The sequence below is a fragment of the Clytia hemisphaerica genome, unplaced genomic scaffold (genome assembly GCF_902728285.1).
Source record: "Clytia hemisphaerica strain Z4C2 unplaced genomic scaffold, Clytia hemisphaerica genome assembly, whole genome shotgun sequence".
Taxonomy (NCBI): domain Eukaryota; kingdom Metazoa; phylum Cnidaria; class Hydrozoa; order Leptothecata; family Clytiidae; genus Clytia; species Clytia hemisphaerica.
In genome coordinates, this window is record NW_027103852.1 from 1739972 (window position 1) to 1810750 (window position 70779).

Sequence of the window (70779 nt, forward strand, 5' to 3'; positions counted from 1 at the left end):
TCAAGTTAATTCATTATCTTTCAAAAAAAGGTGTTTATACACCGCTTCATTAAAAACGTCTTCCCTACTTTACCACAAATTGTAAAATTTTTATTTATACCCTGTCTCAATGCAATGCATTTGGTTGGTTTAATCGGAGAACGTTTTTTTTTAAGAAAGAAAAAAAGGTTATGTTTTGATGTGATTTGATTGTTGAGGTTAAAATATATACGCGCATACTTTACATTGATTTTCCAGGAATACAAAAGAAGGAATTAAAATATGTGATTACTAAAACCTGTAAATGCATAATTAGAATAATTAACATAATATATGCATGGATCGTGCATCGCGCATCGTGAATCGTTGGAGAAGCTGAAGAATTTGATGAATGAATATAAAGCGCTTTATATTCTATTTACACTCTATGTTGTTACAATGGTGGTCAAACAGTATAGACCTAACTCTTCATCACAAAAATTAAGCCAAAGTCCCGCAAAGGTGGGACAAAAATCAGTTTTTTGAAGTTTACAAAAAAACGTCACATAGAAGATCTTTCAAATTCAGTATGTGAATAGAGCAGTAAAAAATGCACTTTCTTCTATTTTTTCTTTTTTTGCAAAAGTTCCAGAAATGAAAATAAAGGAATAATAATAATTGAATAATATCCACTGATGATCCACCACACTATGTAAAGCTAGAATATTTGGCATATTCTTCGCTTGAGAAGATGATAGACAGATTAAAGTTTTTCAGTCGCGCGGGAGCTCGCTGGCGTTCTGCAAGCGTTCTCGGTTCAATCCTTGGACTGTGTTAAAAATGGTAGACTCAGCTGTGACAGATCATTTCGATGGAAGTTGTCGGAATGTTTACAAGACTCTTGACAGAAAATCCTTTGTTTTATTGTCAATGATAACAGTGCCGTTATTAATTTTGTTAGATCTGACATATTGATGTTTGTAAGTGCACTTTATAGTTTTGATTCCCATCAAAGAATTATTTTCTGGTTTTCATATTTTTAGAATGCTTTTTTAGAGCTTTAGAGCTAGCCAAGCTGTCAAGGAAGAGCGAGGTGGATGCGTTTAAACCTAGAGCAATTATATCGGGCGTTAGAATGGTGGTGCTCCTTTCGTCTTGAAAAGCTTTGACTTACGCCAATATCTTACTTTATATTTGCTCCTTACGCCAATACGCCAAAAGTAATTACTGCCTCACGCCGAATATATTCGGCGTACTGTGCACTAATTCCAGGCTGGTCGATTGCCCCAAGATGTGAAACCTGCATTAAGATATGACCCGTTTGCCCCAAGATGTGACCCCAAAAAGCTGCCCCAAGATGTGACCCCACTTGCCCCAAGATATGACCCCAGAAAAAATCACTGGGAAATTATAGGTTTTGGTAAGTGTACTGGTTGAGTTGATGGTTCTGGTGAATATACTGGTGGATTTGATGGTTTTGGTGAATCTGCTGGTGGATTTGATGGTTTTGGTGAATCTGCTGGTGGATTTGATGGTTGTGGTAAATCTGCTGGTGGATTTGATAGTTTTGGTAAATCTGCTGGTGGATTTAGGACCACTCACGGTACATTAAATCACTCAGCAGATTCACCAGAATCATCAACTCCACCAGCAGATTTACCAATAATTACCTCTATTATTCTGAACACTTTGCTTGTGTTTAAAACGTTAACAATTTTGTATAAAACAATATGTTTTGTATAAGAAGCAATTAATGTTTTGGTTCAATTGGTTCAGTGTATCAAATCTCTCAGTTTAGTTGACACTTTGGTAGTATCTTCACTGCATCACAGCGAAAGGTTTTTTTTATTTTAGTTTGTATCTTTGAAAGACCCCATCAGATTTAGGCAGGGCTGTCGGATTTAGGACCACTCACAGTACTTTTAATATACTTTATTTATTTCTATTTTAGAGTCAGGGAAAATTAATATAATACATAATACATAACAAATATATACAACATATGACATTATTCTTGGCGATGAAGATAAAACACCATTATTTTTGTTCTGGCTGGGATGAAATGAAGTGATAAGGCATCAACACTACCTTTGTAGCAAGTCATAATTCTTGGTTTGTATCTCTACTTGGTACACAAACCATATAAGACTAAGCCACACCTCACTTGTGTTACCTGTTTCAGCTTTCACTAAGTCATTGGTGAACCACCAGACAAAACATATTGTCTGGTCTGTATGTAATACATAAAATCCTTGAATTGCTCAGAAACACAAGTTTGCGGTAAGTTGAAAACCCTTCTTCAGGGTTCAGACAGACCCTGGAAAACCTGGAAAACCTGGAAATATGATAAATTTTCAGAAAAATCAGGGAAACTCAGGGAAACCCAGGGAAAATAAATTTTTTTTACCAGACTGCTCAGGGAAACTCAGGGAATTTTATTTTTTGAAGAATGAATGGAAAAAACAGATTTAAAAGTTTTTTTAGTTTTAAAGTGTTTATTCATATGCAGTATTTGTAGCTTTAATTTTTACCTTAGGTTTACCATTTGATTTGTGTGCCTTTTGTTCAAAGATACATCTCTTTTGACTCTGCTTAGTTTTTATGGTTTGCTTGATACTCAGGGAAAAAATAGGGAAAAATAGCTAAAATGAGGAATTTCTCAGGGAAAAAACCTTTGAAAATTGATTAAAATTCAGGGAAACTCAGGGAATTTTGTTTTCGAAGGTCTGTCTGAACCCTGTTCTTTAACGATAATATATTAAATTCATACTCATTCAGCTTTCACAGGTGAACTACCAGATCTACCCATCTGGTCTGAATAATATAAGCATAATAACTCACAGCTTTCACAAATTAGTGAACTACCAGGTTTCTAATCTGGTCTGGTATGAGTTCCACCAGTGCATCACCACAATTATTCTTTGACCCTGACTGCCATCCAGATGATACACTGAAGTCATTTGTGGAATTCAGTCAAGACCATGAGCTAAAATCAGCTATGTACCCGGACCCGCCCAAAGTGTTGTTGGATTCTGCCATTCAAAGATGGAAGTTTGGAAACAACAACAGAAATCCAACAATGACAGAATACAACAAAATCATCAACCAATAGAAATCAAAGGATATGGTTGCTAAATTTCTGGGTATATACTCATCACGAAGACTTGTCAGTGATTGGACAATGGCATCACCCACTGACAAAGCCAGAAAAAAAGTCATATGGCAACAATTCAAAGAGGCAATGCAATTGTACTACAAACCAACTGAAAATCTGACTTTGAAGTACGTTCAATTCTGGTCTCTATGCCAGGAAAAGAAGGAAACGTTCATAGCCTTCTGCAACCGAGTCAAGAAAGAAGCAAAACACTGCTAATTCACATGTGATAGTCAAAATTGTACAGCTCTGACAATCGCAGTCCGAGACCAAACAATTATTGGAACATCAAGCAAAGAGATCAGGGAAGAAGCATTGAAAAACTCGTGGGACCTTGCCACACTGAGAACAGAGGGCATGTTACTAGAAAACGCTGCCAAAAGCGCCTTAGAGATCAGTGGTGAAGGCAAGGTCAACAAAGTATATGGGAAATATTCCAGAAAGAATCCTAACACTAATAGACGGCCTCCAGCTCCACCATCAAATAAAAACAAGAAAACAACATGTTTCTTTTGTGAGATAGTTGGAAAAAAACAAGATACACGCCAAGGAATGTCCATCTAAAAAATCTGTTTGCAGCAAATGTGACAGAACCGGCCATTACGCTAAAGTATGCAGGAGTTCAACCAAATACAAACCAGTGAACAAACTAACTGAAGAATCAACACTAGAAGAAGAGGATCAGTTTTCTCTGCATGATGTAGAGCAATTCTGATTTCATTCAAGGATTCTCCCAGAAAGCCTCAACCCTCAGGGAACTTACGAAGAAAGGTAAACGATTGGGAAATGGGAAAAGAGGCACAACGACGCTTTTTATTCCTTGATAGAAGCATTTCAGGAGGATATTTTACTACGTTATTTCAACCCAGTCGCAACTACCTTCATCATTGTTGATGGCTACAAAACAGGCCTCAGAGCAATATTCGCACAGGGACTAAGCCAGTAGCGTTGGCCTCAAGAACGACAAATACCTCATAAAGTAACTGCCCTCAGCTAGAGTTAGAAGCTGCTAGTCTTGATTTTGGCTTGCGAAGATTCCGTGAATATGTTGTAGGATCACCTACTCTTATCAAGGTGATCACAGATCAAAAGCCCTTGGTTCACATATTCAACGGTCGTCGCAATGGCTCAATCAAGACGAATAGAATTAAATCACCAAGGCATTCCCTTCATAGCTGAATTCCAAAAAGGCTCGCTAAATAAAGTAGACTACGTGAGCAGACATGCTAGGAACATCTCCAGTCTACCAATGGAACAAAGAAAAGAATGCAATGAAATTAACAAGCTACTCTATACGCTCCACACAACACAAATAATTGATCACATCACCCTTGCTAACATAGACACACCAAACAGGATAAAACCCTAAGTAAAATACAAGACTACTTGAAGAAAGGCTACTCAAAGATTCCGCAAAGCGCCTCAAATGAGGTCAAGAAATTTGGTCCGATTCTTCCAGAACTAACTATTGTTGCCAACGGCATTATATTTAAGGACAATAGAGTCGTCTTGCCTGAGGCTCTACAGCAATTAGCAATTGAACTAGCACACAGAGGCTCACATCCAGGGCAGAGTGGCATCAAGAGAAGACTAAGATTCCATTTCTTTTTTCATTGTATGTTTGAAAAAGTGAAAAACTTTGTGACACGATGCAAAGAGTGTGCAATCTTTGTGGACAAAAAGACAACGGTTTCTGGTGATTCTGCTGGTGGATTTGAAAGTTCTGGTAAATCAGCTGGTGAAATTTCTATAATTCAAACCTCGTGTATTCAAAACTTTCTATAATTAAATTCAAACAATTTTGTTTCGTCTTTTCAGCAATCTTCTCTTCCTAATTCGATTTTCTGTGGACTGTCAGGCATTTTTGCAGCTTTTATAGGTTAACAATCACAAATTTTGAATCCAAAGATGCAAAGAATTTTCAAAGAATTATGTAAAAGGAAATGTGAAAATTTACTTATGGACAAACTACTACACTATTTTTCTCACTTTGTTATGAATAGCCCCCAAAATCTTTCCTGGAAAGTAGAATACTTTAAGTGTACATACTTTCGAGTTAAAAATGATAATTTTTCTTTAAAGTCTGTCCAGATATAATTGGCAGTGGAAACAAGAATGCCTGTAACTTTTGATAGTCAAATATAATTATGCAATTTTTTTTTGCTTGTTTTAGAGAATCAAAAGCGCTATATTTGAATGAATTTTTGGTTGAAAAATTCGCGATTTTTAGCGGTTAAATTTGCGATTGCAAAAATTGAGCTTATTTTCTACTTATGCTATAACGTTCATTTTTACACCAGTGGTAGTTCAACCTTAGGTTAAGAGGTTTGACAAATTTCAAGGCAAACAGAAAAGTCATTCGGAAGATATGGGACCCGAAATACCCCTTGGTAGCACTTTTCTGTGAAATATCAAATCTCCAACTTATTACTAAAAACGGGGGTAGTGATATGATTGATAAAACAGTTTTTCGATCATAACACATTTCACGATCTCTTTAATGACCTCATAGCCAAACTGTGTTTAGTTTTTTGGGAATTAGCAAAGTTCTTTAATGACTTAAAAATAACAAAGGCAATTGAAGTTCATGCTTATTTTTCAATAAAAACAATTATACTGTGATTTCACTTCGTTTCGAAATAATCAATGATACCAATAATACCAATGCAACAACACTTAACCTTTTCCAACTTTTAATTGCACCTTTCAAAAATGATAACCCCCGTTTTTAGTAATAAGTTGGAGATTTGATATTTCACAGAAAAGTGCTACCAAGGGGTATTTCGGGTCTCATATCTTCCGAATGACTTTTCTGTTCGCCTTGAAATTTGTCAAACTTCTTAACCTAAGGTTAAACTACCACTGGTGTAAAAATGAACGTTATAGCATAAGTAGAAAAAAAGCTCAATTTTTGCAATCGCAAATTTAACCGCTAGAAATCGCGAATTTTTCAACCAAAAATACATTCAAATATAGCGCTTTTGATTCTCTAAAACAAGCAACAAAAAAATTCCATAATTATATTTGACTATCAAAAGTTACAGGCATTCTTGTTTCCACTGCCAATTATATCTGGACAGACTTTAATTCGATTATTCATGTCAAAAAGCTTTAAAATTCGAATTATCGTGATTTTCTATCGTTTGAACTCTCTGTAATTATATCAAAATTTTTTCCCCTTTGAGGATTTGAATTAACGAGAGTCTACTGTATTTGAAATTTTGAGGAAAATGCTTCTAAATATATGTATCACAAGTTATGGCAGTTTGTCTGAGAAATTCCGATGAGAAAATTGACAAAAACTTTTGACGAGTTGAAGTTTTTTTGGGCAAGAATAAAAAATTATTTTTTGCACCGCAAATGACAGGTAATTTTCATTTGAAAGAGCAAGCACTCAGCAGATTGAACAAGAAACATCAAATCCACCGGCAGATTCACCAAAACCATCAACCCCACCAGCAGATTCACCAGAACCATCAACTCCACCAGCAGAATCACCAAAACCATCAACTCCATCAGCAGAATCACCAGAACCATGAAATCCATCAGCAGATTCACTAAAACCATCAAATCCACCAGTATATTCACCAGACCCATCAACTCCACCAGTACATTTACCAAAACCTATAATTTCCCAGTGATTTTTTCTGGGGTCACATCTTGGGGCAAGTGGGTCATATCTTAGGGCAGCTTTTTGGGGTCACATCTTAGGGCAGGGGTCACATCTTGGGGCTGTACAGGGTTAAACAACGTGCAGCAGCTAGCCAAACATATAACCAAAATTTGTAATTTTTTGTTGAGAGAATGATCGATTTGATAAGGATTACGCTTAATAATAAAGCCAAAATAGCTGTGCTCAAAAGAAATTGGTCAATGTGTAATTGGAAAGTTTCTTAGAAATAGTCTTCTCCCCCTTAGGTCTTTCTTTTTCTGCTATCTTATTTGAATCAGTTCGCAAAGTTGGCATTGATCAAATTTTTTTAATGTTCCAGGTAATTTAAAAACAAGTGCTCAAGTTTAGGTTGAAATTCTGAGAAAACTAGAAATTTTATCAATCCATTTTTATTTATTTTTTGGTATTGGAAAGTGAAAGACATTAAATTCGGTTCAGTCGTTCAAAAGTTATGAAGCAAATACGAAAAAAGTTTTGTTCGAAAAAAAACATTAAACCTAATTTTATGCTGGTTTAATGTTTGATACAATAAATTCCTTAACAAAAGCTTACTTTTCGATATTCTTTTCAGGGCTTCCACTACAGGCAGTTTAACTTAGCACTTTCATGTAGTTGATTATAAAACCTTCTTAGTTGTCTCTGGGCTATCCTGGGTCCATCTAATGACACGAGAAGTGTACACGATGGGGAAAAATTGAAGCAAATTTTCATGTAAGTTCTTTGAAATGTTTGCTTCATAATTATATTACATTCTTACAACTAGTAGAATAGACAAAAAAATGTCATCGGATGATGATGAAAAAGATCCCTTGATTGCTGGCTCAGAGGGAATCAATTATGACAGCACAATAAGGTTTGTCAATGTAATTTTTCTATTTAATTTCCAATATATTCAAATTCAATAACTTTATAGGTTAGCACCAAACCATAAAAATCGGAATATTTTCTTTATAGTAAATACACCAGAACACCATCAGTAGAGTCCTATATTCTAACGGATAAGGAACGTAAAAGATCAATAAGAGTGATATACGCGAATGCATTCATTGGAAGTATCAGTAAGGTTCATTTAGTGTTCGTCCAGATCTAGTCTTTGTTGACTCTAACAAGTAGTAAATATGGGTTTTTATTTTATTTTCTCATTTTATGGCCCTTTGAGCTTCAAAGCCTGTTTTGCCAAGCTGACAAAGCTTGGAAGAATCTTTAGGGTATCAAATAGTTTTTTAATTAATCATTTTGGCTAAGAGAGCTTACAAAGTCAATTTTACTGTTTCTTATTTGTGAAAGCTGATTGTGCAGTCTGATAGTGCTTAAAGAAGAGTAGAAAATGGGATGATTTGATAATTTAGTTTGACTTTTAGTCCCCTAAAAATGCCTGATATGTCTTCAGAAATGCATTATTTTAAGCTAAAATTTAAATAAAAAGTTTTTGGCTGTTTTCTATTGTAGATCTTTCCCAGCTTGGCAAAAACTGCTTTTGAAATCCCATATAAACTATATAACCAGATATTACTACCTAAATATACTACTTGGAAAGGTGGAAGAAAAAAGCAATTTTGCTGCTTTTCACTGCTGAGAAATTGATTCTTTGTTTCATAGCTCATTCTATAATGTAATCCCTTTGTAAACAGCTTGAAAAGCTATCTTCCTGCATCCAATATTTTCTCCAGAGACCTGGTAACACTATTTCTTCTGTTCTTAGGCTTTTCTATTGTAATGGCATCATTGTGGCCCTTTTTACAAAAAGTAAGAAAGTACTAGATTTTATTCTAATTATCATTTCACTGAACTTTATTCCAAACCAATTTATGCTGCCTTAAAAAGTGAAAGAAAAAAAGGTTTAATAAAATCCTAAAAGATTTTGAGATAAAGAGGTCCCCAAAAAAACCTTTTCTCAATAAAAATGGCTAGAATTTCTTATGGTTTTGACTAACTGATGTAATGGTGATCGCTCACTTTTTGCAAACTACCTCTTGAGCCCTTGCCGAGTCCAGCTATATTGTAGGCTGTCTAAAACAAAAGCCTTCGTCTACTTAAGTGCAAATTTATAAGGAAAACGTTTTGTAAAAAGAATTATCTTCCCATTACAAAAGGTCTTTTTAATTTTTACTCTAGCACTTGGGTCACACAAAACCTCCAAGCCATGATTTAATTATAGCCAAAATTTGTTCGGGAAATGGGTGTTACCATATGAGAAGAGGTACATCACCTATAAATCTTTCTCTTTATAATATTTTTAAGCTTGACCACGAAGTGTCCGAATCATTTCTTGGTTGGGTCAATGCTGGATACAGTTTTGCGCAAATGGTGTCCGGCATTTTCATGGGCTATTGGTGCGAGAAAAGGAATGCAAAAGAGCCAATCTTTGTGTCCATCATTTTGCTTGCTGCAGGCAGTCTACTTTATTCTTATGCTGAGACGTTCGGTAAGAAGGGAATTTGGGTGGTCCTTGGAGGTAGAGTGTTGCTTGGTACCAGTGCAGGTAAATTTAAACCTCTTTTCCTTGCTTTATATTTTCTACTTCAAATGACATTCGAATCATACTGCTTTTGACAAGTTTTTTTCAAATGATCACTAACGACTATCCAAGGTTTTGGATCGTCACCCTTGACCATTGTTTTATTACATTTTCAGGTGTTGTAGCAGTTTCCAGAGCTGTTGGAGCACAACTGTCAACGTTAGAAGAACGTTCAGGAGTTATGGCACAATTAGCTTTATGGCAAGCTATCGGTTTCTCAATAGGTCCAGGTATAGCTACTCAGAGTTAAGCTCTGTTGAAAGATTTTAATGTACTGTATTATAATTTATCCAATATTCATTCTTGAATGAGTTAAATATTTCTACTGTTTTACCGGATTGTGATGGACATAGAACATTTGCTGATGAAAGCCTATTAAAATTATAGTGGATGGACTATACAGCCATGTGAATCCAGATTGGAATATGAGGAAACTGAAAAATAAGACACCAGTACCTGGCGATTCAGTGCAAAAATACTTAATGTACTTGCACCACTTCCTTCCTTTTACCTTTCTGCTGTTCTTTCTTTCAGCTTTTCAAGCTATGGCCAAACCAATAGGATCAAACGAATATGAGATCAAAGCCATCAAGATGTACATCAACGTTTTCACGTTACCTGGTTTCTTCATGATAATTCTCAGCATCATCAACTTTGTACTTGTTGCTCTTTACTTTAAAGAAAATGTCCATGCTAAAGAGAAAATGAAAAAAGAAAGTCGCCGCTTAAGAAGACGTAAGCATGATTTTTGATCAGGGCTTCCAACCCTCTTTGACCATCTGATGTGAGAGCTTTTAAGCCTAAGGAAAGTTTTCTTCTTTTGAATTTGGTATATTGTTTCCTATTTTTAAGAACAGTTAATAGTATAAAGTAATAATGCCATGGCAGCTTGTTTTATGAGCTGAAAAAACTTGTGTGAAAGCACGCACTTATTGACGCTATTATCACGGTCTATATCCCTTGTCATTTAGAATCGACTTCATTTGAGCCGCTTGACACAACGATTGTCTTTACTTGTCTTTTGCTCTGGTTCATCGCTCTCTCCATATTCGCTCTCAATGAAACGTAAGTCAAACTTATTGGTGGAGTCACAGCAAATTTAAATGACTGCCTTCTACAGATATCATGTTCGCTTTATTCTTTTGTTTATATTCCCGTTGCATCAAATTAAGTAATGCTTTGTAGAGTTTAAACTCTCAACTGATGTTCATTTATATCTTTCTTCAGGATTTTATCACCAGTTGTGATGAACGAGTATGCATGGACACGCAAACAGACAGTCTTCAACACATCCATACTTCTTTCTGTGGCTGGTGTCATTGCTATCATCTGTTTCCTCGCCATCGCACCTCTCGAGAAAAAGTAAATACGATGAACATTATTCGCTTGGTTTTATTGTGTGTGAGAGCCGGAGTTAAATAGCAATGATTTTATGTCAATCAGCTTTCTCTTTCATAGGAAATGTTTCAATTTATTTCTTTTCAGGTTTGGCGGGAAGAATGTTTTGGCTTTTGGGTATTTCTTAATGTTGGTTGGTTTTGTTATCTATTTGCCCTGGGGCCCAGGTTACCCAAAACTCACTCATGAAGGTAAAACTGTTAATTATTATTATCTCTAACTATAGTCATCTCCATCATAACTTCTTAACACCATTTTGTGTATTGATTCGTGATACATTGACATAAAATTCTGTTTGTTAGTAATAAACTACCAATCTTATTACTATTGGACAGTGTTGAATTTCCAAAATGGTACCCAAGTAGTGAACGAAGTGGTTGAAGGAGACGGAGGTTGCCCATATCACTACGACTGGTGTAGAAATACTCCCAAATTACATTTTGCACAGTTCCTCACTGCTGCTACACTCGTCGGGATTGGATACCCAATAGCTGCAGTTTTGCTAAGTACACTTTACTCCAAAGTGATTGGCCCATTCCCACAGGTATGCAGAATAGACTTTTAAACTTTTATCAAAATTCTCAATTTCAAGCTCCTAGCCTTTGCTCCTGCTTTTGTTTGTATACAATCTCTGAAATATATCCTATTTCTCTTTCAGGGTAAATATATGGGATGGTTGACAGGGACAGGTAGTTTAGCCCGTGTAGTTGGTCCTATCTACGTGACAGCTGTCTATCAGAAGGGTGGTATTCGTTGGACGTCTGTCAGTATTTGCTTGCTCCTGACCATCACCATGTGTATTTTTGCATTCTTTTGGAAGAGACTTGTTCCTTATAATGAAAGGTTCAGAACTAAATCACGTCTGTCAAGCGTTACTGCTTAAACCTGAAGAATTTATTTGCTGTTTGGTAGCCTGGAAGGAATGAAATCTTCTATTTATTCATTGGTAAACTAATTGGTGCACGTTTTATGTGCAGGCTATTTGGTTTGACTTGAAATCAAAAACCTAAATTTGACCCGAACCATGTTTAAATGAAGGGATGTGTTCCAAACAAAAGTCAGCAGCGAATGTTTCATTCTAAACAACACGAGACACTCGATATAAGGTGCAAATCAGTTGGTTGACTCTTCCCCTGGTTTGAGTTCTAGTAAAATAAATCATGTCAGATGGTAGCTGACATGGACACCATTTGACCAATGTGTCAAGTAAACAATAAATAGATAATTTTATAAAAAATGATGTCTGTAAATTTTATATTATAAGAAATTTGAATTTAAACTCCTTATTCACGATGATGTTGAGGTCAGAAAATTATTTTGATAAAATTTTATTTAAATTAATAATATGATTTTATACATGTTAAACATGTTAACATTTACCTTTTCATAATAGCTAGTATACTTTTTCAACGTTTATTCGTTTATATCCATATGGCCTATCAATATTTTTTAATGAATTTTAATTTATTTTACTTTTTGATATGTTTGAATACACCTTTATAACAATTACTTTTGATTTTGTAACATCAGTGAGCTGAAATGAACAACCATGGTTGTGCTCTACCGGGGGAGGAGGTTTACTCAGGCAACTTTTTAAGCTGTGAAAATATCTGACAGGGGCACAAGTTCTGACAGGGTCCGGATTTCTTTTAAAAAAGATTGAATTGCATCTGACAAGGTCCAAATTACGTGATCCTAATTTTGTTCGTTAGAGTCCATATTTCGTCGAACCTTTGTTTGGCAGGGTCTAACTTTTGGTTAAATATTTTGCGAAATCCAGCGGCCCGTTCCCGTCGGACGTCAAGGTCAGTAACTCCTTTGGTACCTTTCTAGACCCTTTGTCCTTGGTTGCCGATTTTTCAGTAAAATTACAAGAGCAGAAGATGATAGGAAAATAAACAAAACAGTTTTCTTAGTTTTATCTTGGATCACGATGATGTGGTATTATTCGAGTTTATCGATTTTTTCAGACCTAACTGAATGCTTGATTTGGGCCTCTCCACTCTGGGTATATTTGAATTTCCCCATTTATATTTTCTGGTAACTCGATGAATGACTTATACTTTAGGCGTATAAACTTTCGCGAGCAGAAACTTTTGCGATTTTCGCGAATTTAAGCACTTTTCGTGAAAGTACTTTGAAGATTCTTGAAAGGGCAATTCGCGAAAGTTTATACTCGCGAAAGTTTGTACGCCTAAAGTATTACATATCTTTAAAATTTTACCTTGCACTTCAATCTTTTTTGGATTAAATTAAATAATTTTTTTTTTCAGGGAGAAAATTAGAAAATTAGAAACATAAAAATAAAACAAATCGATCAGATCAGCAGAGTGCAACAAGGGAGAGTTTGAAAACACAGAGGAAGGTCATCGCCTTGTGTAAGTTTCACTTATTTTCATTTGACCCTAATTTTTATTTCGAATCTCCTCCTTGCTTTACATTTACTTCCTTACAATGGAGAAATCAATTAATTAATTGATAAGAATAGGTTCTCACGAGTACCTCCGAGAGGTTGTTTACAAAACATGCGCAGGGTGAATGTGATAACTTGCGTTCGGTGAGAAAAGTCACCCCTGGACCACTCAGTTGGACTGTGTGCTCTTCCTTCTTTCAATTCATTCACTGAAAATCTTCTCTTCGAAAAGGGAAGGTTATTCTTTTCCTTTCACCCTGATGAAACCGATAGGGGAGAAGCTAGGTTAACCCCACCTTCAAAAAAAGAGATTCAGGGAATAAGAATTCTAGATGTCGCCAGAGAGTTTAATGACACGCAGACGTGAACGAGTCTCGAGGAATCCGTTCAAAAGAAACCGCTCTTATCATTCATCACTCATTCGCTAAGACTATTATTTCGTCCAACATTTCTGTCTTTCATTTACAGCGCATTTTTATATAAAGCACATATTAATCTGCCAGTCTTCAGTCCGATATACGGATTGTTCCCCCTCGCCCTCTTTGTATCTTTAGCTTTCAATTAATTGACCGAAAGAGATTTTGTTTATTGATAAATCAACAGGCTTAATTACCCTTCTCTTATCATAGTCAGTGGCTTTGCACAGGAGCCCTCATCGTTTGTGTCATCATTCTTTTGATCTGCTTGTCTTCGCTTTTATCTCCACTTTCTTGAAGTTGCTATGACGACCGATCGATGCTTTATCCTTTCTGTCGGTACTTTATCTGAACATAGACCCACATCTTTGATAAACCATTGATAAGTACGGATATCTATTTCGCGAATATTTTCAGACTAAATACGGAATTTAGTTTTCTTGTGCATACTCTTGACCTCTAGTAAGAATAAAATTTGAACTGCCTTATCTTGAAATAATTTTCTGTCCCAAGATCAATCATCAAGTTTAGGCGGTGGGGATATCTTTTTCAAGAGTTTTCGTCAGGTAGACAACGGGCTTCTGATTTACGATTTGTTAGTAATTTTGGTTCTCGTAAGAAATGTACAGGGGAAGATTTATACATATAGGACGGGAAAATAGATGAATTGAATCATTATGAATCGAAAGAAATTGGAAATTTCCCTGAATTTCATATCATCATGTCTATAATGGAAATTCTTGTGTATTGTTTAATCTTAAGACGTTGTCAGATAATCAGTTTTGATTTGCTCACTCACTCAATCACGAATGATCATCCAACTTCCCTCTCCCTACCTTTGACATCCATCAGGTAATTCTGGTGGAAATTAAACATTATAAGATTATTGGATTGGATCTAATATAAAGTTCTGTTAAACACAAGTATCAGCATCTTTGCTTCATCGCCAATAATTCATATAGCATGAGTGACACAGCATTGAAATAAAACTTTTTACATTTCTAACTCTCTTTACTACACTATATCCACACAGGGTTTTAACATTGGATGAATCAGCGACAAAACCTTATTTTAGATTGATGATCTGAGGCTAAATGTTACATTGTTAGATCAGTCTAAAGATACCAGCTTTTCAACCTTAGATGATAATCTTGGAAAATCTTGGAACAATGAAAAATGACTCAATCAATCAATAAGCATGAAAATAGAAAGTATTGATGGAAAGACAATGGGAAATTAGATTATCTTTAATTCGCGTTCATTGGAGGTGAGGAAGTGGAAATCCGAAAGCAATCACCTTTTCAAATATCCTTTCAATTCAAAATTCCTCCTATCTCTCCTATCTTGTTAAGGTTTCAACTGTTTCGACAAAATTCTTAAGGTCATTCTCGTATCCACGGTTGAAAAAATACATGGATATCTATTAGTTCTTTTTGGGTTCTGTGTCATTTGCACGAAAAAATATCAATTTAAAAACTTGCGGCTGTTTGTTTACGTGATATTTTTTTTCGAAAATCATTATTAACTAACCCGTGTATTGCTATTGTCACAATTCTTTAATTATCAAAACGAAAGTGAAAGTGTGACGTCATAATTTTGTATGTTCGTCGAGTATAATGCTTTGTATTTCTCTTTATGCTCTAAATCATATTTACAGTAAGGCTCATCACATAATAAAGATAAAATCTTTTTACTACAATAAAATAAAATACCTTCCAGGGAACAATAAAATAAGCTATATATGCCTTAAAAAGTAAAAAGAATTCAACATTATTTTAACAAGAAATGCTTCTGAAAAGATTACCATCTAACTGGCAAGGATCAACCACCTTGTCATTAACTTTTTAAGAATTTCCTCTTCAAATTGAATTCACTTAAAACTTAAAAACCCAAAATTTTGTACCATGAAAATATACTATGTACAGCGATTTCAAAAAAAAATTCTTCCTTTCAAAGTTAAAAAATATAAAAGTTGAAATTATGGCTAGAGTCTTTCTTTGGTTTAATATTTGCATTTTATTTATAATATTATTTATACCGCCGTAAAGAAATAAAAATGATCCTAAAAATTCAACCAAATGATATATAATATTTGTTGAACGCGTCTTCTGTTGCATAAAATTAATAAATTCTCGTTTTCATGTGATTTAGTGTTTTTTTTCGTTTTGCTTGTTTATGAAATCTGTCATCTAAAATGACGTCACCCTTAGATCACGTGATCATTTTCGGGTCTGCAATTTACGCCATCGGTGGCCTTAATGTGTTTGTTCAATCCGTCAGGAGGATGTCACTGCGGGTGCTTCTTTAAGCGTATATGAGCTGACTACCCCCTGTCGGTGCTTTCAAATTGGCGAATGATGATTGGTTTCCGTACGAAGCTGTAGGGTCCTGTGTCATGTCCTCATTGGAGGAATTCAAACGAGAGATTCCGTTATTATTGTTATGATATGGGTATCCTGCTACCTGACGAAACGTTCCGGCGGTGGTCATTTGCGTATTCTGTTGGTATTCAGGGTATTGTGGGTATGGTGAAGTGGCTTGTGGGTAATAAGATTGTCCCCATGATTGATAAGGACTGTGATGCGAAAGTGGCGTTGGAAGGTGCGACGAGAAAGGGCCGCGTTGTTGTTGACCTTGTTGTCCCAGCTTTGGACTGGTCGGGATGTAGGGGTTTGTGACGTCACAGTTGGGCATCCCGGTACCGGGTTGTCCCGGTTGCATGTTGAAACTGAGTTTTTCACGCTTTCTCCATTTGGCACGTCTGTTTTGAAACCACACCTGAGACAAGGAAAAAGACGAGGATTACAAAAAAGTCACGATTTTTGCATGCCGCGCATACTACTATGCTGATGAGAGACATTTTGTCATATTATTATGGGATACATAGAGTAAAGATACCAAAATAAAATCTCTGAACGACGACATCTTTTTCAATACCTAGGTCTTAATCTGTCGTCGGTTGAACTATCCAATAGAAAACCACATCTAACATCTAGCTCAATCGAACTTTTATAAAGCTTTATTTTTATTTCAATTCAAAATGGCGGATTAGTCGTTACCTTGCTATATTTTCTAGTGGTTTTGCTTAAGGAAAACAATCTCTTTTTTTTCGCATACACTTTACAACTCTCGCATTTATGTAATGCTTTACAAAAAAGACTAAGATCATAGAGGTTTGCATTCATAATCAAAATTAGAAAAAAAAGCTCGAGAATTAAGATTCCCTCCGAACCTGATTACAAAAATCGATACAGGGGATTTCGAAAAAAAAACAGAAAAATTTCCAGTTGTCATAAAAAACTGTTCGCTTTTCCTTGATAAACTATATTGAAGATGGAATCTCACCTGGACTCTAGCTTCAGTCAAGTTGATTCTCATGGCAAGTTCTTCTCTCATAAAGACGTCAGGATAATGTGTCTTCTCGAAAGCTCGCTCCAACTCATCCAACTGGATTTGTGAAAAGGTGGTTCGGTAACGTCTTTGTTTTCGTTTGCCATTGGGATAGCGATTCTTGTACGAGTCTGAAGTAGAAAGAAGAATACAAGAATTGTTAATTTTTCCATTTTAAATTGAAAGTGATATGAATTTGGTATCTATGCCATGCAGAGTGGTATGGCTAGTCTATTCAAGAAGTACACAGTAGTAGTGAAGGTTGCATCAAACAATTAATTAAACGTAAACAAATTAATAACCTTGGTCATCACTGAGTTCTCCCATTGAACAAAATGTTTGGTGGAAAAAGAATTAGAACACCGGTACACGTGAAAGCAAATTAGCAAATGACTCGATGTCTTGTTAGTATAATAATAAATAAATGTTGTTTTAAGAAGTACAAATTAACAATAGGTTTGCAATTATCTTGATTAGTTTACTCCTTAATCAGCTGACATGCGCTACTGCTTAAACCTTATCAAAACGCAATCAAAAAATTTAAACTTGTTAGCATCAACGTCTAAAACAAAATATATTGTTGGTATTATCCTTCCTTGAAAAATCTAGAGATGCCTATTCGATGTTTTGTTGCTGCGAAAAAAGTTTTTGTTGTGCATAGTCTTTTGAAGTTGACTCGCTTCTTCCGATGAATGACGTCTTTGGTCAGTGTTTTGTACTTTTCTTTTTTACAAATTGAATGCAACGTCGTGTAGATGAGACTTTTGACATAGTCATTGTTTTGTCTCATCTCTTTTTGTTTTCTTTCTCTCAACTTCGGAACAGATGTTCACGTCATAATGCAATGATGGGTGCTCAAAAAAAGTTTATTTTTGTAGCAGAGGCTTTTTTGAAGAATGCCTTCGTCGGCCATTTGTAAGATGCCTCACTTTCAAAGTTTTCGGGAATTTGGCGAGTTTTTTTCCTATTTTTGCTTTTTTGAGATTTCAGATTGAGGTGCGATCTTTTACGTCGAATAAATCCTTTAAAAATAAACAAAATGCGCGAAAAAGTGCGAAAATAGGGGAAACATTCCATGGAACACTTTGCAATTCCGTTTGACTTTAGCGACTTGCTTTTTAGAAGGATGAGTTTCAAAGAAATCAATGAAATGTGTTTCGACTTTTCTCTTTTATTTATTTATTTGTTTGCGCTAACTTCGAACACTGCTGTGTTGTGTTTCAAGAAAACAAAATTTCTTTATGACGACATCAACAAGACACCTGCAATCACAAACGTTCATAAATGAATCAAGGAATGAATGTAAAATGGTCGCAATGGAACTTTTTATACTTCCCAAAGGGGAAAATTCCGAAGATACTTTTTATCAATTTGAAAAAAAGGTAAAGGAAAACCAAAGGGGTGAAAAGTTTCTTCCGTGTCTTTTAAATCGGTAGAAGAGTCAAACAGGGATCGCAAAAAAAAGTTTGCGCGTCTAAACATTTCATACATAAAAACCCCAAAGTCCTGAAATAGAGACAATAAAAAGTGTTGAAAGTCGAACTTTTTCTCAAAACGTGCGTAACTTTTTTACTGCGGTCGCGCTATGCATAAAATATTATTGGTTGATGTATAAAAGAAATTCAAACTTTCTTACAACATCGACCCTATTATTTTGAATCATTCTTTATGAAAACAACTCTCCTCAAAGCCTCTTAACCCTCTCCCTTCACTCGTACGCGTCTCACCCTTTTGTCATTTCACACAAAAACCGGTCCATTTAAAAAATCTCATGAGAATTTCAGCGGATTGTTGTTTTCTGATCAAGATTTAAATTTCAAAACAGTTTTAAGATTTAAATTCTTACATCACTTATATTTTTTTGTTCGTTGTAAAATGTTCTTTCGTTTTTACCAAAAAAATGTATCTGTTGTTTCTTTCCTTTCATCAAGATAAGACATTTTTCACACGCTAGCTTAGAGATGAAAAATTCAACAAATTTAGACATGGCTTTTTAAAAATCCACTTAAATCTTATCTCCCATATATCTGGGATGAAAAATTTCAAACTGGAAAAAAGTCCATTACAGATCAGACAAATCAAATTAGAGTACCCAGTTTGCTTTTGGATCAAACCGAACGTTCATTACCTTCTTGGCCTAATAAATTTGCTGTATCTTTGACCAAATCTTTCGTTTGATATGTATCGTTTTCTAAAGCAGCCATATTCAATAAAGTCATCTTGAATGATTGTAATTAATTTAGCGCACACCAACAAGTATTAAGTATCTTCTTCTTCTTCAGCTCACTGATTTAATTTGCAACCATAAAACAATTTTCTGCGATTCTTATGAGGGCCAAAAATATGATCCTGTTCAATTTGTTCTTTCTAAGCCAATAGGATCAGTTCTATAGAAAGAGTATCTTTTCCTTTTGATTTGTAAAGCCTGTGTTTTGATTTCTTTGATTTTTCTCCTTTTTTATTATTTTTCAAGAATAGAACTATTCAATCCTTAAAAATGAGAAATGGGAATAATTAAAAACAGAAAATTGGAATCAACTACCTCAAGTCCAAACAGATTTGTAAAAAAAGCAAAAAGGCTTGGACCCCAGTCCCTTTAGAAACTCCCAAAAGGAACCTTTTGATATCACGGTGCGAAATAAAATACAAGTTGCAGTACAATGGGTTCAGTATGAAATATTCATGAATTTTCTTCCTTTTTATGTATCATTACTGTGGTGTACCAATCGACTTTTTACATCATCCTTAATAAAAAGCAAAAAATCCTGATTCTCATTGTTTCAGAATATGTTCGTCCCCATTTTCCTTTCTTTACTTCAAAGAAAATGGAAACTGTGCGAGGTAGAGCTTTCCATTTGAAATTCCCTTGGGACCCTACTCCTCCTGTTTTGTTGATCAATTTTATTCCCCATGTGAAATGATTAAAATAGCCCTTTTTAAGTAAATAAGGAGAGACTTTCTATGTTTCAAACCCTTTCTTGTAAAAAGAAAAGTCATGTAAAACATGTAAAAGCTGTGATTTCATGTAACAATCTCACAAAAGCAAAAACAATGAAATCTCAATCATTAAAAAAACGATACTCCCAAACTTTTGCCAAATAAATTAAACAGACAGACTTGTTAATACAGACAGCACCTTGATTGAAATAATTACAATTAATAGAGAACCATTTTCAAAGGAAGTTAACATGGTAAGAAACTAACGCCACCATCATGCAGCCCAACAAAACTATTATCCACGAGTCGTGAGAAAAACATGAAAAGGAAATCATTGACGCTGATGATCTGTATCCTTCCTATGTTATCTATGCAATCACAACTTCAAGTAAGAAAGAGAAGAAAACTTTTCTCAAAATGTAAAGCTCAAAGAAGAGCATCCTCTCTAAGGTAAACAAAATTTCAAAGATAGTTAAAAGAGGACAACAGTCAGTGGTGACTATTTTCTACCAAATGAGATCAACAGAGCATCGCTACTCTATCTATATACCATCTTAATCCTAGTATGGTTTAACGTTCTAAGCCTTACTAACGATCTCATCATTGTTCCTCCTCGTGTTCTACTAATTTCTTTTGTTCACTTAACTTATCACAACAATAGAAAAATATATATCAGTATTTTTGTATCTTGTTTAGAAATAGAGAGTGCCTTTCATTACATTGTGCTCATCTTTCTCCCAAACATTTGTAGCTATAATTAGCTACTACCAATTAACCAAAAATAGATGTGCTAATCACCTTCATTTTCCATTTTTTAAAAAAATACACTAATTTTGAACACTTTCTATTTTTTTTTTGTTCATAAACTTTCGTCTTATCGTTACAAACTGTCGATTCCTCCCTCTGATTATAATCTTCGAAAATGATGTTTTTTTCGTCATTTAGCGAAAGATTAGATATAATTTGATGCATCAAAACTCTATTAAATCCTCAACTTCATCAGAAATAAACCAATGAATATGTATGTGTAAAATTCCTAGAAGTTTCACCACACCAAGATTATAATCAGTTAAGGGCTTCAATTCGTCAGACCCTAAAAACCCAAATCAGATAACAAATGCAAAACACTAATTTAAACTCAGTCCACACAGCAACTCAAAAAACCGAAAACTGAAATCTCTTCATCTAGTGCAGCGCCTTTTGAAGAGGAATCCTTAAGTAAACAGACGTACGTGTGCATTTTGTCAATGAAGTCTGAAAAGAAACGATGGGAAGGCATCGGACCCCCACTTTGTTGGTGAGTTAGCGATTAATTATCACAAAAAGAATCATTAAGTATTAAGTAATCAAGCATAACAATCAGTCGTCCTCATTAAAAGATTGAGTCTGCTGTCTTTGCAACCATGCTGTGCCTTTACACTATTCAGATCAAAACGTTAGACAGACAGTTTTAGTGGAGGCTCTTATCAGTTTTTGATATCAGTGGACCACGAGTGATTGACTCCTCCATTGTTGACCCTGTCTCACACTGTTTGTATCATCAAGAAGTTGATGCAAAACTTTCCTTGAGGTATTTTTTGTTGTTGACAACTGTCTTAATTTTTTTTTTGCCAACCACTGGCGAAAGGGTTGAACAAAATGTTTTTGATGTTCAGATTGTTGCATATTTTTTCGAGTGACGAAAAAAAAACGTACTTGTGAATTGATATATTGATTAATTTTCAGCACTGTCACTTTTCATACTTAATTTTTTGTGAAAATCTCATACGTATCACTATGCTAATCTAACCAATGCTTAATCTTTTGAATGTGACAACAAAAAATATCAAAAGCAACATTAAGTATGATTGGGTCATCATCAATTTTTTTGATAAGAGCCTCCTTAAGCCTCCCATCGCCCGTTTGTGTAAAATCGCTCAACATTTTACAAGTGATAGTTTTTACAAACTTTAATCGATCTAGCATAAGTTTCTAATCTCCGGCATATAACAAAAAAATCACTTATTTTTTCTATGTTTTAGTGAAAAACCATTTTTTTAATTTACTGTCGAAAACAACTAGAAAAATGAGAAACACTTCAATGATGCTTTTTTGTTGTAAATCAGAAGAAAAAATATCAAACTTCCCTCCACTACCACGACCTCATTCGACACTCACCGAACTATACAACTCACCCACACACACACACACATCTTCTAAACATTCAAAAAACAACCAGAATAAGACCTTTCGGAATTGTACGTATCTTTCAACTCTACGAGCGTTATACCCAAACACTACCTTGTTTATTTGCAGGCTTAAGTTGTGTACTGCAATGAGTACGAAGAAATTTTTTTTTTAAGAACATCCCAAAGCTAATGAATGGTTTGGTTTTGGTTTTCATGATTTAGCTGACAGCAGAGGGATGCTTGCAGTGTCGCAAATTCTTATAAGCAAAGGTCAGAATTCCTCAAAAATGATCAAAAGTGAGAAAAAAGAAAAAGTTTAAGCGAAAAAAATCTTTTCTTACCAAGATAAGAATTGGTGTCTTGAATGATTTCCGACTTCATGGGTGTTCCGTAACAATCAGGGTGTGGTATTTTACAAGACGTCCTCTCAAATTCTGTATGATGTTGATCTAACATGGGTGGTGAAGGTGTACATGAAGAATCTTGGGGTGGTGATGTTGAAGATAAATTGGTCATATCTTTTAAGAGTTCTTTTCGGTTTGCGAAATAATCGAGAGGTCTGGGTTTGAGTGTGGTGTTTGTTGCGTGGTCAGTGATGAGAGTGATAGTGACTGAAGATGCAATGTCTTGTTGTTGTTGATGAGATGTTTTCGTTGAAGATGCTTGTTGTTGCTGCATTACAAACCTAATGGTGATATTCTACTAAATTCTCGCTTCCGTGTTAATCCAAGCTTTCACTGAATGAGATTAAAATTCGACATTCCATTGTTCTGCTGTACCCCCTCTCTTATAAATGGACCGTTCTCAGATTGCTATTGTTCATACAATCAATATAACATGAACAATGAAATGATTATTATGGAATCGGCTTTTGTCGCCCAATAAAAAGCGATTAATTTGTTTTATATTCTTTTCTCGTTTTCTTTTGTTCGAATCGAAGCTTAATCATAATTTTCTCTCTTTGTATGTTTTTTCTCGGTAAACGTATGTCTGGCCTCTTGCAGACGTTGGGAAATTTTTTTTGAACATAGTCTGGGTAGAGAACACACAGAAATTTCACCGCAAATTTATTCAGCCGCTTCTTCTAAAGAGTGCTAATTTATGCGTAATTATGACGTCGCGATTTCGATAATTATTTTGAAATTACATTTGTCTCAAAATTTAATAAAAACAAAATGACGTAATAAATTAAAATCAAATCATTAGGCATTATTACTACTTTTGGCCATCGTCTCAAAGAACCAAAAAATATTCATCTGAAAAAATTACAATATGTTAAAAGAGTGTTGATATCTCGATACTGTGTTCCAAATTAATAGCTACAGTTTACCGTCCCAAAGGACCAAAGAAACTGAATTTTGAATTCAATATGTTAAAAGAGTGCTCGATATCTCGAGAGGAGTTTGATAAAATAAATACTGTATTCTAAATTAATAGCTATAGTTTACCGTCTTAAAGGACCAAAGGACCAAAGAAACTGAATTTTAAATTCATGATTTAGAATATTTTTGGAATATTAATAAAACTCATTACTGGGATCCTCAACATTTCGTTAAATTTTCTAAACAAGAATTTGCCATTGGTCATTTGCCAAGGGGGCTACTACCCTTTCCGACCGACGGGGTGTGCCGCTAAAGTTCAAAAAACCCTACGTGGTTTTTTTTAAGTGACCCTAAAAAGGACTGAAATTCTAAAATTTTCTCAAAATTTTCCATATTTCTTCCAAATTCCCCCAAAAAGGAACCCTACGAGGGACTGATTTTTCTATTTTGGTGTTTTTACGACCCTACCTGGGACTCATGGAGGTTGAAAAAGGTACCCTGACCAGCGACACATCCCAGTATCCCTTTTTGTCCAAGTACCCCCTCCCCTGGGGGTCAATTGGCAGGGTAAATTTTCAAGGTTAATTAAAAAAATTAACAACAACCAATAAGATTGTGCTTGATATCTCTTTTAATTAAATCTATATATTCCAAAATTAATTTTTAATTTTTGAAACGTTCAAATTCGATTAATTTCTTCCAATTGGACGGGGAGAATAAATTAGAAGAACTCGCTAAATTAGTATAAATATTGGAAGAGAATAAAATTGAATCAGGATATTTAAAATGTTGGTATTTATGGAGCTATAATTTCAAATAAAATTGTGTAAAAACTGTACTATATGGCCCCTATATGAATGTTCATAGTCTAAAACTAATAGTCAATTATAATAACATAATAATGCGAGGGAAATGAACTTTAACATCAAGAAGAATAATTATGTACAAATTCTTCCATTTTGGGTATTTTGGGAATCTTAAGGTTTTAGAGTGAAGAAAAAATTCATTTTCGGAATTTGTAATAGAACCGAAAGGATAGCCTTGGATATTTTAAGTGACCACAAAGAGTCAATCCTTCGAAGCTTCCAAAAGAAATTGTTCGTTTTGATCATCTCAATCCACTTAAGAATGGAACCGTTTGCTTTCCTCCTTCAAGAATCAAATTTGTTGATTTTGTGAAGAAATTAAGTGATTGTGGTTTTCAGAAATACAGGCTAGTAATTTGAAAGAAACCAACAGTCTAAGTCTAGTTTTAATCTTCTTAAGAAATTCGTTTCTCAATGTTTTTGTTTTAGAGATCAGGTCTTTGTGAAATCTGTCCCAAATCACCTACCATTTGTCATACTTTTCTTGCATTGCGGTTGCTTAATTATCATTACTGTCATTCAGTTTTATCGGTTTTATTGATGATTTGGGTAATGAACATGAAACAAAATATGACCAATTAAAGACATTTTTATTGTTTTGATCACTTAATTAATTTTCCTGTCTAGTCCGCAAAATTTCAGCAGAGCAGAAATGAGAGGAGATTAGTTCTGCTTCCAGGCTTTACCAAACGGAAGAAAAGATAAGAAATATTCCCACGATGCCAGAATATTCGCTAGTGGACGCACGCGACCGCTTAGCTGGTTGTACCAACGTTTAAAAACGTTATGAAAAGTGTTCAACCTCTCTTTATGATAAAGTTTAATTTAATTTTAAAATTCTGCCGCTTTTTTTAAGCACGAATTTGAGACACGCGAAATCTTTCTTGGATGGAAGGGAAGCCAAAGAAAGCGCTTTCAATGTTTTAGCTTTTGAATTTATTTTTGGGTTTTGGTGTCACGAAAATTCATGAAGAGACGTCATTGGTTGTGGTGCGTGATGTTTAGAATTTCTTTTCATTTTTTTATCGAACATTTTTCGATTGCGCAAGGAAGAGTGCACGAAACAACCACAAAACATCACCCTTCAAATTTCATACTTCTTCACGAAATCGTGATGTAATATAATTATTATGGAAAATTCTGATAATTTTTATTGAATGATTAAGATCAAGTTTATACGTACTGAAATTAATAATATTCACAAATCGCGAAAAGTAGTGATCGAAAAGTAGCCCTCATTAATCTTTTTCCAATGGGTAATGGTTAATATTAAGTTATCCAATAATAGTTTTTATTTGTAGGAGTATTGCTTTTCGGTTAAGAATAAACTTCCCAATTTTCATCCCAATAATCCATTTTCGGATATTGAGTGTCTAAAACAAATTTTTGTTGATGGTTATTGAAACCAGGAAAATGCTTTTTCAGTATAATTCAATTTTCTAATTATTTCTATCTATTTTTCAGAGAGGGTATTAACTGGTCCATCACTTCAAGGAGACCGACCGCTTTATTTGACATCAAAAGAACCAGTAAGTTGGAAGTACCTTTATTTGTCAAATGTTTCTATTTTTATAACTGTTGCCAATTATAGGGGTTTTCTTATCCGAGTCACTTTTGTCGTTTATATGTTTGCAGAACTCGAAGCTCACTTACTTCTTTGTCGCTAATCCCTTCTCAATGTAATTACTCAATCTGCTTCGTTAACTCACGTTACTATGACAAACAATCAACCGTCGCTCAAGAATTGCATCATCAGCATTTTTTGTTTTGCTAATGAGATTGGAGGATTGCTAAATGATGATTTTACAGGGCTTTGAACATTTTCGAACTTTTTGAGTATTGGTTCCAATTGGATTTTGATATTTCGATGGTTAATGCTGAAATTTCAAAATTTTGCCGCTTTGCTTAGCTATTTGTTCAATCTAAGCAAATGTCATTTGAACATTCATCGAACGTTCCGCTTGTACCTTAATCAGATTGACATCAAACTGTGTAAAAACTTTCAAGCCCTACTTCATTGCCTGCAAAACTTCTAATTTTAAATAAGTTTATCACTACCATTTTCTAGAAATTCATACGTGGCAAACTTGATTAAAATGTGTCTCAGACCACGCCTTTACCTCTATTTCGGTTCTGCTCGTTATTTGATGCCATTTTTCGTTCGATTCGATTTTTTTTGTAATTTGAGATTTATCGAAATTTCACTATTCTTCATCCCATGCATACTTTTTATTGAGGTCGGCTGTTTGTTCTGGCCCATCGATCGAACCTCAATTTGTTCTTACCCTGTTCTAATTTTTACCCATTCTTTTTACTACTTTGACCCTTAAAATGCTTAAAACTCACCAAATCTTGGCCTAGCATTGTCTTTAGAATTATTCTTAATTTTTGCCATTTGAGCCTCATTGTTCTTATAAAACTGTTATAGAAAAAAGCTACGTTTTTGTCTGACTCAAACATAGGACCGTAACTTTTAGTGAACTCATCCAACCGGGAAAAAATACCCAATGGGTAGTACATTCATCTGAATTTCAAAACAAGGTGTTTTTGCGGTCGGGTATTGTTGCCTAATCAAAACAGCGATAAGCAAGTCTAAGTAGGATGAAATGAGTAAGAAAATGATTAACAAAATTGTCAACTGGAAATTGTATGCTAATCTGTTACAAGTTGACGTTTTATCTTTGAGATGGAATGTCTTTCTGATCCTCCTCCCAGCAATAATCTTCTCTTTCCTGAACAAAGATAGCATCCACTAATTATATCAACAACTCACACACTACTATCTACTTTATCGCTTGCTTTACCATCTTTAAGTTTGAATTAACGGAACAGTTCTGCTTCTATTTTAAGTAACAAATTGCATTTTGTTTATATTTAGATCTTTATTTTTAGTAAGAGATAAACAGTTACCGTTTTTAGAAAAAAGTGCCTCTTTGCGAGATCAAGCTCCGACAATTGCCAAAAGCTGATACTTCTGTTTCTTCCAAGCATTTTCTTCAACTTCTGGAGTACCTTGACTGATTTGTGCATTCATTAAATTGTTGAGGTGACCTCAAATTTCTTATTTCATTCATATATCTCTTTCATCTCAAATTAATAAATTCCTCATAACGTTAATTAATTACTATTTCAAGTGACTTTTTCATAACTTTATTAATTTGAAATTATTAAATTACTATGACATGTTATAAAAGTTCTCTAGAGCAAAGTTACTATAAGGCAATACAAGTCGATGGGTATACAACTGTAAGGTTATAAATCGATTTCTGTTTTTGGTATGTTGAGCTACAAGGGTACAGAGATTTCTTGGATAGACCTTTGTGAGGTGATCAAGTTCAAATTAATCAATGATTTGATACATATTGTGTGGTTGTAGTTAAGTCTGTTTTTGCTGAGATTTTGTGGCGGAATAATAGGCTGTTATTTATATAAAGTCATTGCGACAAATGCAAGACCTCTGTGAAGGAAATTTCAAAAAACACAAGATTCTGAGAATCAGACAGAAAGCTGAACTATCAGACAGCAGAAAGGATGTGCAGCCAGGCGTACAAACCTTACGCAATACCCATGGCTGAATCTCCACGTAGTGTGGTTGGCTAGACCTCTTTGTCTGGTCTGCAAAGCTGAACATCAAACGCTGTGTTCCGATGAGTTCGATTGGCGTGACGAGAAGAAACTTTTTGATGGCCCGATTGTTCTATTTCTGAACACGCCATTATTTGGAAGTCAGGAAACCTCCCCCCCCCCATTTTGAACTTTTATTTCCATTTGCAGTCTGCACCTGGCCATGGTCTGGTCTGGATCGGTGAAAAAGCGACTTCAAAGAATCGTGCCAAAAGCTTTTCCCTCTTCTCTATTTTGTGGTTGTGATGTTTGAACAATGAACTATTTGCCAATTGGTCGATCAACTATTGAGATGGAACCATTTTCTGTAGGAATATGAAAATGTTATGCTCTTTTTTCGAACAGAATATTTAAGTTCTTATATATTTTATCACTTGTTTCTTCCCTTGTGTTAATGTCCATTTACCTGGCTGTGGCAAGCTACTTTTCGTATTCGTATGTGGCCTTGTAATTGGTTCATTTCTTCTACCCCGACTCAAGTCTTGGAGTTCTTATAACGAGTCTTATTTGCTCAACAACAAAATTATTGAATGCAAACCAAGAAATTTTCTTTGGTGTGGCTGTAACTAATTTTTCTGGTTAACCATAACTCATCAGAAATTTAAATGTATGTAATGACCATGCTAATTATGTTTTCATGATAATCTTTTCGTCATTCTCATTCTTTGGCATGTGACGAGTACGTCTAAATATTTAGGATTCTTCACCAGTCAATGTGGTGCTTTTCCACAAGAATTGTGGTCTTTCCGTTTCCTTTTCCAATCAATTTTCTTCGCTCCAGAGTCCAAGAGACGTGCTTCCTTCAATTTCCCTTGTAAAAGTTCTCGACATTTTTCGAATTTTTACGTACTGGAAAAATAGCTAGTCAGTTATTTTTTCAAAATTTTGCAGCATACTCTATTTGTTTATTATTGGGAATTGATATTGCTGAAATTATTGAAGTAGTTTCACTCAGTGGTCTAAATATTATGTTCAGTTAAGTATTCGGCTTAGAAGTTTTACTCGAGGGAAAATTCCTTCTCGATATTAATGGACCCCGTAGTTGTATATTAATAACGTGAGTATCGAGACCAATTTTCGTTTGTGATTTTCGTGCCGGAGCCAATTGGCTTTTTCAGAAAAAAATCGTGCACCCCCTGTTGAGGAGGTCCATTTCCGTTCCAAGGGGTAAGGTTTGAAATGCAGTGGAAGTCCATAAGGGTAGACGAAAATCCGTCAAAAATAAGCAGAATTCCAAGCAAGGGGGTAATGATTGAAGATTTGTAAAAATTCGGTATTCCAGAGGGGTATGATCCACAAAAGGTTGGACCTCCTCAACAGGGGGTGCACGGTTTTTTTCTGAAAAAGTCCAATCTCTGTCCATGGTTAGACAAAAAGCTTAGGACAAAGTAGAGTCTGGTGGAGGGAAGCCAAAAATTAGCAAAAGCTTTAAAATGAAATGAAGAGATTTGATTGACAGTTTTGTTATCTCGTTTCGATCTTGATTATAAAAAAATATTTTTCACAAAGATGATATATCGTTTAATCCTGCAATTATCCCGTTCTTCTATCCGGCTATCAAACGCTTTCAATCCCCAACTTAATGTCAAAGATAAAAGATATTTCCCATGAAAGTTCCTGCCTCTTACACTCTCTCTTATCAGTTGAATTTTGCAATGACCTCAATCATTCCGTCAGAACATATCTATATGATTTTTTCAATTCTCGCCCCCTAACTTCGAATCTTTGAATGTGTCTGGATTCCAACCTATGACCATTGGATCGTCATTTCCCCCACAGGTTTTGTGCTTTGATTTATTTTTCATTAGTGGTAGTAAAAATAAAACTTGAAATGAATATAGCACAATCGCTGTCCCTTTATTTTTTATCACTTCTTTTCATTCTGGCGGATTTTTATTGACAAGAAGTCCATCGAGTCTGCTATCCCCATTACCTTGTCGGCTTAAGAATTTTTGTATTTTTCTGATTTTTGTCATTTTGAAGCTGTTTCTTTAATTGAAGTGGAGTCAACCTGGAAAATTAATTAAGTCTTGGATTGATATTAAAATCTATTTCAAATTAGCTGGCAGTGCTTTTTCAAACCTCAATAACTTTTGATAGAATTTGAATTAAGTAGCAAATTTGTGCTCGTTGAAAAGAGAAACAGGAGTGGGATACTGTCATGAAGAAAAACTCAAAAAAGATCGGAAAATGAAGATGTGTGCTCAGTCTCATACCCTCTGAGCATTCACGTTTTTTTTAAATTGAAAAAAATAAATAAATCGAATTATTGTTAATAGACCAGGGTATTAAAGATTTTCAGATTTTCAGACTTTCTTGCTTGGCGAGATCGCTGATTATTGAAAAAACTGATTTAAGTGGGCCCGATCTTTTATCTTCGACTATATATCCAAAGCTTACATTCAACCGGTTCAAATCCATTTCAACTTTTAGGGCAAGGTTAGATAAAGTTTTGGACATGGACAAAACCAATGAGGGTGTCACTACCCATACCATTTCTTTTGAAAGCGGTAAGCCCTTTCTTGTAAAGATAAAAACTTCAGCAAATATTTTGATCGCATCTAATCAAATTATAACCCTTCAAAAAAAGTGCAAAATGACAAATTATAAAACTTTTGATAAATGAGAGTGAGGTGACTTTCAGCGTGACACAACATAGATTATACCGCATCTCAAAATTCAAAATCTTTTGTTCTCAACAAATCTCCGTACTTACTGTAGGTACTTAAAAATCATTTCCGAAAAATCTTAATATTTTTATTGCATTAATGCTAATTGAGTTAAATTGTATTTAAAGGTCATTAACATATTGTTCAGTTTAATTAATCCTAATTGGGGTAGATTTTCGATGTGTAGCTATGCTGTTAGTTACTGTTGCTCCTTGAATTTCAAGGTCTTAAAATGACTCATCACATTTTGTGTTTTCTCCATGGTATTACATAATTCAATCAATCAACTTCCTGTCCGCTAGACCGCTCCTTCGGACACATTGGCGAGTTTATGTATTTTCAATTTTGAGGGCGATGGAATGGCTAAAGACGATCTGGAATAACACGCAGTTTGGACCCGCCAAATGGGAGACCGTAAAAGTGGCGATTCACCGTTTTCTCCAGTCAGTCACATAGATTTATAAAGCCCGAAGGGCTAGATGGCGTACTTTTGCTGAAAAGTCTGCCGTGGTTAGGTAGGACCTCCTACCTAGGTCACGTGACATTACAATACAATTTCAGCGCTTGACCAATCAGAAGCTTTGCGGGTTTTCGAAAACAATTGCAACAATATTTTTTTGCGATATTCACTTTTTTTGCCTGCAATGGCTTATAGCACGACATCTAGCCCTTCGGGCTTTGTAAATCTATGGTCAGTCATACACACATACTTTACCCAGAATACATAAACCCGCTACCATTGATGGGCCTTATCAGTCTCTGTCAAAATAATAGGATCCATATTCTTGAAATATTGCTTGGTATCGAATTTTAGTCCCTTAGTTATATTATTTTTTGCCAAAAGTTACAAATCACCATTATAATAAGGTGGATGCACAAGATTTGCAAAGGGTTGGATGTAATTTACTCCGATGGATTGTAAATATTTAGCTTAAAGAGTCTGAAGAGAACACTCAGCTATTTAATGTAATTGTGCACTGGGGAAATCTTTCAGGTGATTGTTTTTCGAGGAAAATACGACTTGTGCATGTGTCTTAAGAACCAGGTTAGCTCACAAGTGCCCAGTCTTGTTTCTGATGGTGATGGTTATTATTATTCCGTATAGAAGGGCGTTGGTTTGTTCGTTTTTATGATATAAATAAATGCCAATACCATGGTTCCACTTCTGATTTACTTGTAATCCCAACCTTTGGTGACCATGACGTCATCGGTTCAAAGTTGGAGACATAGTGCAAGGGAAAGATAAGATGTCAATGCATTGTCTTCCTAAACAAACAAATATCAGCAGGCGTCTCTTTATCAACCTTGAAGACAGTAATTAGTTGGGATGAATTCGTCTCAACACATTTGAAAGGGTTTAGATTAATAGGATTTATTGCTAATGAATTATTTTCGCATTTAGGTTCCATAAATTAAGCGATAAACGATGCCAGATTTGTACCATATTATCTCTTTGTGTACTAGTTTTTAATTTGCCGTGAGTTAAAATAACGGATTGTTTTATGATTGTCAACTGGATTACCCCTTTTGATGATCGGTTATAGCGACAATGGATAAGAATTGATTTTCCGCGATACCATTTTGATAAAGTCCAAAGCTGAAACAACCTTCCTTATAGTGTTTTTTGTATCGATCCAGTACACGCTTTTTTTTATAAGAATGGTGTTTTTCATTTCATCATGGATATTCTTAACTTTTTGGCGAAAATCATCCAAAAATATTCTTACGGTATTCTTAGGTTAAGATCGAAATTGGCAATCTACAGGTTAAAATGCATTAAAAATGGCATTCTTAGGTTCAGTTGCTAAATTCCATGATGGCAATATTCTTACCATATTCTTAATTTTTTGGCCATTTTCATCATGGACATTCTTATAAAGTGTATTCTTATAAAAAAAAAGCGTGTACATATAACCTTTCAAATGTTGTTTGCAAAGATGTCTTCTAACTTATATCTGAGATACTTCATTGTCCCCAATCTCCCACCATCAGCGTTGAGCTCTCGGCCATTTCCGGACACGGTATTGAATGTGGGGTCCAGGGGACGGATTTTTATCTTGAAAGCGAAAATGTTTAGAATTCCTCTGTCTAAAGATATTTGTTGGGGATTGTAGCAATGTCAGTATCACCAGCTTTTTTTAGGAAAGAGACAGTTTTTCCTCATTCCTCATTATGTCAAGGTAATAACTTTGACGGGGCTTACTCGGGTCCAACCTCCCTAAGGTCAATGACCACACGGTATTGCCTCTACAACCAAATTTGTTTGAAGAAGTATTTTCATCTTGTGAAATAGTTTTGTCAATGTTATCAGATTTGTATAGTTTATGAGAAGTTGATCCGAAATGGAAGGAATTTTCTGGCAGTAACAAAAAATGGGAGTATCCTAAAGTGACGCCTTTTTTCCACTCTACCCTTGTCTGTAACTAGATAAATCGCGAAAACAATTTTTTGATGACAATTAATAGATCATTAGAGGTGGTTTCAATTGCCAGGATAATCATCATTAAGAAAACGTTTCGCTTTTTTGTTAATCAAATTTTGGTATTTTAACGATTTTCGGCTTAAGTGATCACGTGACCTTTTGGAATGGCGCCACACGACAAAAAGTTGTTTTGGCACGAGCAACAACATTCACTCCATGTGTGTGAGAAAACGGTAATTTTTTCAATTTCCTGCTTCCCCTTCCTTCCCTTTTTCACTTCTTCAAAATTGGAGCTAGAACAACCCCCTGATAACCTCAACGAAATACTCGTTTTAAATGGTGACAACTGCGATCCTTTAAGATCACTTAGTACAAGATTGTGCTTTGGAAGCAACGCGTCATACTATTTAGGTAGAATTAGAAAATTTCATTAATTATTTTTCAAATTTCGTTTTCTTGACTACCTGAATTTACCAGTACCCCTTAAAACCACATACCACTTAAAACCTACAAAGTTGCACTATGGGCTCTCTTAGCCACCAAACTTGATTTAATATTGTATAATTCAGCTTTTTACAACCTCTTGTAAATGTACTTTCATAAGATACCTAATTTCGAGAATTTCAATTATCGCAAGGTATCGTAAAATTCGAAGATCAAAAATCCCTTCAAAAAATCAAGTTTTTCGGACCTAGAGATTACACAATTGAATTTAAGGTCATAAAACTTTTTAGGTACCTATACTTATGGTAGGTATGAAAAAATCATTTTCTTCTTCATGGTTAGACCCAAAAGAAATCTTAAGGCCATTAAAGTTCTATTTTAAAGCTCATTTATGGTAGTGGCCAATAAAATCTGAAAATCTAAAACATGGTCATTGCATACTAAAATGTCACAAATTTGATCGATATTTAGAAAAACATTAGTACCATTCTTCAAAAATGAAGTCAAGAAAAGTTTTGAGAAGCCTTCAAAGCCATTCTTTGACAAAAAACATGCGCAATTGTATTATGGGCATCCTGAAAAATACAAATATTATTTTTGGAATGGATTTCTAGCAAGTATTTGATCAATTGAATCACAATTCAGCACCCTAATTGCAATTTCACAGTTTCAGTAAGTTGTGAGCAAAGGGTCAATGTTTTTAGGTTTTAAGGTGTATTTTGACTTTAACGTACAGTTTTGAAAATCTTAAGGTACCAATGACTTGATTGTAAAACTAGTAAATTTGCAGTGAATCACTGTTCAAGACCAAAAGGACTATTTAATAAAAAAGTTATTCGAGAAAACCATTTTGTAGGTTCATTAGAATTTATCCTGCTTTTCTTTTTGCCGATGCTCTTTAGAATATATGGTGGGTTTTTTTGCGAAAGAGTCTCTTATCTAAAAAAGTAATCGAAATGCTTGTAGCCCAAAAAATCCTCCTTACAATCTCTTGTATCGATCGTTATTGTTCATTATGGGAAGTACGAATAAATGCTGCCCCTATTAACTACAGACACAGCAACGTCAAAAGTAAACTTTGTACAAATATATTTCAAAAAGCTTAAAAATGACGTACAAAAATAATGAAGTAATCAGTTAAATTGACCACGAGTTGCCCTCCCCCCATTGTCCAATTGATCATTTGCCTTGGTAGTGGGATAATGTATCCGGCTCCCTTCCAAGCCTTGATTTTAATCTAACACCAATTCCCAGTCGGTTGTTATTTATCTCTCTTCATGGACATGTTCCAAATCCTTTGAGTTTACATTGACGTAAGGACTTGTTGTAAGGGTTGCCACACTGTATGGTGGCATGATCACACTGGAAAGTTTTCTTCTGACCGAGGTGTTGATTTGTGGGATATACTCTCGAGGGACCAAATAATTTGAGAGGTTAAAGAAATCCAAAAACGCTTTGTAGCGGTCACTGTGAAGGAAAGAAAAAGTTTTCTGATGTTGATGGTTTGAAACCCTTTCTAATTTATCGATTGACATAGACCTTAGAGGACGAATAGGCCTTCATATATGCTTTTTTAACTAGTAAGGGTAGCGGACAGATGGTAGGAAAATATGTTTAAAACGAAAAAAACATGCAAGAGTTTTTTTTATCTTGAGTCTCACCACCACAAGGCCCTTATTTGAAGTTGCTGATGTCAGCATTTTAATATTGGGTAATTACTCAATGACGATGACAAATTGATGGTTTAATCGATTAATTGCATCTCTCTTAATGATGGCGGTATTAAAAACACAACAAAGAGATTTATAAGATAAGAAGACTGGCCTTGTCGCTAGCACTCAATTTTTTTACGTAGTAAATTTTGAGGTAATTTCACGCCGTATACAAGTTGTGGGGCTAGATTTTCTCTATTTACCTGACAGTAGCACGAAGATATTGATATCCTGAGGATCCTCCACTCCCAGCTTTCGTACCCAACATCCTTTGCACCAGTAAGACGTGATTGGCTTAAATGGTAAAGTGATTAAAGTAATTATTTAGGGGAGTTTTGTAAGATGGGGAAAAGGGTTGGTATTTCCAATTGTCGCCTTTTGAAAATTTGAACTTTGTGGTACTATTTATGTTATGTATGTATTATGGGGACTATCACATGGGTAGAAATTTTAGAACAAGTTTTAAAAGCAAAGTTTTAGAAGCTACATTCTTTCAAATCCCACTCGCGGTTATTCCATCATAATTTCTAATCTAATCGAAATTTGGGCGTCAACTTGCTTTTAAAAGAATTTCCTTACATCTCCATTTGATCATGAGGGAATCAATGTCCATCAACAACGACATCATTTGATACGGTTCATGAAACAATAATTCGTCTCGGTAATAATAAATCATCAGTGCTCCTTTCAATGCTTTCCATGATAAAGTACGATCGCCTGAAAAAGTGTTCTAAACATTCGGTAGTCTGTTTCTTAACTTTCATTTTTTCCTGGAAAGTTTTGACCCCGTAATATGAAACATATGATGATGCGTAAAAAATATACACTGGGGTAATGATAAGAATTTGATTAAATTCATCTACGGGAAGAAATAATTGGTAATTAGTCTGTCGTCCAGAAGTTTGAACCTCAACAACCACTAAACAGATTCTGAAACTCCATGGGGTTTGGAAGCCAATAAAAAAATCTCACCTTTTGCTAATTTTGCTTCATATTTTTCTTCGACTAAAATGGTTTCAAAATTTTCCTAAGATACAGAAGAAGAAGTTCAATTATTCAGTGGTAGGATTTCTCAAGAATCTCATATTGAAAAACATACTAACCATTAACTCTGATGATACCTCCATGAGACTTCTCTGTAGTGCCTTGCAAGTAGTTAATTTACCTTGGGGAAAAAAGTCGGGGTTTTCATCAATTAGGGGAACTTCAACGGGGTAAAATTCCGAGGGGCAAATCACTTGAGAAATGGTGTACGAGATTTATGATTTATTTTTGATTTATGATTTATTTTTGATTTATTTTTGATTTATAAAATTGTGTACGAGATTTATTTTAGTGATTTGCCCCTCGTAAAATTCCGTCATATAAAAACAATTTTTACATTTTTCCTCGACCAAATCTACAATTTAGTCACTTATACCCAGACTAAATTTTCCGAAGAAATAGTTTCCTCCATTAGCGAGTTAATTTTGTTTAATGAAGGCGTAAGAATGTTGGATTTGAAGTCTCTGCTAGTATAGAAATTCGAGTAAAAGTTTTGGTCCGGGAAAAACCTAAATTTGTTGGGTGATGGAAATTTTTTCGACGGGGGGTATGTGAATTAAACTCACTCTAGAATAAGATATCAGTCTTTTTCTTGAGAAAATTATTCTCAAGGTTACTCACCTTATTTTTGAGGTAAGCGCGATGCAACGACTCTTTTAGTTCCGGATCTGACACATCCTGTAAAAAAAAATTCGGTATTTTACTAAGACTATATTCACACGTTACTGTTCCGTTTCGCTCCGGTATGATTTCGTTACGGATCGAGTGTGTTCATATTGGTTTCGGAACGTTTCGGAGCATGAAAACAGAGCAGCTCCGTTCCGATGAAAACAGTGGAATGAGAACGTCTTCTTTTTTGACGTATCGAATTTTGACGTTCACACCAGTTCACACTTGTTTCGGGACCGTTTCGTTTCGTTTCGTTTCGTTTCGTTTCGTTTCGTTTCGGATCGCAACCGTAACGTCTGAACATGATCTTAAACTACCTTACAATAAGCATTTTAGAAATAGTCGCTCGAATTTAGCCAATAGGCAGTCTGAAAACTTCTATGAAGGGTGTTTCGTTGTTCATTCTGAAGCACATTCATTTGTTAAAGAATACCAACAACCTGATTAAGAACACCATTAGGAAATGGGAAAGTGAAACATCCTTACAGCATCCAGTTTGGATTGCTCTTCAAACCATCGACGACAGTTTACTTCGAACTTTTGCCAAAAACAAATATTCGAGTCCTCTAAGCCGGGATTCCTTTCCAGCCAAGCCTAATAGGTAAATATACAACATTTTCGTGATTAACAAAAGATAAGTATGACTGAAATCCTTGAGTCAATAGCTTTTATTATTATTATTATTATTATTATTATTATACAGATTTACAAGCTAGGCTCACAGTGGGCCTCTAACCGATCTTATTTTACACTATTCTTGAATCGTATTTTGAGGGATGGTTTTCCCATGCATCGTTGAGGTTTTCTTTGAAGGTCTTTATAGACTTTGCTGAAACGACATTTCTCGGCAGTCTATTCCAGGTTGGCACACATCTGTAATAAAAGGATTTCGTTTGAGGTCCGTGGAAACCGTCATTTGCGAAGTTAGGTAGAAGCTCATGGGGGTGTCTTCGATTTGGACGCGTACGTTTACTCAACTTGTCAGGTATTGTTGTTTTATCGTAGTAGTGGAGGTGTTTGTAAACCTGTACCATATCACAAAAACGTCTTCGAAATTCGAGTGTTGGTAGGCCGAGAATTTTGAGCCTATCACTATATGAAAGGCTGCGGTACGTTGGGGCCAATCTTGTTGCACGTCTTTGCACTCCCTCGAGTAGGTTGACGTGTTTACGTAATCTTGGTGACCAAACTGATTGTGCGTACTCAAGGTGTGGTCGGACAAATGTTGAGTATAGTGTACGGAGGATCTCTGGAGTTAAGTTGGTGAAACCTCGTTTGATGACACCAAGCATTGAGTTGGCTTTTTTTACTTGATTGGCTATATGGTCTTCAAATGTCAATTCAGCATCAACCAATATACCCAGGTCTTTTTGTTCAAATACGTGCTCAAGCTGAATATCACCAAGACGATACGGATGAGCGTGTTTTATATTTACGAATTTGCCGATTGTAAGAACGTGACATTTATCCGGATGGAACTGTAATAGCCAATCAATGGACCATTTTTCGAGTGTGTCTATATCACTTTGTATGGCAAGGGAGTCATGGACTGAAACTACCTCCTTGAAGATCTTTGTATCATCTGCGAAAAGTAGCAGATCCGAAATCACCTTGTCAGGCAGATCATTTATGTACAGTACAAAGAGTAGAGGGCCCAAGACACTTCCTTGTGGTATTCCACTTAATACACTATCCATGTTGGATTTTGCTTGGTTTACTTTTACCAACTGCTTTCTTCTACTCAGAAACGATGAAATCCAGTTCTTTATTGATCCAACTATGCCATACCCTTCTAGCTTTTTGCAAAGCCTACGATGAGGCACTGTATCAAATGCTTTTGCGAAATCAAAATAGATGCAGTCTACAACTTTTCCGTCTGATATACTTTCACAGCACCTGTCGACATATTTCAATAGTTGAGTAACAGTGGAACGTCTACTGATGAAGCCATACTGCTTATCTGATAAAAGGTTTAAGTTTGTCAGGTGGTTTGTGATATGTTCTCGTAGTATCGACTCCATCAGCTTGCAAACCACGGATGTTAAACTCACTGGTCTGTAATTGATGGCCAAGTTTTGCGCGCCTTTGTTCTTGAAGATGGGCGTGACGTGAGCAACCTTCCAATCCTCAGGTAGTACCCCTTCAACCAGTGTCTTATTCATAAGCCTTGAAAGGGGCTCGGAAATTTTGTCGACAAGTTCTTTCAACATTCTTGGATGTATTTCATCAGGACCAAAAGATTTGTTTGTATCCAGATCTTTGATCTTCTTACTTATCATATCTTTAGTTATGATGATGTCTACAATATCTTGTTCTGTTCTTCGTGGAAATTCCGGAAGTTCTCCCTCAGGCTCGATGGTAAAGACACTGCAGAATTGTTTTTGGAGAATGTTTGCTTTCTCGTGTCTTTCGTGACGTAGCGATGACTTGTCTTTAGGTGACTCGAGAAGTGACGAAACACCTGTCGCAGCTTTCATCTTACTTCTTACATGCGACCAAAAGACCTTTGTTGGGTTCGTTTTGGCTTTAGTGCATATGTTTCGTTCGTATGTTCTATGTGCTTGCGACATCATCCGGTTTACCCTGTTACGTGATGTAATATATGTAAGCCGATAGCGACTCTTTTCCTCTGGACACAAGGCTCGGGCCCATTTCCTGTGCAATCGATTTTTTTCGCTTACTTCTCTTTGAAGATCATTTCCTATTGGTATAGACCCCTTGCTCCTCCAGCTCTGACAATCAAATTCTTTCAATGGAACAAATTGATTTCTAAGTTCTAATAATTTTTTTTTAAATGATTGCCAAATTTCCTCTACAGATTTTATGTCCATTGTATTGAGTAATCCCTCTTGCCATTGATGTGCTACAAGAGACTGTTTCATTGCAGCATAATTACCATCGTTGAAGACGTATCGCTTTGAGTTAACTTTGCGCTCAGTGTAGCAAGCAAAGGTGAAAGCCAAAACACTATGATCGCTCTTCCCTAGTGGGCTTAGATATTGTAAGTCACATATTTGATTCTCCTCGCCCGTGAAGATTAAATCAATCGTAGATGGGTCATCAGTTCCTCGACAACGTGTTGGCTCATTCACGTGTTGATGTAGAAAGGAGTCACGGATTGCATCTAGAAAATGCTCTTCCTTACTCTGCTCGATGTGCGGTGTGGTCCAATTTTCCCAGTTAATTGTTGGGAAATTGAAATCACCAATCAAACATCTGTGAGAGTATTTCTTGTCTGCGGCAATAGTCTTCGTGAACGAGTTGAGCTTTGCATTGTTTTCTTCAGATGAATCTGTTTTCGTTGGGTTACGATAGAGACATGCAAAAGCTAACAAATCTCTGTCGGCGAGACGGACTTCGATAGTACAAGCTTCCTCAAACTGCACCGGTGAGATTTTAACAATCAGATGCTTGATGGAGTTGTGTGCCAATATTATAATACCACGTCCTATGTACGTATCTGCATTTGTATGGTTGACTAGTGTGTACTCGCAGAATTCGTATTCGTGTATGCGTTTTAGCCCACCTACCTTTGTTTTGACTTCACAGATTGCAATGATATGCGGCTTCTCTTTCTGCGCGTGGATTTGTAGTTCGTTTATCTTCTCAGGTGTAAGTTGGTCTGCGTTGGCATACATGATTTTTATGTCCTTCACAAGTTTCTTTTTCTCTTTGGATTTGTTTGACACCATACGATTCAGTGGAATGTTGTCGATTTTTTTCTTTTTTCGCTTTTGTTGTGTTTCGTTTTTGTTTTCGAATTTTTCTTCTTTTTCGTTGTTTTTACCAGTTGCATTTACTGGTGTTGTTGAAGGTTGGAGGCCTTCACCTTCCTGATGCCAAACCCGTTTTTTGAAGACCCACGGACTCTAAATATTCCATCTGTTTTCCCTTTGTTATTTTCGTTCAAGTCTTTTGCTTGTGCAACCAGGTCTTTATACTTTTTCCTCAGGTCTTCACATACACTCATTCCTTTGTACGTGTTGTGATGTTCTCTTTTTCTTTCTCGCTACCCAATGTTACCAGTATTGGACGAGTCTTTCCTTCAGATTTCGAACCAAGTCTAAACAATTGTTTGATGCTCACTTTTGCCCGGAGGTTTTGAATGAGCGTCCTCACATACTCTTCATCATACTTGGGTGCATCTTCAGCTGGTTCTTCAGCCCCGTGGATTATGATGTTTTTCGATCTTTTTACTTTCTCTCTTTGTTCTGCCTCTTCTTCTTCATGTACTTCTTTAACGGCAGTCTTAATACATTCGTTGGATGAGACAGTCTCTTTTCTTCAACACTTCAATAATACTTTCTTGCTTCCTTCAAACTTATTAATATGGGAAGAAGAAAAAGGATCAAGGGTAAGTGGAGCTATTCAGGGAGAAAGAGTGGCACACTCCCCTACCTTCGGATAAGATAGCTATCGAAAAAGGAGCCTTCGGGTCGCCTCCGACTGCGGTCGCAGACTTACTTACTTACTTATTGATATGATCAACACATAAGCCCTAAAACTGCTCATATAAATGTTGATCTGGATGTTTGGATCTCTAACTTTTGTGTGGACATTGAAAGTTGGTTTAATATAACTATTTTCTTCAATACCAATTAATCCAGCATTTTTTATTTTCTGAGGAATGACAATATGACAATACTCACTTCGACAAGTTTGAAAACAGAGGGTGATTTTTCACTTTCTTCAAGGGCTTGTCTCATTTCTCCCTCAAATACATTGCCGTAGTCTTGTTGGTTATACGAAATCCTGTTGTCCTGAAAAAGTCATTCATTCATTCATTCATTCATTCGTTCATTCGTGTTACTTCTGATCGTAAGTGAATTTTAACGAAACAAAAATATGGAACCATTAAGATTAGGTGGAATGATAGTAAGAAAGATACGTACCTTTAATACGCCCAATTTATTTTCAATCAGTCGAAATTGAAAACTCTGGAACCCCGATGAGCTTTTCAAGTGAATTCTAAAAATGGAGTGAGGTGATTATGTTGTTTGGTTTGTCAAATTAAAATTAAAATTTTTATAAATGATTGTAAATTAAGAGCTATATACTGTGATAGGTCGCTTGAAGCAATAAGCAATAAGTCTTAATTTTTATGATTCCCCTTTCTGATTGGTTCAAGACTAGCAGCCAGAGTTTTGTTTTTGTATTTTTTAAATACCTGAAGAACATACCTGAAATCTGAAAAATCCATCGGAGTCATAGTTTCCAGGATTTTAATCTGGTCAACCAATACCTGAAAAAAAAGACTTTTTGAGTTACTTTGTGATGGGGTATTTTACTGACCCTAATGTGTAACTATGGTAGTCCTGTTGCTTATTTCCTATGACTTTCTCTTTTATGCTGCGACCACTGACCTTTATATATAGACCTGGACCAAGCTATATCCGCCATCTTTGATCGAAAGTTTTTTTAAATTAGTACCCGTAAAGAAGCCACTGCAGTGTTAAAAATTAACATCTAACGGCGCTGCATCATCAAAAGTTTTCGAGGGAAAGTAGATCTAGCTATTGCTATTGAGTAGTGCCGCCATTAGGGTACCACTTTTCAAAAAACTCCGATCAAAGATTTTGCTTGACGGGAATTGAGAAACTTGGTCTAGGGTATATAAAGGTCAGTGGCTGTGACCAACATGAAAATGATGTATAGAACAATAAATGATAAGAATTTCACTCACGGTCAAAATCTTGACAACTCTTTGTAGCCTCGTGTTTATCTTCAACATCAACCGATCGTCCACTTTCTGCAATCATCAAAGTAAGAATTCATGTTTAAAGTTTCTTTTTCTTGCCTTCATCTCATTCTTCAGCTTATTCTAAGATAAGGTTTTGTTTTTGACTGTTAAGGTACTTTTAAGGCTGTCGAGACCAAAGTGATTTGTTCAAAGGGCTATAGAACACCCCTGTCTCAATACCTCAGTCGAGTTTGAATATTCATCTGGGTGACACTGAAGGGGCACTGGAGTATCAGCAGTTCTGAATTTTTGCTTTCATTCTCCAAAAACGACTTTCGGGTTTTTGAGACAAGGTTTGTTTTTCATTTCTTTTTTTGAAGAGTTTTCGACAGAGATTGGGCTCTTCCAGAAAATGTCCGTACATGGGGGGGGATGGAGGATATATTGTCCGGGGGGTAGTAAAAAATCACCAAAATTGGCCTTGTCCGGGGGTTAAATTTGCTCTATCCGGGGGTAATTTTGGTTGTCCGGGGGGTCAACTGATGCTTGTCCGGGGGGGGATAAAACCCGTTGTCCGGGGGGCCAAAAGTCACTTTGTCCGGGGGGTAAATCACTGAAACTCGCTGTATCCTCCACCCCGCCCCATATTCAATTTTTTTCTGGAATTTGGACTAGTTGTGATTTTCTTACAGGTGACATGAAGATTTCTCTGATAGAATCCAACTCGAAGATGATCTGCTTGAACCAAAGTTCGTAAACTAAGATAAATGAATATTCACAGTGTAAGATAAATGTCTTTGTTTCTTAATAGCTCTACTAGTTTTCGTGACTGTAAGCGAGAATGGTTGACAGGGATGAGAGTGAGTGTGGGTAGGATTGATTCATAAAGAAAGAGCTTTTGTTTCACCTTGATGAACGACGATGAAAAGATGTTCATCATGGACATTCGATGCTGGATGTACGTTCTTCAGCAACCCGTCCAACTGAAAGAAGAATTCCATGGAAGAATGAAATTCTAATCATTTCAATCGTTGGCTGTATTTCTTTGTACCCTTGAGTACAGGACTTGTTGTGACGCACTTTGCTCAGAATTGCATGCTCTATTCGATGGTATCGATCATTTCTTTTAAGGGGCTTAAAGTTATGTTTTGGTAACCTTCGGCCATGAGAAACTACTTTCAAACTTGCCACGAGTTCTTACGTCCCGCAAAAATACTTTCGATTCTCAGGGTTTACCACCTACTGAAATACAGTTTTCTAGTCCTAATACGTTTTGAAGAAATAGACGAGCATTTGTGGATCAAGGAGTGAGCAAAACAAACAACAAATCTTCTTCTTACACATAGATATTCTGTGTACGACAAATTCTCCGTCTCTTTATCCCGGCTGGCGTAAAATCTGAAATGGAAAATCAATGGGGACATTATTTCCTTGCAACTCACAGCCCCGGTGAGACTTTTTTTCCTCAGTGGGGATAAAAATCCCTTTTGAAATCCCAACGGGGATTGTTCCAATGTTAGAAAGTCCAGTGGGGATGGTTTTGGAGTGCAATTTTGAAACATTAAATTTCGAGTGGGGATGAAATCAAAGTCAATTTCCAAGTGGGGCTGAAATTCCAAGGTATTTTCCCACCAGGGATGAATTTTTAGCCAAATTTTCCATTGGGGCTGGGGTCCCAACGGGTCTGTGACACAGGGGTGTCTTACACTTCGATTGGTATCCACTTAAGTTGCCCATCTGTTAAGTGAAAACTCAATTTTAAGCACACAATATTGATGATTTCAGTGGCCCTTGTTAGTCTTTGATAGGCTCAACGTCTATACCAAAGTCCTTTTGATTTATGTTTCCTATGCAAAGTTTCAAGTTAGAATTCGGTCCACCCAAAAAGTTCATAATGAAATTAGAAAGTACTTACGCCTCATTGTCAGTGTTGGAAAAAGGACAAGCCATTCTTTTTATATGTTTGATACTACTTCTGTAAAAGATAAGAAAATATTTTGTATCTTTTCCCCTCCTTTTCGACATTTAGACGATCATCTTTTAAAAAACAACACACAAGATATGCAACATCCTCGATGTCTTTTCTTTTTAATTTCCGATTGTTCATTCATCCTCCAAAAGCAGGTAGAAATGTCATCCGATGTAAATAAAATTTACTGACCGAGCCACTACACTCCATGCGCTACTCCCCAGCAACGCGCGATATACCTAATCCAAAAAAGTTTGATAAAAATCCAAAGAGTGTTTTAAATTTTTAATATTTAATTAATATAACCATGCCAATCAGCAGGACAAAAACATTCTCTTGACCTTCAGTGAATTGACAAAAATATTTTCTTGTGTACTCCAGCTGATGTCACACACCTTTGGCCAACCTTCTCTCATTCATAACACTCAGTTATAATCAATAATGATAAAATAATGTTTTGATTTTGATAAGCCTCACTTGAAGGTACACGTTTTTTTTTTATAAGGAACACGTTTATAAGGAACTCGAGGCTGAAAATGGTTCAAAAAATAAGGAATTGTTAAGGAACTGCTCAGGCTGAGAATAAGTGGATTTGAAAATAATGCACCTCATTGGGACTAATTTGACCAAATTTTGATCTTTCAAGGGGCAAAAAGTTCAAAATTTCCTATGTAGTAAGGAACTCGATAAGGAACTTTGAGACTGAAATTCTCTGTAAAAATAAGGAACTCCAGGCTCAGAGTAAAGTTAAGGTTCCTTATAAAAAAAAACGTGTATATAAAAGCACACTATTGACCATTGACTGATTTAACGTCAGCCGAAAAGGAGCTGCTCAAACCTTGACAACATCATGTTTTTTGTAACCAAGATACACACATAAAACAAAATTCAACAAAAAATTGAAAATGATCTAATGCCTTGTTTTTCAATATTTTGAGACTAATTGTTCTTATAATTTTTTTGTTAAAATAAACAAAACTTCCAAAAAGTTTAGATCAATATATCCTTGACGTTCTTTTACAAACCTCAACCATGAAATATTCTTACAAAATAAAAATGTTTTATGATGTCAAGTTTTTTTTATTCATTGTGTTAATTTGCTGATACGTTGAAACTGTTGCAAAATTTTGATTGCTGGGTCAAGGATGTGTCACTTAAGAAAATGTCAGCTACCAACACCCTCTCCCTGATACGACTTTTTCAAAGACGAAAACAGATTAAAATTCGAACTTCTGATATTTTTAAGGAGGACTACACCTAAAAATAATCTCAAAAAGTATGGGCGTATTTTTTGGTGCGCTAACGTCTAATCTACAATCGGTGCCGAAATCCCAAAAATGCTCAAAAATGTTCCAATAAGGCTGGGAAGCCACTTAACCCCTCCCAAATTGAAAAATCCAATGAAACAAAGTGGTAGTACTGAAACTGAAATTCTCGCCCGAGCTTTAAATTCTGAAAAACGTAAAATACCCAAAATGGCCAATATATTTCGGCGCCGATTGTGTTTGCTTCTTATCACTGAGAAGGCCGAAAATTCCAGTTGTTTAACGGACGACTTGAGTCCAAGCTACGTCATGTGTATGTTTTCTGCTTAGTGGTTCTATTACATAATAATTTGATGTGATGAGTTTGTTTATTTATCTTGTCAAATTTTGTTATTTTTAGGAAACATGCAATATGGACAAAAACATGTGTCTTATTCAACTTAAAAAATGAATATGTGATTTTCCCAGTAAAAAAACTGAGGCTAAATAAAACTTAACAACGTCAACGACAACTAAAGTGTGTCTCAAACGTATTTGAACACTTCACTTTTTTAACACACACTTAGCTCCCAATTATGCCATGCCCATAATGCTATTAATAGCTACAGGTCACTCGAGTTCTCTATTTTCAATGAACTAATAATAATTTGCTGCAATAACTCGGCAGTGACTTTTCTCGGTATGCACGTTTTTCCAATAAAAGCATCCAAATTTTTTGAAGCCTTCAGTTGCTCTTAAATTTTTTAGCTTTAACCCTTTAAGTGCCAATGTCGTATATATCAGACATGGGCTATGTAGGAGGGCGAAGCCCTCCTGTAATTCTTAGTTTGAGTTAGAAATCGTCATTCTTGGTCTAACTCGTAGGAATCGGATTGGGCTTCATAGCCAAGCAAAAAAAAATCAAAAGTGAGTCTTTTCAGCGAGATTTTAAGCCAAAAAGTCAAAAAAAAAGCAAAAATTTGACAAAAATTCACTTTTTTAAGAGTTTGACCGTTTTTTGACCATTTTTGGTCAGCGAGTGATCCAAGAACCTCCAAATTTGGAATTGGCCCTGATTAACTTGATTCTGTCCTCCAGCGAATTAGTTTGAAGTTTTACCACCCGGCACCTTTCTATCATTATTAGCGGGCCTGACTGCTTTAATTTCCGTTACCTACCCCCCCCCCTAGCTGCCGCCCACCCGCCCTTCCTAAATCGGGCGGCACCGAAGGTGCCTAAAAGAAAGAGGAGACTCTAAGCTAGCTAGCGGGCTATAAACGAGCTTCTAAACTCCTTCTAGATCGGAGATATAAGCCTTTAAAGTTTGAACTAGCAATTTTCTTTAAAAAAACTTAGAAAAAAATGACCGTGGCACTTAAAGGGTTAAGCCTAAAAATATTCTTAAAATGTTCACCATTAGTATCATGCAATTTCCAAAAAAAAGGGTATTTTAGCGTTCGCAAAGCCTTATGTTCTTATATTGTTTGTTCTTATTAAAATAAATATATGGTTATGATGGTTTGTCTTTCAAATTAAACACAAGATGTTAAGCGGCAATTATACTGAATTATTCATCTGCTTAATTGTACACGCTGAGAAGGCGAGTACTTGTTTACTGGTCGAACATTCGAATATTGTTTCCAATGCTTTCTATGTGTGGTATATTATATCCAAACAAGAAATATTTATTTTGAGATATTAGCCGTAGTGTTCATAGTATGAATGAATGGGTGTATCTTTTGTGAAGAAGGAGGCTTTCAAATCGATATGGAAACAAACATTATATTAGATAATTATTTCATGTAGACATTTCAAACATCGTGGATACAAATGAAATGAAGACCAGAATCCTTCTTCTATCGTTTATCATATCAATTGTTTACTTCACGCATAATTTATGGACTGCGGTAGAGTTGGAGGAGAGAAGGGCGAAGAAACGCGCCCAAATAGAAGAAGGGCGTCGAAACGAAACGCCCCCTTTAATGAATGAGACAATGAGAGCAATCATTGAAATCAATAGAAATTGCACTGAACATTTTTATGATATCCCTGAATGGACTTTGCAAATCTTCCAAGAGAAAGATGATAAATGTGCGGAGAAACGAAAAATCCTTTTCAAAGGTAAGAACAATATCTTTCAAAAGCGCATTCTCACTCATAAATAAATCTTTAGTACCTATACTAGTTTCTGACTCACTTATTATTTTCGTCTTGTTTTAGAGAACTTAGTGAAAACCTTGATCCGTGGGCGAGGCTATGAAAATCTTGGCTGCCGGAATGATACACCAAAATGTGCAGAGAAAGCACATTACAACCAATACAATAAAGTGCGTGTGAACACACCTCCATGTTGCCGTGCCAAAATCATCGAAATGTTCAAACATACTACGAAAGCCCTTTCGAGAGATAATATTACTCATTTCTTACAGTTCGGTGCATTGATCGGTTACTATAGGAACAAACACGTGGTGCCCTATGATTCAGATATCGACCTCTACATGGATAAAGATTATTGGATACAGTCTCATCTGTCACCCATTATTGAAAACCTTCGAAAGACTTACGGCTACCGATTCGAATTTCATGATGGCGGTATGAAAATGAAAGTGTTTTATAGCCATAGCAACAACAATAGTATAGACATATGGCCTTTCAAAGTTGTGTTTGATAAGCAACAAAGACCATTTGTGAAAATACCTCATGGAGCCGCTGTGAGGCAACCAATGGCCAACATTTTCCCCTTGAGGGCGGTCCAGTTTGAAGGTATTTGGACCTTTGTGCCCAGGAAGCCGAAAGAGGTTTTAGATCTTCAGTATGGGGAAGGTTATTGGGAGAAGGAGTTAGATTGCAAATACTTTAACATTGATGGTCATTGTATACCACAGTCCTTGAAGAGAATGAGAACAGACGTTGCAGACGACCACGTGATTACATATCTACTTGGATTTTTATTACTTTTCTTGATACTAATGATATTGTTGTTCGTTCTGATCATTAAATGTGTACCCAATAAATAATGAGGTCATTAAATGTGTACCCAATAAATAATGAGATCATTAAATGTGTACCCAATAAATAATGAGGTCATTAAAAGTGTACCCAATAAATAATGAGATCATTAAATGTGTACCCAATAAATAATGAGGTCATTAAATGTGTACCCAATAAATAATGAGATCATTAAATGTGTACCCAATAAATAATGAGGTCATTAAAAGTGTACCCAATAAATAATGAGATCATTAAATGTGTACCCAATAATAATGACATTAAATGTCCCCAATAAATAATGAGGTCATTAAATGTGTACCCAATAAATAATGAGGTCATTAAATGTGTACCCAATAAATAATGAGATCATTAAATGTGTAACCAATAATAATGAGTCATTAAATGTGTACCCATAAATAATGAGATCATTAAATGTGTACCCAATAAATAATGAGTTCATTAAATACCCAATAATAAGATATTAAATGTATCATTAAATGTGTACCCAATAAATAAGAGATCATTAAATGTACCGATATAATAATGAGATCATTAAATGTGTACCCAATAAATAATGAGGTCATTAAATGTGTACCCAATAGATAATGAGATCATTAAATGTGTACCCATAAATAAATGAGATCATTAATGTGAGGTCATTAATGTGTACCCAATAAAAATAATGAGATCATTAAATGTGTACCCAATAAAAATGAGCATTAAATGTGTACCCATAAATAATGAGATCATTAAATGTGTACCCAATAAATAATGAGTCATTAAAGTGTACCCAATTAATGAGATCATTAAATGTACCCAATAATAATGAGGTCATTAAATGTGTACCAATAAATTGAGATCATTAAATGTGTACCCAATAAATAATGAGATCATTAAATGTGTACCCAATAAATAATGAGGTCATTAAATGTGTACCCAATAGATAATGAGATCATTAAATGTGTACCCAATAAATAATGAGATCATTAAATGTGTACCCAATAAATAATGAGGTCATTAAATGTGTACCCAATAGATGATGAGATCATTAAATGTGTACCCAATAAATAATGAGATCATTAAATGTGCACCCAGGAAATACCCAGCTGGCACACAACGTGGTTTTTCTACGTTCATCTAACGTTATATGTGAACGTCAGATAAACGTCGAAAAAACGTTGTGTGCCAGCTGGGTAAAGAGATTCTTCTAACTTTCTCTTTTCCTCATACATCCTGCACATAGTCATAGTCTAAAAAGAGGTAACGAAAAGAAAATTTCATCAGGAAAACTTAAGTTTATTGTTTTTCGTTCTGTCGTACTGTGCTACATAATGAGAATATCAGTTCGGGAAAGGCTACATTCTCAATAGTAAAAAGAACATTAACATTTTACCTTAAATAGCTCCAAGTAGGAAGGATGGGAAATGCCATAAAATTCATCCTCTCCTCCCGTGAAGAGATAAATATATTGTGTCATTCGATTGAATGAAATACGCCCTCCGCCCACCACCCTTTTTTGTGTCAATTCCTTCCTTCTCCTTACTTTGCGCAATTTCACCCACATTTTTTTTTAATCCGATTTTCTGAAAAGTTAATCCGAAGGTTTTGAGTTTTGATGATACATCTTAAGTGAAAGTAACGACTTCGTCGTTCATGCCACATGACTGTTCCCAGGGTTCTTTGTGCTAAGTTGAACACTGTTGACCCGTCAGACTTGTAGGAAGTTTTCGTTCACTGAATCTCTGATTTAAATTTATTTTTATTGAGTGTTGCTGACGCTTCTTTTCTTTTCACAATTTGAATTTTAAAAACGGATGACTTTTTCGGTGTTTTAATTGATTTTGTTATGACTGAAAATTGAAACAGGTTTTTCCTTAAAGCTTGGTGTTCTTAAATTTGAGATTTATCACTGATAGATTGATAATGTTAGTTATTCCCTGAACCAAAATTCCATTTTTATTTTCAGATCAAGACCCCACCCATGCCGGGTGAAAGCGAAGAGCATCAGAAGTGCACACGTTTCGCTGAACGCTCATGTAAAGCAAGTAAGAATCCACGGTATTCCCTCTCTCTTCAACACTCCCATAGAACGGAATTTCTTTGGTTTGATATTCAAATCAATAGCTTTAGTACCTTAAGGGAAGTAATTTTCACGGTCGAAAAGAAATTCGAAAAAATCGCATTTCGCGGGAATTAATTTTCGTGCTTTCGCCCTATTTTGGACACATTTCTTTCATTTTCCTACGGTTTTTCCAAATTTTTTATGAATAATTACCATATTTGTAATTCTAATTTTTTTGGACAAAACTGCGAAAAAAATTAGTTCTCACGAAAATTAGTTCGCTTTATAACGTATTAGTTCTTAGAAAACAGCCCATGATGAATAGAATATAAGAAGTTAAACAATAACGCCATTGCAATTTAAAGTTATTATAACGAACTAGGTTTAGACCTTTGGAAAGCTGTGTGACTTATTAGAAAGTCATTCAAAAACAAACTCAAAAGTCTGAGTCTAAAATTTGAGTAAAATTTTAGGCGATATTTCGAAAAATGATGGTTTACTGTCATGCTTTGAAAATATAATGCAATTTTAAAGAGCTGCGATACAGAACAAGAAAATCTCCAACATTCTAGAAAACTAGTCTGAATCGCAGAGCTTTATAAAACAGTAGGTAGTATCTATACGAATCTGTACGAATCTGTATATTGTTGTATATTGTGACAGATAGGACGAGTGTTAGAAGTTTATTCTGGCTGAATCATGCCTGAACCCTTTCTCCTTGACCATATTTAGTTTGATATTCTAAGAATTTCATTATATGGATTGTTGATTATTGTTTTTCTAGGAGGGGGAGATGTGTGCTAGTTCCCTTTTCCTACTTTTCCATCTAATTGATCGACCTTTCATTCCTGTTTCAGATCGACAGGTGAAATTCCTTTTGCAATGCTTGAAGTCGAAAGGATGGTAGGTTTTTATCTTTTCGATCTGTTGGCTCGCTCCTTCCTGTTTCGCTTCATTCCACCAAAACAATCCAACAGAAAAAATACACAATGGGCTCTTCATGAAATTTTTTGTACGGAGGGGGGGATTGAAGGATATATTGGATATTTTGTCCGGCGGGTAGTGAAAAATCTGCAGAATTTGATTAGGGTTGATTTTCAATATCCGGGGGTCAACTGATGCTTGTCCAGGATGTCAATTTTTTTCTGAAAGACCCCAATTTTCTCAACTTCTCCATTTCAGTGAGGTTTCACTTGAAAGCGAAGGAATAGTATGTGAGCGTTGCGAAGATCAATTGTTGGGAGGTTTTGATCCATCTGCTAAACAAGTAAACTGTTCCTTTGACTTTACCTGTCTTCTTTCTGTTGGCATCTTGATCCATTCTTCATAAAATTCTCTCAGTTTTCTGATGACTTCCCAATAGCGTTCGCTTAATACCATCCGAAGAAAAATATTCCTTAAGTGGGTTAGTTTTGGTGTGGAATTAATTTGGAGATTTTTAGCGAGGATGGGAAATTTTTAGGCTCTGGTAAATTAAAGATTACTTGCTGGTATTTTACTAAAGAATGTATGGATATAATCTACAGAAGGACAAGCTTTTGTTAAATTTGGCGGGGATTTTTGCAAAAATTTGCCAAATTCATCAAATTTAATCCCTGCCAAAATTATTTCACCTATGTAAGGTAATCAACTTGAATATAAAAAAAGTTAAAGTTGCGAACTAAAGACGTCAACAAAAAAGGATGATCCGTTGAGCTTTTCTTCCAAACCGAAAACGTGTGTACTGAAACAATCTCATGATTTGCCCGATTGCCCTGATTTTTTTATTATTTCACTCTCTACGAGTCTTCTGGTGGAAGGCTGGGGGTCATCCAGAGACCTCCTTGAAACAAAAAGTAACTCATCAAATAACAATGGAGGCTTTTTCGTAATCTTAGGTTGTGTTATGCCAGAACAATTTGAAAACCCAGGCTGATATCGATCGAATTCTTTCACATGAATTAATTCACGCTTTTGACGTTTGTACTGTGAAGTATGACGTCAACGATACAAGACATTTAGCCTGTTCTGAGGTAAGCAAGCATACTATTCTCCAATTCCATCGCAAAATTTTACCTCTCCCTCTGGCCAAGTAATCCGCTGTTTGCAAGCATTGTTTTATGAAGTTATGTAATCATTGAAAAAGAAGGTTTTATTTCGAAGTATTTTCAAACCACTTTAACGTATTATGATTTGTTTTCCTTTTATTCTCTATATTTTTAGGTTCGTGCCTCAACATTGAGTGGGGAATGTTCGTTTTCTCGTGAAATGTTCAACTATTTCCCTTTCAAAATACGAAGACAATATCAGGTAACTACTAGTGATGCCGTTGTTTTGTTTTAAAAACACCATACCTGGTAAGTAAGATTTCTGTCCAGGCAAAAAGAAATTTGAAAATCGAACCACCATCCTATGACCCCCGTAGTATATGATGACCTTTTCTTTTTAACATTACAAAGATAAATCTGTTTTAAACGTACGAAACAAGGGTTTACGGCTGTTCTTACGTTAATAATTAGGTCAATATGCGGATGTAATTTGAAGGGCTGATTCACATCTCTTACAACAAAGACATTTTCAGAGATACGCGTAGGCTGCATCAGAACACAACTTGAATTGTTCAATGAGTCCTAACATGAAAGGGAATAACGCCAACTCTCAAGAAAAAAGCTTTAGATCGGGGTTGTCGATTCTAGCCCTTCCTACACCCTGGTAATACGAAACTCATAAAGGCTTAGTGCTAATAGAGTCTGGAATGAGATGGGCAAAAATGCTCAGTAAATAAAACCGCGAATAATAGAACTGATTCAAAACAGACTACATTGGTTTGCTTTGCGTTGGAACTAGTCTGTAATAGAAAGCCACACCTTGGACTTCTCTACTCTTTAAGAATAAGAATAACCATTTTACCTTATAAACCTTATATTATTTTTCCGAAACTCTTCATCTTGCATACGCACTGTACCAAAAAAGTTTTTCAACCGATAAGTTTTGAACACTCTTATGAACTTGTCTGGATGATTTTAGCCAGAGTTTCAGACGTGATGTCTAACCTCCGTTCAACGAATTTTCACTACACTTATACAAACTATTAGCTTAGAACCTTGGCTAGGGGGTGTTTTGAAAGATTCTATGAATAAATGTCTTCTTTCGTTTGAAGGAATGTGTGAAGCGAAAAGCAACGAACAGTATCTGCGCATCCAAACATCTTGATCGGGACGAAGCAAGAAAACTTGTTGAAGAAGTTTTCCATTCATGTTTTTATGATCATTCACCGTTCAAAGAAATACCGAGAAATAACTAGAGAAAGGTAAGAAGAGAGTGTCTTCAACAGATTTTTTAAATTCTGGTGGATTTTGACGGGAATTTAGTTTGGCGGATGATCTTTTTCAGAGGGAATTTAAATTGGCGAGATGGCTTGAAAAAATAAATTTGGCGGGAATTTAATTTGGCGGATGGTGGAGAAAATTAAATTTGGTAAAAATCCGCCAAATCAAGAATAGTGATTTCAATCACATTGAGGATACTTCAATTTTGAGTGATTTTTGCTTAAAAACTTCTACCTTAAACTTATACCCGAAACACGAAGGGTATGGAAAATCTTTCCAGTTTCAAAATGGAGTACACAGTAGTGTAATGTAAATCAGTATATCGTTTTGAAAGTCGAGAAAATGAAAACAATTAATCATGGTTCTGTCAATTTCCAGACACAATTGTATAATTGGCTAGACTAGGTAGAAATTTACATTTTATACAAAAGAATCCAAAAAATTAAAGCCTGGAAAACCCGAGTTAAAAAACCCGAGTTAGGAAAACCCGACTTATGAAAAACCCGAGTTATGACGTCATAGTTCGGGTTTTTAAGATGCACCTTAATTTTCCGAGTCAATTTTAACTTTGTCATTTTAGGTGGCACCTTAAATTTTCGAGTTATATAACTCGGTTTCTTTAGGTACACCTTAATTTTTCGAGTTACATAGCTCCTTCATTTCAGGTAGACCTTAAATTTTCAAGTTTTTTAAGGTGCACAATAATAATAATGATTTTCAATTTTGCAAAAATATACGTACGACCAAGATGTTGCTTCGCTCGATTGAGATCAAAATCATCGATTGAAGCTTAGATAAATTGGTACAACTGCCCTATCTGGGCAAGTTGAATACAGAGCTATATATCTCTTCAGTGAGGCCTATTCACTTCTGAAAGATATAACTCTGCAGGCAAAGGCTTGAAAACTCGGAGAAATTCTGAAAGGTGGAGACTAAGTATAGTAGACAGCATTGATCAGAATTAGATTGAGAGATATGAAATAAATTAAAAATTTATCTTAAACAATATTTGTCGGAGCAAAAGAAAAGCAAAAGTAGTGTTGTTGAAATGTGGGATTGAGCTTGAAAATAAGCTTGTGGTAAAAAAAGAAGTGAGATCGTGATCGGCTAAGGTATTTAAAGGTTCAAAGTAAAAAAAAACTCGATTGCTTGAAAAAATGACTAAACATGAAGCACTAGAGATATAATAATTTAAATTTGAAATATAGAAAATAGAATAATTATTATCTTATCGATAACTTGGGAGACTAGAGACTTGAAAGAAAATAGACAAAACTAGAAGTAAATTGCGACTTGGATTGGAGAATTGTGGACATAATGAATTATTATTGATATAGAAGTCTTCCTAGTAGTGATTGTCAAAATGTCGAATTTGTCGAGTGTCATAAACTAATGTTGCATAATATATATTGCATCTAATAAATATTTTTTAAAGAATTACAAAATTTAATAGAATTAACCTCTTCCCGAATAGCCTTTGGGATATCATTCAAAATGCGACTTGCCTTGCCAATAAACAGTTTTTCAGATACATTACATACATAATTAGAATCAATCTCTTCAACATTTTACGCATGTACGATATATGGCCTCCACTGTATGCTGTCCCTGTGCCGCTCTATTCGAAGAGAGAAAATTACGGTATGATTGACCATAAAAATAACTCGAACATTTAAGGTGCACCTTAAAAAACTTGAAAATTTAAGGTCTACCTAAAATGACCCACTTATGTAACTCGAAAAATTAAGGTGTACCTAAAAAAACCGAGTTATCCATAACTCGAAAATTTAAAGTGTACATAAAATGACCGATTTAAATTTAACTCGGAAAATTAAGGGGCACCTTAAAAAACCGAGTTATGACGTCATAACTCGGCTTTTTATAACTCGGTTTTTCATAACTCGGGTTTTTTAACTCGGGTTTTCCAGGCCTCTAAAAAATTCACTATGATATCAGCGCCCTTTAGCATTCGATTTTTTCACATTTACAACAATATTCTGTGCAAAACTAAAAGGTATGTGATTAATATTAATTATTAATATGACTTAGTATGACGAGGTATGTGATTTTTTCACCAGTTTTTCATCCTTTTAATAAAATATCCTTACTTTGAAAAATTAGACCTTGCTCAATCAATATATTAGTAGTTTCAGAAATCTTGAAATATCCAAAGTTGGTCGTTGGTCGGGATGAAAAGACATAGAGTGAAAATTTAGTTATGGGGAAAGTCTGTAAAAATTATGTGTCACTGTGTTCGCCTCATCTTCTCGAGTATCGAACACGATTGCAGATAAATAGAAAATTCAGTGTCTACCCTGATTGAGGAAATTTAAAAAGGTTTTAAATTCTAAAGAAATTTTTCGATTTCGATTTCCGTAACTTTATCCGCAGAGTTATGACTAATCAAAAAATCGTACTTTTTTAAATTTGAAAATGATTAGAAATCAAGAAAGAGGCTTTCACAGTACGTTGGTTTAATTGACTGCGAATTGAAGATCGAATGTGATTTTATTTTTCTATAAATCTGACATTTCTATTTCATTTCACTTGAAGATGTTTTTGTTGTTGATCACTGAGCCAGGCGTGCAAAGCATCTGAATTTCGAAATGAAAAGTATCTCTCTCTTAAAAGGTTCATTGTTTGAAATTTCTCAGTGGTACAAAAGCTAACGAGGAGAATCTTTTTAGTCTTTAAATCTCTAAATGTCCTCGAAATAAAACTGTTGGACAGGGAAATTCTCAAATCTCGCTATTCTTTTGTGACTTTCTGACGGGGGCTTAAAGTTTTTCATTTCATCCTTAATCTTTTGTATTTGAACCAAAGTCTCAGTTTTTCAGTTTAAAATAACCGTTATCAGATATATTAGTTTTTTGAATTTATTGGGAAATTATTTTTGGAAAACGGGAAAATTAAGACCCCCTTATTGAGTTGGTATGGTCTCTCGGTAAAATAAAATCTTATAAAGCTTTGCCATTAAGGGTCTTCATTCTTTAATTCTAATCAGTGGATCTTAGTTAGAGGTAAGACTACTTTTTGGCCCTTTTCTTCCTTTCTTTCTTCTCTTAAAAGCTTTCGCTTTCGTTTTCTTTTACGTAAGCATACGATTGATGTAGAATGTAGAATCTCAATGTTATGAAAATGTAGTTGGTCAATGTGTGTAAGCACTGACAGACTTCGAATGTTGTTGGGAGGCCTCTAATTAGGTAGGAGTGTTTTTCAATTTTTTTTCATACGGCCATATGGTTAAATCCTTAATCTCAGAAGATCTCCCACTTAGGTATTAGAAGGATTGAGCTATAACTATATAACTAGTCATAAAGTGGAAATTTTCTGATGACACTATGAGCCGAATTCTATTTGGCTCCTCGACATCTATCTATCCGAAAAGGAAAAGTGTGCTGGCTCCTTTTGCAACACATGGTGTAATTTGTAGTCATTTGAATAAATACTTGATATTCCCTGAGTCCCCATGAACTGTTAGATTTGAATGACATTTGGTAGAAATCTTCTTTCTATGAATAGCTGAGAGTTCCTTTTATAATTTCTTGAAAAATTATGTCTTTGACCCTTGAGACCGGTTTTAAATCAGAAGAATGAGCAATTAAAATCGACCTTCAATACACCTTTTCGATACTTATAGCCCACTTAGGTATTAGGGTTTTTTTCAATTTTACTTCAAGTTCCTATTGGTACTATGGCAAGCGTCTAATACAATATCACATGGAATTTTTGAAGGCCTTCGAAATATTGCGACTCCTTATTACCCAACTCTTGTTCAGACTCAATACCAAAATAAAATTCCGTCGTTTGCGACGACAGGAATCGTCTAAGTTTTTATTTAATTCGCTTCCTAGACTTAATACCAAAATAGTTTTTATTTCAAACATTTTGAAATTGGCGTTATTGCGATTTATTTTATGAAATTTATAGGAAGTTATACGAACTTTATTCTTTGTTTTTCGCAATACAACCGTTATTCTCAAATCTCGTTTTCTGTCTACGCCTTTGTACACAACAAAAGAAAGGTACCAAAGAATTTCCGTTTTTTCGGCCACGAAATTCAGTTAACGGTCCTTTCTTGGGAATTTTTTTATCTTTCTCATCTGTCGTTAGAAAGAAAGTTACAAAACGAAATGTTAATTCAAGAAAACTTTGTTTTTTCAGTTGAAGAAGAGAGGGAAAGTATGAAGGTGAAATATTTGGTTCTCCTTTGCTGCTTGTTTGGGCTGACCAGAACTGCTCCTGCCAAGAAAGAAGATAAATTACCTGTCCGACTGTATGGAGAAAGTGGCCGCGAGATGAATGAAAAGAAAGAGGCAATGCGCTCAGGAAAGGATAGTGTTGCTGAAAAAGAAGAAGGAAAATTGAAGGCAAAGAAAGATGCGGATGAAGATGTTCACAATTTTTTGAAATCTCAATCGTTGCCATTCATGTTCCAAAAGAAAGATGAAATACCTTTCCATTTCAAGAAAAACACACTGCCGTTCCTTCACATGAAGAAAGAATCGATTCCGTTCCATTTCCGCAGAGAAAACATACCGTTCCATTTCCGCAGAGAAAACATTCCGTTTCATTTCCGCAGAGAAGCATTGCCGTTCGCATTCAGTCGTTCACTCGAAGAAGAGGAAATCCCTTTCCATTTCAAAAAGAAAGAATTTCCATCTTTCCACATTGGGAAGAAAGAGTTTCCAGTTTTCCACTTTGGGAAGAAAGATGAAATCCCTCTCTTCCACAGCAAGAAGACAGTTCTTTATCCAGAAGTTGACGAAAACGAAGTGCTGCAAATGCTCAACAGTCTCAGTGACGCCCAATCACCCTACCACAGAATTTTCCAAAGACGTGAAGCGAATCCTTTATATGCGAATATTGGAAGGTACGGTCGTCGCTCGATTCCCCGATTGAATCGATATGGGAAGCGTGCGGTGTTCTTGTCAGATGTAATGGACGAGCGCAAACCTATACCTCTTCAACAAGCCTTCAACCTTCGATTACCGTTGTACCAGAAACGGGATGGCGCTCTCCCCTTACCTTACGCTTTCGACAAGAAAAGAGAGTCCACACAACTCTTCGGTAGAGATTATCTCAAATTGGGGAAAACTAAAAACTCTATGAATAAAATCGTCGAGCTGCAATTTACTCCTTTCTCTCGAAGATACGGGAAATAACTTTTAATATTCAAATTATTAATTCTAGTATTAAAAGGACAAAGCGCAGTGCGTATTTTTTATTTTTCAAGGGCAGCATAGATGAGAGATTGACTTTAATCATGACAAATTTTGTATAATAATAAATACCTATTTGTTGAATTTAGGAAAAAGTTTTTGCACAATGGAGAACTTATTTTCTCATGATTGTCATCTTCCCCTTGCACTCCTTTTTAGCCAAGATATCTGAGGGATTTTGAAAAAACCAAAGCCTCGAAAGGTAATTATTTCAATTCTAAAGTCTAATTTTGAATTTCTTACTCTGAGGTGCCAAACCTAAATTGTTGCCTCCTCGATAAAAGTTTTCGTCAAACAAATTTAAGTTTTTCATGATTTTCTAAAATAACCCCTAAACAATCATTGTTGGGTTCTGCCGTTGGCCAAAATTAAAAAATATGTCATCTCGTCAAATCTAAAAACTTTCGATTTCAGGATTTTTGCTGCTCCCCAAAATAAGTTCTAAGATTGCAATAAACAAGATGGATGGAAATACACGCTTTTTATATAAGAATAGTGTACTTTGGATGAGGGTCAAGTATTCTAAAGTACCAAAATTGAAGGTGAAATATTCTTAACGTATTCTTCCATTTTTAGACTTGACTTTTCTACAAACATGAGAAAAGATCAATTTGAGAGTTTTGGACTGAGTGAACATTTGGGTTAAAATTACATTTATAAATTATTATTTATTAATAACATTTTTACATCATTACTTCCTCAAACCATCAATTTATCTCTAACAAAGGATCCTTTTTTTCTGATAACCAAATTTCAAAATGACAGAAGACTGTGAAAATCTGTGAAATTCACCCTAGAGGGTATTCTTAGGGTATTCTTACGATTTGGCCAATTTTCACCCTGATATTCTTATAGAAGATATTCTTATTTAAAAAAAGCGTGTACACTTTATAAGGGGGGTACTAGGGTTGGCGGTTGAGGGGTATGTGCGGATGGGACCTCCTTTGAGAGACTGATTTTTGCTGAAAAAGTGAGCCTTAGAGAGGTGAAAAAACCGACCCTTACCGTCTGCACATATCCAGCACCCATTTTTGCTTAAGTACCCCCCCCCCCCGGAAGCTGGGTGAAAAATTTTTAATATGAGGTTGGGAACATGAGGCTTCCAGACTTTAAAACATACCATTTCTTAGGAAATTAGATCGAAATGATCACAAAATGTTGAAAATAAGAACATATTTAGGCTAATTAACCAAAAAGTTAAGAGCGTCCCAAGGCTTCAAAATATTTAACGCTCTTATACAAATAATACTCAGGGAAAAAAAGGAAGCATTAAGATTAACGTTGTTAAATCCTGTGACGCCCAAATTACTGCCATCTAAATCAATAACATACCTACAGTTATCTGTATACTCTTGGCTACCACAAAGAAGATGTGTAGGGGTACATTTGACTATTTACACATCGTGTCAAGCAAAAGTGAAAACAGAAGTAATGTAAGTGAAAATCCTCAAATAAAAATCTAAACCATTTTTATCACTCAACCTTGTTGTATTTGGCTGGGGGTTAATATAATATGCTGACAAATGACCAATTTTCGAGTTTTTTTTCTCCACCCATTAAATCCACTGGAAGTATCGTGAATTTAGTATCTAATAAATATACATGAGGAAATAATCGAACAGATTAATCTGGCATTTTTGTGGATACTTTGATTAAGCATTACTGAGGAATAATTGGTGGTAATTTAATGGCAAAATGCTTTAAAAATGGCATTCTTAGGTTAAGTTGCCAAATTCCATGATGCCGGTATTCTCACCATATTCTTAATTTTTTGGCCCACTTCATCATAAATATTCTTAGAAATTATATTATTGTTAAAAAAACGTGTAGAAGCCACAGATATCTGTAAAGCCCGAAGGGCTAGATTTGCGGCTTTTATCAAAAAGTGAAGCTCATCTTTGGAAGGATTTCCTACCAGAGTCACGTGACTAAAATATGCAATTTCACCGGTTTGAGAGATGTGAAATAGCGTTTGCCGCCTACGTTTTTTGATCTCGCGCTCCGAAAACAATTAAAATGCTAGATCCTATCCATCGGCACGAAATTTAAAAAGTCAAATATTTGCTTCACTTTTTTTGCTGGAGAAAGCTTAAAGTTGCCTATCTAGCCCTTCGGGCTTAGATATCTGTGGTAGAAGCTTGCAACCCAAATTACAGCAAGATCAGACGGGCGATTATACTGAAAGTTTGCATTTGGGGTAAAATACAGACCATTCTGTAAAATACCAACCGCTCACGTGACTAAATTGAAATTTTGCACACTGTCAAATGGTCAATATCTATCATTGGTGAAATTTTTAAGGCAAAAGCTCCAGTCAACGCGTATTTTACAGACCTGTCTGCAAAGTATCAAATACTTATGGAACGATCTTTTTCTGCTACTAGTCTCTTTCATTTGACAAATCAGCCTTCAAAAATTTCGGTGGTCAAATCCGAACCCACATTTTTCAAATCATCTTCGATTTTTGACATGTGCGTATTATTTCCCGCTTGCCGTATTACATATTACAAATTTATCCAACTTTTGCCACTGGCATCTCAAGGCCTTGCTTTGAGAGATATGTAAATGCTGAAACTTATGAGTATCTTTCAAATGCAGCAAAGTCTCTGGAGAAAGTTTTTATACATCCTCTTCAGTACAACCCGTCAGTTTCCGTTTCCAGAACAGGAAATATCGGAAGACCGTCTTTTGATACATGTTTTTTCTTTTATAAGCATAACGTTTATAAGCATATGCAGGCTCAGTTTTTGGTACCTAAACAATGGCTCTATTGTTTGAGAACAATAGAATGCTAAGCATAATGCGAGCCTGATGTAGGGGCAGACACTTGCTTATAAAAAAAAAAACATGTATTTACTATGGAGTTTTTTCAAACTTTAATTTTAAATTTTAAAAACGTACAAAACGCAGACCAGATAAAAACGGAGGGAATATATTTTGCGGACCGTCAAGTAAACAGTTTCAAATAGGAATGCGTCAAGTTGGAATACATCGACTTGAAATGTTTCAAATTGAAATGAATCGATCTGGAATACATCAAGTCGGAATACATCAAGTTGGAATGCGTTAAGTCGGAATGCGTCAAGTTGGAATGCGTTAAGTCGGAATACGTCAAATTGGAATGTCTCAGATTTGAATGCATCAAGTTGAAATGCATCAATTTGGTTGATTTGGAATACATCAAGGTGGAATGCGTTAAGTCGGAATACACCAATTTGAAATACGTCAAGTTGATTGAAATGCGCCATTCCAAAACGAAAACTGCATTTCAAGCTGGTGTTCTGCATTTCCAATTCGCCCATTCGATTTTGTCCAGTATATGACGCCATAGAGAACCCTCCCAAGGCCCAGTGAATCAAAACTTTCAAAAAATGGAAAAATAGACCTTTTCATAAATTACGTCACGAACATCACTTGAGGTATATTCCTCTTAGAATTTACCCAAGAAACAAGTCCACTAGAATGTTAGCCATTTCATGTCAGTCTCGAGTTCAATAAGTTTTTTTAAACTAGAAACATGTGCCACATTGACCTTACCCTACCAAATCACTCCTTTAGGTTAAAAAATAATTTCAAAATTCTCAGGAGACAAATAAAATGAGACAACTTGAGATTCTTAAGAAAATAAAATGTTTACTTTCCATGCGATTAAACGTCATTAAAAAAATCAAAGTGATGTGTTTATACTGATTAGCTACAATCAGGGACAAAATATTTGGCACAAAAGGGAAATTCACCGGGGTGTTTTGAAACCACAATCGATTTGTAAGTGCTCTAAAGTAGGTTCGAAGGGTAGAGTTTTAACTCTGAGTTTTAACGCTAGACTTAAGACTTAGGACCTTAGGATCTGAGGATCCAAAAGTTCAAAAATGGTCTAGTAGGGCTTGAAATATAGCCTAGAAACCCATAAATCCCTCCCAGATCGAAATACTTGATGAAATCAAGTTGAAGGCCTAAAAATTGACATTCTCGCTCGAACTTCAATTTTCGAAAAATTGTAAATTAGCCAAAAGTGCCAATATATTATGACCCTGATTGTCTAAGAAACTGAAAAATGCCAAATTCTGCTCACCAGGGGGTCTAATTTCAAGTTTCAAGCAATTTTTCGGGCTCAAAATCCGCCTTTTGTCAATTTTAGGGGCTAAAACTTGAAAAAAAGTCAAAATTTTCTGAAATTTTCACGTTTTTGACTTTTCGTAAATTGGACCTTTTCAAAAAGTTAAATATTTCACAAAAAATTGATTTTGACCTAATGAAAATGCCTCAAAATGGTCGGAAAAGGGTTATTCTTCACATTTTTTGGGTTTTCTCCTAATTTTAGACCCCCCGCAGAGCAGATGGCATTTTTAATTTTCAAAGACAATCAGGGACAAAATATTTGGCACAAAAGGGAAATTCACCGGGGTGTTTTGAAACCACAATCGATTTGTAAGTGCTCTAAAGTAGGTTCGAAGGGTAGAGTTTTAACTCTGAGTTTTAACGCGAGACTTAGACTTGGACCTTAGGATCTGAGACCAAGTTCAAAATGGTCTAGTAGGGCTTGAAATATAGCCTAGAAAACCCATAAATCCCTCCCAGATCGAATACTTGATGAAATCAAGTTGAAGGCCTGAAAATTGACATTCTCGCTCGAACTTCAATTTTTCGAAAATTGTAAATTAGCCAAAAGTGCCAATATATTATGACCCTGATTGTCTAAGAAACTGAAAAATGCCAAATTCTGCTCACCAGGGGGTCTAATTTCAAGTTTCAAGCAATTTTTCGGGCTCAAAATCCGCCTTTTGTCAATTTTAGGGGCTAAAACTGAAAAAAGTCAATTTTCTGAAATTTTCACTTTTGACTTTTCGTAATTGGACCTTTCAAAAAGTTAAATATTTCACAAAAAATTGATTTTGACCTAATGAAAATGCCTCAAAATGGTCGGAAAAGGGTTATTCTTCACATTTTTTGGGTTTTCTCCTAATTTTAGACCCCCCGCAGAGCAGAAATCGGCATTTTTAATTTTCAAAGACAATCAGGGACAAAATATTTGGCACAAAAGGGAAATTCACCGGGTTTTTGAAACCACAATCGATTGTAAGTGCTCTAAATAGGTTCGAAGGTAGAGTTTTAAATCGAGTTTTTAACGCTAGACTTAAGACTTAGGACCTTAGGATCTGAGGATCCAAAAGTTCAAAAATGGTCTAGTAGGGCTTGAAATATAGCCTAGAAACCCATAAATCCCTCCCAGATCGAAATACTTGATGAAATCAAGTTGAAGGCCTAAAAATTGACATTCTCGCTCGAACTTCAATTTTCGAAAAATTGTAAATTAGCCAAAAGTGCCAATATATTATGACCCTGATTGTCTAAGAAACTGAAAAATGCCAAATTCTGTCACCAGGGGTCTAATTTCAATTTCAAGCAATTTTCGGGCTCAAATCCGCCTTTGTCAATTTTAGGGGCTAAAACTTGAAAAAAAGTCAAATTTTTGAAATTTTCACGTTTTTGACTTTTCGTAAATTGGACCTTTTCAAAAAGTTAATATTTCACAAAAATGATTTTACCTAATGAAAATGCCTCAAATGTCGGAAAAGGGTTTATTCTTCACATTTTTTGGGTTTTCTCCTAATTTTAGACCCCCCGCAGAGCAGAAATCGGCATTTTTAATTTTCAAAGACAATCAGGGACAAAATATTTGGCACAAAAGGGAAATTCACCGGGGTGTTTTGAAACCACAATCGATTTGTAAGTGCTCTAAAGTAGGTTCGAAGGGTAGAGTTTTACCTGAGTTTTAACGCTAGACTTAAGACTTAGGACCTTAGGATCTGAGGATCCAAAAGTTCAAAAATGGTCTAGTAGGGCTTGAAATATAGCCTAGAAACCCATAAATCCCTCCCAGATCGAAATACTTGATGACAAGTTGAAGGCCTAAAAATTGACATTCTCGCTCGAACTTCAATTTTCGAAAATTGTAAATTACCAAAGTCCAATATATTATGACCCTGATTGTCTAAAAACAAATGCCAATTCTGCTCAGCGGGGGGTCTAATTTCAAGTTTCAAGCAATTTTTCGGGCTCAAAATCCGCCTTTTGTCATTTTAGGGGCTAAAACTTGAAAAAAAGTCAAAATTCGAAATTTTCACGTTTTTGACTTTTCGTAAATTGGACCTTTTCAAAAAGTTAAATATTTCACAAAAAATTGATTTTGACCTAATGAAAATGCCTCAAAATGGTCGGAAAAGGGTTATTTTTCACATTTTTTGGGTTTTCTCCTAATTTTAGACCCCCCGCAGAGCAGAAATCGGCATTTTTAATTTTCAAAGACTCAGGGACAAATATTTGGCACAAAGGGAAATTCACCGGGGTGTTTGACCACAATCGATGTAAGTGTCTAAGTAGGTTCGAAGGTAGAGTTTAACTCTGAGTTTAACGCTAGACTTAAACTTGGACCTTAGGATCTGAGGATCCAAAAGTTCAAAAATGGTCTAGTAGGGCTTGAAATATAGCCTAGAAACCCATAAATCCCTCCCAGATCGAAATACTTGATGAAATCAAGTTGAAGGCCTAAAAATTGACATTCTCGCTCGAACTTCAATTTTCGAAAAATTGTAAATTAGCCAAAAGTGCCAATATATTATGACCCTGATTGTCTAAGAAACTGAAAATGAAAATTCCTGCTCCCAGGGTTAATTTCAAGTTTCAAGCATTTTCGGGCTCAAAATCACCTTTTTAATTTAGGGCAAACTTGAAAAAAGTCAAAATTTCTGAAATTTTCACGTTTTTGACTTTTCGTAAATTGGACCTTTTCAAAAAGTTAAATATTTCACAAAAAATTGATTTTGACCTAATGAAAATGCCTCAAAATGGTCGGAAAAGGGTTATTCTTCACATTTTTTGGGTTTTCTCCTAATTTTAGACCCCCCGCAGAGCAGAAATCGGCATTTTTTTTTCAAACATCAGGGACAAAATATTGGCACACAAGGGAAATTCACCGGGGTTTTTTGAACCCACAATCGATTTAAGTGCTCTAAAGTAGGTTCGAAGGGTAGAGTTTTAACTCTGATTTTAACGCTGACTGAAAAAGGCTTCGATCTGGGATTCACAAGTTCAAATGGTCTAGTAGGGCTTGAATATAGCCTAGAAACCCAAATCCCTCCCATCGAAATACTTGTGAAACAAGTTGAAGGCCGAAAATGACATCTCGCTCGAACTTAATTTCGAAATTGTAAATTAGCCAAAATGCCAATATATATGACCCTGATTGTCTAAGAAACTGAAAAAATGCCAATTCTGCTCCCAGGGGGTCTATTTCAAGTTTCAAGCAATTTTGGGCTCAAAATCCGCCTTTTGTCAGTTAGGGGCTAAAACTTGAAAAAAAGTCAAAATTTTCTGAAATTTTCACGTTTTTGACTTTTCGTAAATTGGACCTTTTCAAAAAGTTAAATATTTCACAAAAAATTGATTTTGACCTAATGAAAATGCTCAAATGGTCGGAAAGGGTTTTCTTCACATTTTTGGGTTTTTCCTAATTTAGACCCCCGCGAGCAAAATCGGCATTTTTAATTTTCAAAGACAATCAGGGACAAAATATTTGGCACAAAAGGGAAATTCACCGGGGTGTTTTGAAACCACAATCGATTTGTAAGTGCTCTAAAGTAGGTTCGAAGGGTAGAGTTTTAACTCTGAGTTTTAACGCTAGACTTAAGACTTAGGACCTTAGGATCTGAGGATCCAAAAGTTCAAAAATGGTCTAGTAGGGCTTGAAATATAGCCTAGAAACCATAATCCCTCCCAGATCGAAATACTGATGAATCAAGTTGAAGGCCTAAAATTGACATTCCGCTCGAACTTCAATTTTCGAAAATTGTAATTAGCCAAGTGCAATATATTATGACCCTGATTGTCTAAGAAACTGAAAAATGCCAAATTCTGCTCACCAGGGGGTCTAATTTCAAGTTTCAAGCAATTTTTCGGGCTCAAAATCCGCCTTTTGTCAATTTTAGGGGCTAAAACTTGAAAAAAAGTCAAAATTTTCTGAAATTTTCACGTTTTTGACTTTCGTAAATGGACCTTTCAAAAAGTTAAATATTTCACAAAAAATGATTTGACCTAAGAAAAATGCTCAATGTCGGAAAGGGTTATTTTCACATTTTTTGGGTTTTCTCCTAATTTTAGACCCCCCGCAGAGCAGAAATCGGCATTTTTAATTTTCAAAGACAATCAGGGACAAAATATTTGGCACAAAAGGGAAATTCACCGGGGTGTTTTGAAACCACAATCGATTTGTAAGTGCTCTAAAGTAGGTTCGAAGGGTAGAGTTTTAACTCTGAGTTTTAACGCTAGACTTAGACTAGGACCTTAGGATCTTAGGATCCAAAGTTCAAAATGGTCTAGTAGGGCTTGAAATATAGCCTAGAAACCCATAAATCCCTCCCAGATCGAAATACTTGATGAAATCAAGTTGAAGGCCTAAAAATTGACATTCTCGCTCGAACTTCAATTTTCGAAAAATTGTAAATACAAATGCCAATATATTATGACCTGATTGTCTAAGAAAACTGAAAATGCCAATTCGCTCACCAGGGGTCTAATTTCAAGTTTCAAGCAATTTTTCGGGCTCAAAATCCGCCTTTTGTCAATTTTAGGGGCTAAAACTTGAAAAAAAGTCAAAATTTTCTGAAATTTTCACGTTTTTGACTTTTCGTAAATTGGACCTTTTCAAAAAGTTAAATATTTCACAAAAAATTGATTTTACCTAATGAAATGACTAAAATGTCGGAAAAGGGTCTTCACATTTTTTGGGTTTCTCCTAATTTTAGACCCCCGCAGAGCAGAAATCGGATTTTAATTTTCAAGACATCGGACAAAAATTTGGCACAAAAGGGAATTCACGGGTGTTTTGAAACCACAATCATTTAAGTGCTCAAAGTAGGTTTCGAAGGGTAGAGTTTAACTCTGAGTTTAACGCTAGACTTAAGACTTAGGAACCTTGGATCTGAGGATCCAAAAGTTCAAAAATGGTCTAGTAGGGCTTGAAATATAGCCTAGAAACCCATAAATCCCTCCCAGATCGAAATACTTGATGAAATCAAGTTGAAGGCCTAAAAATTGACATTCTCGCTCGAACTTCAATTTTCGAAAAATTGTAAATTAGCCAAAAGTGCCAATATATTATGACCCTGATTGTCTAAGAAACTGAAAAATGCCAAATTCCTCACAGGGGTCTAATCAAGTTTCGCAATTTTCGGGCTCAATCCGCCTTTTGCAATTTTGGGGCTAAAACTTGAAAAAAGTCAAAATTTTCTGAAATTTTACGTTTTGACTTTCGTAATTGGACCTTTTCAAAAAGTTAAATATTTTCAAAAAATTGATTTTGACCTAATGAAAATGCCTCAAAATGGTCGGAAAAGGGTTATTCTTCACATTTTTTGGGTTTTCTCCTAATTTTAGACCCCCCGCAGAGCAGAAATCGGCATTTTTAATTTTCAAAGACAATCAGGGACAAAATATTTGGCACAAAAGGGAAATTCACCGGGGTGTTTTGAAACCACAATCGATTTGTAAGTGCTCTAAAGTAGGTTCGAAGGGTAGAGTTTTAACTCTGAGTTTTAACGCTAGACTTAAGACTTAGGACCTTAGGATCTGAGGATCCAAAAGTTCAAAAATGGTCTAGTAGGGCTTGAAATATAGCCTAGAAACCCATAAATCCCTCCCAGATCGAAATACTTGATGAAATCAGTGAAGGCTAAAATCCAAAAGTTCAAAAATGGTTAGTAGGGCTTGAAAATAGCCTAGAAACCCATAAATCCCTCCCAGATCGAAATACTTGATGAAATCAAGTTGAAGGCCTAAAAATTGACATTCTCGCTCGAACTTCAATTTTCGAAAAATTGTAAATTAGCCAAAAGTGCCAATATATTATGACCCTGATTGTCTAAGAAACTGAAAAATGCCAAATTCTGCTCAGCGGGGGGTCTAATTTCAAGTTTCAAGCAATTTTTCGGGCTCAAAATCCGCCTTTTGTCAATTTTAGGGGCTAAAACTTGAAAAAAAGTCAACATTTTCTGAAATTTTCACGTTTTTGACTTTTCGTAAATTGGACCTTTTCAAAAAGTTAAATATTTCACAAAAAATTGATTTTGACCTAATGAAAATGCCTCAAAATGGTCGGAAAAGGGTTATTTTTCACATTTTTTGGGTTTTCTCCTAATTTTAGACCCCCCGCAGAGCAGAAATCGGCATTTTTAATTTTCAAAGACAATCAGGGACAAAATATTTGGCACAAAAGGGAAATTCACCGGGGTGTTTTGAAACCACAATCGATTTGTAAGTGCTCTAAAGTAGGTTCGAAGGGTAGAGTTTTAACTCTGAGTTTTAACGCTAGACTTAAGACTTAGGACCTTAGGATCTGAGGATCCAAAAGTTCAAAAATGGTCTAGTAGGGCTTGAAATATAGCCTAGAAACCCATAAATCCCTCCCAGATCGAAATACTTGATGAAATCAAGTTGAAGGCCTAAAAATTGACATTCTCGCTCGAACTTCAATTTTCGAAAAATTGTAAATTAGCCAAAAGTGCCAATATATTATGACCCTGATTGTAGTACTTATCAAAGAAAAAAATCAGTAAATCACACCCGTGTGAAAACTATTATTAATACAATAATGACCGGTTAGTGAGGGCTGTACTGACTGAGAAAAATTGCCCGAGGTCAAGTGACGACCGAGCTTGCGAGGTTGTTGCGTTGACCGAGGGCAATATCTTCAGTACAGACCGAAAAAATTGGGTCAAGCTGGAGTTTCTACAAGGTTTTTGATGATTCGGTTGGTCGTTGAATCTTGAGACAAAGGATTTTATTGCTTTTTCAAAAGAGCGCGTCATCTCTATTATTTCAAATAACCAATTAGTGAAGTATCTTATAAAAACTCCAGCTCATCCCAAAAAATTAGAGAAATGATGTCAACGCATTGTTTATTCTTTTGAAAAAGTGACGTCACAATGAATTTTCCTAACGACGGGCAACTCTGGACAATGTAGGCCCGTCGTCGTGCGAAAAGAACCAATTGCATTGCGCAAAAAGTCGTGTAGCCCGCTTCGAAAAAGTAACCGGTTAACAAAATAATATTATTAACACAAGCAATCAATTAGCAATATAGGTTATGAAGCAAAGAATACTTACCGTCCATGAATTGCTCCTCAAAAACGTTCTTGATAGCATCCCCGAACTGGTTGTTGAGGATGCTATTGCCAAACCCTGGTGTTGAAAAGTGACTGAACTGGTAACCGTTTTTAGTTTTCTTTCCAAAGAGTGTTACCGAATGCAGACTATGATGTTGATGCAATGTGTGTGACTGAAACAAAAAGCAATGAATAACGTCAAGGTTAATAATTAAGGGTACAACAGGTACAACCAATCTGTGGAATTTTATGGCTTTTTAAGCGAAGAAACAGAAGAAACAGAAATAAAAAGTGGATTCATTATTCAAGAATTATCAATCAGTTCTAATGACCAAAATGATTCTTCC

The 70779-nt window shown here is 35.4% G+C and overlaps 6 protein-coding genes across 10 annotated transcripts in view; 3 read left to right on the forward strand and 3 right to left on the reverse strand.

Annotated features, from left to right (window-relative positions):
* The first annotated feature begins 7354 nt into the window (after nucleotides 1-7354).
* LOC136807989 (major facilitator superfamily domain-containing protein 8-like) lies at nucleotides 7355-12210 on the forward strand. 2 transcript variants are annotated; one of them, XM_067064621.1, is made up of 11 exons: nucleotides 7355-7496; nucleotides 7740-7843; nucleotides 8488-8531; nucleotides 9027-9267; nucleotides 9420-9533; nucleotides 9838-10038; nucleotides 10275-10368; nucleotides 10531-10665; nucleotides 10789-10892; nucleotides 11037-11245; nucleotides 11360-12210. In XM_067064621.1, the coding sequence occupies exons 3-11, from the start codon at nucleotides 8502-8504 to the stop codon at nucleotides 11582-11584; spliced, it is 1353 nt and encodes a 450-aa protein (XP_066920722.1). In that variant the 5' UTR covers nucleotides 7355-7496; nucleotides 7740-7843; nucleotides 8488-8501; the 3' UTR covers nucleotides 11585-12210. The 2 variants fall into 2 exon arrangements, with proteins under 2 accessions (XP_066920722.1, XP_066920720.1); XM_067064619.1 differs by lacking the exon at nucleotides 7355-7496 and adding an exon at nucleotides 7519-7638.
* A 762-nt stretch (nucleotides 12211-12972) lies between these two features.
* LOC136807994 (mitochondrial inner membrane protease ATP23 homolog) lies at nucleotides 12973-59387 on the forward strand. Of its 4 annotated transcripts, none has more exons than XM_067064627.1 (9): nucleotides 12973-13079; nucleotides 25678-25753; nucleotides 50648-50726; nucleotides 51601-51646; nucleotides 51926-52010; nucleotides 52621-52755; nucleotides 52946-53032; nucleotides 53883-54032; nucleotides 58216-59387. In XM_067064627.1, exons 3-8 carry the CDS (start codon nucleotides 50663-50665, stop codon nucleotides 54024-54026), a joined length of 561 nt encoding a protein of 186 aa, XP_066920728.1. In that variant the 5' UTR covers nucleotides 12973-13079; nucleotides 25678-25753; nucleotides 50648-50662; the 3' UTR covers nucleotides 54027-54032; nucleotides 58216-59387. The 4 variants fall into 4 exon arrangements, with proteins under 4 accessions (XP_066920728.1, XP_066920727.1, XP_066920729.1 ...); XM_067064626.1 differs by having other exon boundaries at nucleotides 25678-25742; XM_067064628.1 differs by having other exon boundaries at nucleotides 12973-13066; nucleotides 25678-25742.
* LOC136807990 (retinal homeobox protein Rx1-like) lies at nucleotides 15131-22790 on the reverse strand. Its single transcript, XM_067064622.1, has 3 exons — nucleotides 22367-22790; nucleotides 16876-17051; nucleotides 15131-16308 (listed from the first exon to the last, which is right to left on the reverse strand). The coding sequence occupies exons 1-3, from the start codon at nucleotides 22701-22703 to the stop codon at nucleotides 15835-15837; spliced, it is 987 nt and encodes a 328-aa protein (XP_066920723.1). The 5' UTR covers nucleotides 22704-22790; the 3' UTR covers nucleotides 15131-15834.
* On the reverse strand, nucleotides 34438-44494 carry LOC136807991 (tryptophan 2,3-dioxygenase-like). Its single transcript, XM_067064623.1, has 14 exons — nucleotides 44393-44494; nucleotides 43818-43875; nucleotides 43385-43460; nucleotides 43168-43235; nucleotides 42481-42546; nucleotides 41978-42039; nucleotides 41690-41765; nucleotides 41447-41557; nucleotides 37284-37391; nucleotides 36750-36806; nucleotides 36057-36111; nucleotides 35664-35801; nucleotides 35288-35378; nucleotides 34438-34839 (listed from the first exon to the last, which is right to left on the reverse strand). Exons 1-14 carry the CDS (start codon nucleotides 44425-44427, stop codon nucleotides 34638-34640), a joined length of 1203 nt encoding a protein of 400 aa, XP_066920724.1. The 5' UTR covers nucleotides 44428-44494; the 3' UTR covers nucleotides 34438-34637.
* LOC136807992 (ribitol 5-phosphate transferase FKRP-like) lies at nucleotides 47427-48765 on the forward strand. The gene is made up of 2 exons (XM_067064624.1): nucleotides 47427-47811; nucleotides 47911-48765. The coding sequence occupies exons 1-2, from the start codon at nucleotides 47526-47528 to the stop codon at nucleotides 48705-48707; spliced, it is 1083 nt and encodes a 360-aa protein (XP_066920725.1). The 5' UTR covers nucleotides 47427-47525; the 3' UTR covers nucleotides 48708-48765.
* Nucleotides 59388-69965: 10578 nt separating the features above from the next.
* The window catches only part of LOC136807882 (uncharacterized), a 4145-nt gene continuing 3331 nt past the window's right edge, over nucleotides 69966-70779 (reverse strand). Inside the window, exons 4-5 of the mRNA XM_067064499.1 lie at nucleotides 70434-70605; nucleotides 69966-70015 (exon numbers count right to left, since the gene is read on the reverse strand). Coding sequence (XP_066920600.1) covers nucleotides 69966-70015; nucleotides 70434-70605 — 222 coding nt within the window. The remainder of the gene's footprint in view (nucleotides 70016-70433; nucleotides 70606-70779) is intronic.

Coding starts and splice junctions, on each gene's coding strand:
- LOC136807991 (XM_067064623.1), bottom strand. CDS start 44,427: ATGGCTTGTCCTTTTTCCAACACTGACAATGAGGC. Junction 36,112..36,749: donor GCGCTTACCTCAAAAATAAG/GTGAGTAACCTT, acceptor TCTGTATCTTAG/GAAAATTTTGAAACCATTTT. Junction 34,840..35,287: donor TATCTTCGTGCTACTGTCAG/GTAAATAGAGAA, acceptor TTTCCTTCACAG/TGACCGCTACAAAGCGTTTT.
- LOC136807992 (XM_067064624.1), top strand. CDS start 47,526: ATGAAGACCAGAATCCTTCTTCTATCGTTTATCATATCAATTGTTTAC. Junction 47,812..47,910: donor ACGAAAAATCCTTTTCAAAG/GTAAGAACAATA, acceptor GTCTTGTTTTAG/AGAACTTAGTGAAAACCTTG.
- LOC136807989 (XM_067064619.1), top strand. CDS start 7,565: ATGTCATCGGATGATGATGAAAAAGATCCCTTGATTGCTGGCTCAGAG. Junction 8,532..9,026: donor TGTGGCCCTTTTTACAAAAA/GTAAGAAAGTAC, acceptor AATATTTTTAAG/CTTGACCACGAAGTGTCCGA. Junction 11,246..11,359: donor TGATTGGCCCATTCCCACAG/GTATGCAGAATA, acceptor TTTCTCTTTCAG/GGTAAATATATGGGATGGTT.
- LOC136807990 (XM_067064622.1), bottom strand. CDS start 22,703: ATGCAGCAACAACAAGCATCTTCAACGAAAACATCTCATCAACAACAA. Junction 17,052..22,366: donor AGACACCAATTCTTATCTTG/GTAAGAAAAGAT, acceptor TTTCTACTTCAG/ACTCGTACAAGAATCGCTAT. Junction 16,309..16,875: donor TGACTGAAGCTAGAGTCCAG/GTGAGATTCCAT, acceptor TCCTTGTCTCAG/GTGTGGTTTCAAAACAGACG.
- LOC136807994 (XM_067064625.1), top strand. CDS start 58,236: ATGAAGGTGAAATATTTGGTTCTCCTTTGCTGCTTGTTTGGGCTGACC.